The sequence below is a fragment of the Trifolium pratense genome, linkage group LG5, assembly GCF_020283565.1.
Source record: "Trifolium pratense cultivar HEN17-A07 linkage group LG5, ARS_RC_1.1, whole genome shotgun sequence".
Taxonomy (NCBI): Eukaryota; Viridiplantae; Streptophyta; class Magnoliopsida; order Fabales; family Fabaceae; genus Trifolium; species Trifolium pratense.
Window position 1 is genome coordinate 10333445 of NC_060063.1, and position 72089 is coordinate 10405533.

The window sequence follows — 72089 nt, forward strand, 5'->3', positions numbered from 1 at the left end:
TTATACCCTATAATAGCGCATTTTACATAACCGCTATAGTAGATGAAATTGATAAATAAAAAATTGTCGTGTGTGGGTCTCGAACCCTTGACCCCTTGGTTGCTAATAATGATATAATATATTTATTTTTTGACAAAATATAATATATTAATTAAATAATAATAATAATTTTAAAAAAAAACTGAGATCTATCAAATTTTCAAAGCTCCCAATCTCAATCCCACGATCTTCAAACCACTTCCAGCAAACATTGAACTCAAACCCTATAAACAAAATCAATCTTCTTATAGCTTCAAACCTAAAGGAATCGAACTTCTCTTATCAAAAAAAAAAAAAAAAAAAAAAAAAAAGGAATCGAACTTCGATAAAATTCGTTCCTCTGTAATCAAACTCAGAGCAATCGAAACTCAAAGATGTTGTTTTCCAAGAGCAATCGTTTCCCATTAATCGTTGGTCTTCTCCAATCACACTCGTCAATCCTAATATCCAAGAACCTAGAAACCACCGTGAACCCTATCCCATAATCCATAAATTATCTTCTATCCAAGAACCTCAATCCAATAACCCACCGATTTAACTGTCGGAAGTCGTACTCGTTCATCCCCGTGCTCTTACAACTCAAACTGCCATCATTAAGGTATGCTTAGGATAAGTTACAGTATATGTGGGATATAACTCAAACTGCCAGCAGCCAACTCTGGTTTATATCTTAATGTGTGTATAGTGCAGGTTGGAAATGTCTGGTAATTGCTCATGTTACTCTGAGTGTTGTAATTGCTACATGGGTAATAGTCTGTGCTTCAGTTGGAACATATTCATCTCTAATTTGTGTAGGTGCAGATGAGCTGACTTGACACCTTTATATCAGCATTTAAGTTTAGAATTTTTTTTTCACAATCTTTAATAGTATGTTCCCCTGTATTTTTTTCACTTGTTGGTAGAGTTTAGAATTGTTGGTTCAGTGTGTGTGTTTTGTGTGTGATTGTTCATTATTTTTGTGGATCCTAGTATTATACTTAGTTTCTTATTCATGGATTTTACAATCTTTTCGATTTCGTGTTAATTATACCAAGTGATTACTGCAAACTTATAAAAGGTATTATTTGGAGAAGGTAATTTCTTATTCGTTTGGTAATTTTGATGGATAAGATAGAAACTTGTGACAATAGGCTGAGACCACCCTTTGAGTTCCCAATCACATCTAGCCCCTCGTTGCAAAAATAATGATAAATAGTTAACTATATGACTTGGTGTTACTTAAAATTTAGAGTAAAACTAAAATATCTTAGCTAAGTTTTTGTTTTTTGGTAAGCAACTGATAATGATGGGTTTAAATTTCTGGCCGTCCTTGAATTTTGCACTGTTCAGTAGTAAAAGGGAATTTGTGATTTATCGAAGCTGTTTCCCATTCTTTTGTGTGGTAGAAGCAAAAATATTGTTATATGTCCTATACTTGTCTCATAGACAAAATGAAGTGTGAGAAAGATGAAAGCGTGAGTGTGACAGAAGAGAGAGTGGAAAACATATATCTTTAATTTCCAATTTGGCACACTATAAGGTTTTGTATTCATGGTTGAGATGTTATGAACTGATTTTTCCTACAAATCTAATTTGGTAATTAGTAAGTAGAGCCATGTAAATGATTTCAAGATAGTTTTGCAGGTTTTTCTTTCAGAGGTGTGGTTTTGTGCATTCATTTTTCAATATGGTACATAACTTATCAACACTGCACATCAAGAGTACTACTAGTACAACTATGTGAGGTGACTCATTATACATAATCTCAAGGTAATTTCAATTTTTCTCTGTAATTTAATTTATTTATTTTGTTGACAAACTGTAATTTAATTTTTAAGATTCAACTTTTTGGGTTTTTTTTTTGTTTTGTTTTTTGTTTTGTTTTTTGTAATGGGTTTGTGTAGGAAGAGGGTTTATTGAACTTGAAGGACCTCAATTCACAAGAAGGTGACAATGAAGATGTAAAGAGTTACGGTCAGACTTTATAATATGCAGATATTTATAATTATAAGTTATCATTAAGGGTTAATTTGTTTGGCAGGGTGGAGGGTAGGATTGAATTTTTCTGCTTTAGGCTGCTCATACATATTAGAGCATAACTTTGGCTTAATTTAATTTATTTGAGATCATTTGGCAAATGTAAAGTACTTTTCTAAAATCTTTTTTGGGAGTTCGAGATTCATTGAGTTTCTCACTTAGAGATGTTTCTGACATTATTTATTGATCACACTTTAATCAGAACATATGGATTATTCATCGCTTGTACTTTGTTTATTTGATATTTTAGGTGTTGGGGACTTTCATCACTGAATGGGGTGAGGGAAAGGCTAACTGTGATATACTGCTTTCAACAAAGGAGTCTGCACGAATGTATGCAGAATGTCTGCCAGAGCTTGCTGTTCATTTAGGCTTCAATGGGTGGCTAGTATATATTTCATCATCTCTCTGTGCATTTTTGCTGCAAGTTTTTTATTTTTATTTTGTTGTAATGTCCTATATTGTTTATGAGATTTGCAACTAGTTTTTGGATCAATATATGTTTTGGCCATTTAGTCTTTTATAATTCTAGTGTTATAGTCCAGTCCATATGGAGTCTTTCTTTGTATATGTTTTGGCCACTTAGTTTCATGTGATTCTAGTGTCAATGTTATGTGATTCTAGTGTCAATGTTATGTGATTCTAGTGTCAATGTATGTGACTATGTATTTGATTATGATTAATGAAAATCAAAGGTATTTATTTTTTAAATTCCAGAGAATGTCGAAAGCAAAAAAAATAAAAAATGATGACATACGATAGCGCTTTTTGCACAGGCGCTATTAAAAGTTTACCCAGATTAGTTTTAAAAAAAGGACATATAATAGCGCATTTGTGACACGGGCGCTATTAAATATGTACCTATGACAACGTTTATAGAACAAAGCGCTATTAAAGCTCCGTTTCGAAAGATATCATGGGCAGTGTTAAACAGCATACTATAGCGCATTTTACTAAAAGCGCTGTTAAAAATGCACATTTGATAGCATTTTAAAACGCTATTGTAAGCATCCAGACTTATAATAGCGGTATCAGTAATAGCGTTTTAAAATGCTATTAAAAGTCAAAACAAGTGCTATTAAAGGGGCCTTTTTGTAGTAGTGGAGGGGATTGGGAAACAGGTGGTCTCCTCGGGGGAGAACTGTTCCTTGAGCTACGTTGGTTTCTTTCCAAACGTTCAAGTCTTTTGTTTTGTTCATCGATTTTGCGGTTTTGTCCTTGCAGAGCCTCTGTAGTTTGTTTCAGAGCAGCGACGAGCGCTGCTAGATCAGCGTTGGTCACTGAAGCTGTGGACATATCAGTATCTGCTGTTTTCCCCTGCACGGACTGTGGTTGCTTCCCCGACTGCTTCTCCGTTAAGACGATCAGGTCGCCGTCCTCAAAAGCCCAGGAGAGGTCCTGCCCATCTCTGGAGTCAGTCTCGGGGAGGACCTGGAGGTGAGTGGTTCGAACGGGAGATAAGACAGTGTTCCGGGGAGAAGTCTGGACGGCAATATTCACGTCCTCAGTGTCATTGTTGTTGAATTGTGATGAACTGGCCATGTTGATTAGTGATTGATTGGTTTTGCTCTTTAGTTTCTTGGTTGGAATAAAGAAGGGGAGAACTCAGTTCCCGCATACGGCGCCACTGATCTTAACTGTTGATCAGAACAGGTAGATGGTCAGCTGGCAGTCCGTTGAGCAGGTGGTTGACGGCGGGTCGAGCAGCTGATCCACGTAGGGGGATTGTACCTGCAGGTGCTCCGATGCCAAAGTTAGAGAGGGAATGAGAGCAAGAGAGTTACAAGAGAGAGAAAGTAATTGAGTGAATGAATAGTGTTACCTAACTCTCCTGTATAGGAGAGCTTATATAGCCTTCTGCTCTGGGCCAAAGGTCCTCTTATTGGGTTGGATCAAGCCAGGCCCAATAGATGAACTGCCAAGATATTACCCTTAGATAGTGGGTGAAGCAGGGATCTGCTCCTATCTTGGTGGAGAGGTTCCACCATATTTTGCTGACATGGATGTGTGGGACAAACTATCATGGACTTAGGGGGTATGAAGTGGACCAGTTCTAGTCTAGTCCAGAACAAATATAATTCAAAGATAAACAATTTCTATAAAAATGAACACTCAATCAACTTAAGCAAAACCCAATTAATCCGAAACCACATGGTTCAAACATTTCTATCTCACCTTCCTTGGAACAGAAGACTCTTGTAAGTGAGTGTTCAAATGCAATTTAAGGGGAGTAATTTCACGTTACAAGATTTAGGCATTACATAGAATATTTCAATCATTTATATTTATGCCACAAGAAGAAAAAAAAACCTATAACAATAGCTATAACAATATCCATAACATTTGAGATTCAGCTTCTTATTAATTCAAAATTGTTACAAGACTTTCTAATATTAGAAATAGAAACGATCCCACAACACTGAGTTCAACTACCTCAACCTCAAGCACATCAAGGTCTACTACTAGAAACACTGAGTTCTGTTTTGAATGCTCCACAAGTCATGTTCCAACAGAGAACATTAATCATAATGACTAAAAAAGCAAAATCATGTTCCTTGTACTCTTACTTTCTAACATTAAGCTTAGATAACAAACAGTTAGCAAAAGAGGGAAGGTTTACTAATACTGACCTTCCAATAACCCCTTCATAAAAAACAAAGAAAGAACCATCCTTGCTATTTCAGACTGTCCCTTTCCGACCAGCTCCAGTAGCCATTTGTAACACTGTTGCTTTCCGAGTAGCTCTTTCAGACTAGAGACTTAAGAAACACATTTCTAATAAGAAAAAATAAGTTGAAGAATCACATAAGAACTTATATGATAAATGCTTAATTAAGCTACTTATCCAAAACAAGCCCTAATTCAATGTATAGAAATATATTCAATAAATGGATATACAACTTATATTCAATGTGACAAACCTTTTCATCGACAAAGATGAACGATACTGATTCTCGATGATGCATCCAAGTATCACAGCACAAACAAGTGAACACATCAACATTAAGTATGATCATTATCATTGATATCTCCACTTGTATGAAATATGAAGAGCAATCCATCTACTGAAGTAGAAAAGAGCTTCCCTTGCTCGTCAGGGACAAACTAAATCTAGAATCAAACACAGATTTTTACAAATTAGGCAAAGATTCATTCATGCTTCACATTCAAAAATCAAATAATTCGTGCATGAGACTAATTGAAGATATCTCATTACATTCTGTAATTGAAATCCCTAATCTAAACAAATTAATTGAACAAAATTGATTATAACCTAATCTAAATTGCATAGTATAGTTTATGATATATAGTTTAAGATAAAAACTGAGAAATCAATCAAAAACTCAATTAATTTGTGCATTTTACTTTGTTTGGTTTCGACATTTGCACAATTGATGCATCAATAGCATATCTTCTATCCTTGTCAACATCCTCGATTACTTTTTTCTTGTCATCCACAGGGGGAAGAGGAATCTGCACAACGAATTATGTGTAACCATAAATTTGTTAACCATAATTTTATTAACCATAAATTTATATTACAGTGGAGTGCCAGTATGGCTGCATTATATTTTAGGCACAGTATTCGGGACATACAATCAGCCTTTTATGGTATGTAGTATGTATGTACTTTGAATTGTAACTCATGCTAAGGTTCAAATAAGGATTTAAATTGCGGTCCGTATCCACAATTGCGGTCCGTATCCGCAATTGCGGTGTGATCTTAATTCACACGTAGAGCCGCATCGTAACCGTATCACAACCGCATCAGAAGCCGCATCAGATATTTTCGGCGATGTTCGTTCAAATTTTCTCATCAAACAATAAAATTTATGAACTTCAAATCCTAATTTGTGTCAAATTAATGAAAAATCTTACTTTTAACAATCTCTCAACAGTGTATTTTAATTACATTCAAATTATTGTTTATGGAATAAACTAAAACTATGCAATGGTGGATAAATAGTGTAGTTACATAGTAGTTTCATTTAACAAGTGTTTATTAAGTCAACTCCAAAACATAACAACTCAACTACTGGTTAAGTCGTCTAATGTTAAAATTGGAATTAGAACTGACTTAAAATATTATTTTTTAACCGACTTAAAATATACCCTAAAGGAAAATGATGAATGGTGCGAATAAAAGAGTATGCGAAAGGCGACGAATGACGTGGCGTAGTATTTTCATAATTAATCTGAAAATCCAAAGGTACAAATCTAGCATACACCGTGTACGACCTACGTCTTTTCTACACTATGATTTTACCAATCACCAATATCTCCACCACCGCTTCATCAACATTAACCACCCATGGTATCTTTAATATCTTGCAAGTTGTGACTGGGTAATTTTCTCCAGCAGGGGTGGTGTGGTGGATAACAATGGATAAGAGGTTGTAGACAAGGGAGTTAGATTCAACGGTGAGCCTGCCGTGTTTCTGTTGCGACGGAGGTCACCGTCGTTGCGGGCTTGCGGAGGTTCCGACGTGAGGAAAATCCAATTTATGGATTTCACAACCACACCTATTATATTGCTGGAGGAGGAGTAACTATTAGGAACAAGATTCAGAATTTTAGACATCAAGAATAGATTTCATACATCAAACACAATGAATTAAATCAATAATAGTAATTGAAGCTTGTTAACTGTTTATTTTAACTATAGCAATGACATTGCTATAGTTAAGATTCTTATTCACCGGTGGTTGTAAAAAACGAAACAGTCAAATTGTGCGGTAGCCGGATATATTTCTATGAAGGGAAGGGTTGTACTGTGGTACAAAGTGTTTTTGTATTTACTGCACGTGGAGCTAGCGGGAGTTAAGCTTTTGCAAGGGTATTCGTCGAATTTCGCACCGCAGCCCTTCGCACCATATAGCATTTCTCATACCCTAAAATAACAACCCTCAGTGCAACACAATGGTCAAAGGCTCATGTCTCATGCCAGTTTTCTGGGTGTGATAAGAGATGCTCATGCCTTTTTCGCCAAAAAACTGCAAAAATTTAGGAATAACAACATAGCAAATAGCATATACTCTATCTTTTAGTCCAAAAAAAATAATATCATATATTTGACATTTTTTTTTTGTTACAATGACATTTTTATATTTGCTAATGCATAGAACATGCCGTTTTTAGTTTTGATGATGCATAGCATATGCCATGTATATAATAACCACTTCGAATACACCCCCAAAAAAAATAATATAAAAATGAGTAGGAGATATTAAAATGTATATACATCAAACAACAAAGGAGAAAGAGAGAATCACTTTTCTGCAAAGGTATGTTCTGTAAATCTTTTTGTGCTTTTGTGCTTGTCTTAATGGTTTTGATTTAAGCCGAGTCAATTTTATTATGACTGGCTCTTTAACTTGTTGATTTTGGTGATTATGGTTAACCTTGTTGGATTTTCATTCAATTATTGCAGATGGGAGCACAAAGCATTCAGCATACGCAAATTATTGAAATAAGCGGAGAACTTCCTGATACAGGTAGGAAAATTTGCGGAGAAGCAACATGTGAGTTCTCAGATGCGGGATCCATCTCGAAAAATTCTGTAGAACGATCAACTTCGATGCGAAAGCTTTTTATTGCAGTGTCGCTTTGCGTTATTTTCATGGCCGTTGAAGTAGTTGGTGGTATTAAGGCCAACAGTCTTGCTATATTGACTGATGCAGCACATTTGCTTTCAGATGTTGCTGCATTTGCCATCTCCTTATTTTCTATATGGGCCGGGGGATGGGAACCGAATCCACGTCAGTCATTTGGATTTTTTCGAATTGAGATTCTTGGTGCTTTGGTTTCGATGCAATTAATATGGCTGCTTGCTGGAATTCTGGTATATGAAGCCATTTCTAGACTCATTGCAGGTCCTCAAAATGTGGATGGTTTTTTAATGTTTGTAGTTGCAGCATTTGGTCTTGTGGTTAACATCATTATGGCTTTGGTATTGGGTCATGATCACGGACACGGACATGGACATGATCACGGACATGATCATCATGGCCGCAGCCATGGTATTTCAGTTTCTACCAATCGTTATGTAAAGCATACAAACGATGAGCATCATCACACTGATGGCGATCACACTCGCCATCATGATGATGAAGTGCATCATCATGACCATGACCACAAAGAGGTTACTGAACCACTTCTTGGTGAATCAAAAGCAAGACCAGAGAAGACGAAGAAACGAAACATAAATGTACACGGGGCTTATCTCCACGTACTTGGGGACTCTATCCAAAGTATTGGAGTAATGATTGGTGGAGCAATTATATGGTATAAACCTGAATGGAAAATTGTTGATTTAATTTGCACTCTAATCTTTTCAGTAATTGTTTTGTTCACAACTATCAACATGCTGAGAAACATTTTGGAAGTCTTGATGGAGAGCACGCCGCGTGAGATAGATTCCACTCGGCTTCAAAAGGGCCTGTTAGAGATGGAAGAAGTAGTAGCTGTTCATGAGCTGCACATATGGGCCATTACAGTTGGGAAGGTATTGCTAGCTTGTCATGTTAAAATCAATCCTGAAGCAGACGCTGACATGATGCTCGACAAGATTATAGACTACATCAAGAGTGTTCATAGCATTAGTCATGTAACTATACAGATAGAACGCTAGTTTTTCTTCTTTTTGAATCTGTTATCTTTTAGCGATGATTAGATGGGAAGAAATTAGTTAAAACTAGATCCATTTCTATTTCTAGAACTCAACTTTCTTTGTGACAATAATACTTTTGTATGTACACTCCTTGTTCTAGCAGTTTAAGAATGTGGATATGAGCATTGTACATTTTCATGCCAAACTTTTATATTTGCTGCAACATAAATCGGCGCTATGCGCAGGTAAATATGGGAAATAAACTTAATCTTTCTTCCATTTAATACAGACTGCTCATTCATTGCCTCTTTCAACTCTGCTAGTGACTTAAAGTTCATACCCAACCTTGAATACATAGTCCTTAGTAAGATGAGTCATCTTAAATTCTTCATAAGTTGGTCCTTGTTCTTTGTCAGAATCATCAAGCTCGTCGTTATTTAATTCACTTACATAGTCCCTTTCCCAGTCAAGTTCACACACATCATGTTTGTTGACTGTTTTGAGTCTTTATATCTGCAGTTGAGATTTTTTTAGCTTTGTACTTAATTCTATATGATTTTCCTTCAATTATGACTCTATTTGTACCATTTCATGATTCAACATAAGGCACACCAATTTTATTCAAAAAAACATAAGGCACACCAAAACCATCTTCAATCACCAAGCATCAAAAGTCACACTCCTAGCCTCATCCTCGCTACTACTCAAACAATCTTGGTCACTATTGACATCTTCATTTTCATTATTGGATTAAACGTTGACACCTTTTCTCTTGTCAGTTGTCAGTTTTATATTACAACCAAGGTTACTTGTACTACAAGCAACAAAGCATAACTACTTTACAACTGTTAACCAAACTAACAACATTGGCTCTAACTGGCATAACAGAAAAATTGAATGTTACAGTGCTTGCTTAGCCAAGCTAAGCTTGCTAAGCCAAAGAGCGCGATTTTCTTCGCTAAGCCACCAGTTGCAGCATTTGAATTATATACTTCAACAATTAGAAGACAAATACCATACTTTAGTTCAAAGTTTACTAAGGAATTTTTCATAACGAGGTGAAACATTCAAATTGAAACAACATACACAAAGGTTAGGAACCAGATGTTATATAAACCTAATTCAGTTCAAAATTGAATCCGAAATGTCATTCTTAAGTTATTAAATTGTTGAAAAATGGAATAAAATACAAGATAGAAACACAAGAACATCAAGAACCAAATTTCAAATTAATTTTTTAATTTAAGTTAGAAATCAATCAAATTTTCAAATTATTCATCGCAAACCACCACTCCACCACCGCCATTTAGCCACCGCTAACCACCACTATGACCACTACCAATATCACTGATCCACCTCTTATTAACATCCAATCTGACCACAACTCTGACAACCGAAAATCACCACCCATCGGGCCAAGACCCTATTAAGCTTTCAAGTTAATAAAGAAGGAATCACGTGATATTCATAATTGTTAAGAAGTCTCACATCGGTTGCGAGATGGCCTGACTAAGTGTTATACTAGAGGCAATCCTCACCTTACAAGCCGGTTTTGTAAGGATGAGTTAGGCCAAATACCCATTTCTAAGATGGTATCAGAGCCTCTTCAAGATCCGTTGGGCCACCCGATATCGGGCCACCTACCATTTATATCCGCGTACCAAGCCCAATAGCGCTGGACACGAGGGGGTGTGTTAAGAAGTCCCACATCGGTTGCGAGATGGCCTGACTAAGTGTTTATATACTAGAGGCAATCCTCACCTTAGAAGCCGGTTTTGTAAGGATGAGTTAGGCCCAATACCCATTTCTAAGAATAATAGATGGAGGTGTTTGAGTAGGAGATAAACCCCAAAAAATTAATATAAAAACAAGTAGGAGATATTAAATAATAGTATACAGCAGCAACCAATTACAAAGGAGAAAATGTGTATAAAACTTAAACTCTATTAAATTTCTAGTCAACAAAATAAAAAAAATAAAAACCTCTTTGAAAATGTCTTTATATATTTAAACAAATGATGGAATATTCATCTAATAATCATATATTTATCAAAACGTCAGCTACATTTTCCTCCTACAAAGTCAGGCATTACTTTCATATTTTATAAAATGCCAAAAAATAATAACAGAATTAGCCTTAAAACATAGAATTAGGCTCCTGGAGGCTATGTTTTGTTTTTCCTTTTGAAATTGATTGCAATAGTTAAGAGAAATATATAATGGTTGAGAATATGAAGAGAAGCAACTTTGAAGTGTTGGGAATGTGTTGTGCTTCAGAAGCAACACTTGTTGAAAGAATTTTGAAGCCTCTTCATGGAGTCAAAGTTGTCTCAGTCATTGTTCCTACAAGAACTGTTACTGTGGTGCATGATGTTCTTCTTATCTCAGAATCACAAATAGGTTAATTTATTTGTTTTTTTTTTTTTTTTTTTTGGTATTTAATTCTATGTTTTTTATACCATCTAAATATACAAAATGATTCATCTATGATTAGGATATCTAAAAAGATTAGGAGAGTGAAGTTGACTTTTTTTTTTCTGTTTTTTTATGTGATGGATCATAACTTCCTCTGTTTTTTGCATTCATGTGAGATGTTAGTTACTACTCTCTATTTCCCTTATATAATAAAATTTTTGTTTTTTAATTCATAGAAGAATTGATGTATTTGGTCCATTTTTTAGACCAAATACATTAATCATTCCATTAATTTTAAATGTAAATTTTTTCTTATATTACTGACCGGAGAGAGTATTATTTATAGTTTTACTCATGTTCAGGATTTACCGTTCTAATGTTACTTATCATAAGTTACTAAAATTGTAATTTTTTTTATTTCTGTTATGATTTACTACATCTGGTCTTATGTATAAACAAATATTGAATTTTTAAATTGATTGAATAACTAATTTATTGGGCCTATAATATAGACCATATACATCCAACTAGAATACATTATTCTGACATATCAGTTCACTCTTGTAATTGAATCTTAAAATAAATGATATGTATGTTCTTGAATTTTTTTCGGAAGAGTTTAAAGGGGATATGCCGTTAACATTGAGCAATTTTATACATGCATCCAATCTAATGAGAATCCATTACTCTTACATGACATCGATCTCATTCTTGTAACTAGATAATGGAAATCAATTATATGAAATGTTGAAAATATGAATTCATATTGAACGTCAGTGTATATTGTTTTACACTAACAATGTATGCGCTTTAATCTCGTTTTTTAAAAAGAGATACTCTATCGGTGTAAGCCAACTTTACACGCGCATTGAATAAGAATCTATTATATTCTGACATGCTATTCCACTTTTGCGACTGTATCGTAAAACTAATAATATGGAGTGGCAAAATAATAGATTCTTATTGGATTTACAACTCGAATCTCATGCTCTTTTAACTATGTGATTGTTTCAGCTGATGCACTAAATACAGCAAGACTTGAAGCTAGTTTTAGACCACAAGGAGAGACCAATAATGAAAAGAAATGGCCTGACATAGTTACAATGGCATGTGGCTTGTTACTTGCACTTTCTTTTTTGAAGTATATATATCCTCCTTTAGGATGGTTGGCTCTTGGTTCTGTTGCCATTGGATTCCCTAAAGTTCTATTAAGGGCTATAGCTTCCATTAGAGCTCTTACTCTTAATATCAACATTTTGGTTATCTTGGCAGGTAACACTTTCTAAAAATGGCTGATACTTTGATTTAAATTATATATTGTACAAAAATTCGCTATTTAGTGAAGGTTAGTGATCGAATTATTTCAGTCTTTGTAGGAACGCCAATTTAGCGACCAAATTTTGCAATTGGTCGCTTGATAAGTCTGTTACCGATTTAGAGACAGAATGGTGAAATGCCTCTAAACCACTAGTCGTTAATGTCAGTAACCTATTTGGTGACAAATTTGACATATTAGTGTTGTGTATAATCCATAACTAAATGATTTTTATTAGTTAGAACCCTTAACGGTGTGTGGTAAGGTAGTTAGAGTAACAAATGTTAGTTACTTGGCATGCAAGTCATTGCTATAAATACCTGTTGTAATCACCTTATTCACAACTAATGAAAACTTGATTGCAACAAACACTCCATTTATTATCTTCTTCCTCCATTGTCTTAGTTTCTTAAGTTTTGCTCTGTGTGAAAGAATTGCTCTTTGATGCGCCTATTGCAGTGAAAGTGGTGCTGTGCCTATTGCGCCTATCACCTGCACAGTCGAGTATAGCTCATGCTGCGCCTACAATTCGGTCCCTAAATTCACTATATGAGATTTTGTATACTGAGTAACAAGGAATAAAACAATAATCATGTGTGATGTATAAGGAAACCACATTTGCACGTGTGACGTGTGAATATGATTGAATGTTATGTTTATGTCTCATAATTTATATGTTGCAGTATGTGGTACTGCTGCTATACAAGATTTTACAGATGGTGGAGTCATCATCTTTCTGTTCTCCATTGCTCAGTGGCTTGAGACAAGAGCAACTCACAAGGTTTTGCAATACCATTTCCCTCTTTCTCCTTGATTAGTACAAAATTTTATGTCTTTAATGTACTCTTTCTTAATGCACAAGGCAAGGTTTTAAATTGCGGTCCGCATCCGCAATTGTAGCCGCAGTATTGCTGATGCAGTAGTTACATAGTATTTTAAGCACATTCAAATTAGTGTTTATGGAATAAACTAAGACTCTTCAATGGTGGATAAATAGTGTAGTTACATAGTAGTTTCATTTTATATAGTTTGTGAAATTTCAAAATGATTTCATGCCGCAATAGCCACATTGCGCGTTGCAGCAACCGCAATGACCGCATTCACAACCACCGCAACCGTTACCGCATCCGCGACCACGACCGCAATTTAAAACCTCACAAGGTTTAATGTGCATAGTAGTTACTAAATATTGCCAATGACTACTAGTGGATGAGGTTCAACCTGTTGCGGTTACGATGCAAACATTAATATTATGGCAATATATGGAGAAATGTGGCTGATAAGGTTGCGATACAGGTGCAAAAGTCGAAAACCATATATTGTTATGCAGTTGCGGACTGCAATTTAGAACTATGCTGAGTAATACAAAACATGTTACAAGAAAACATTTGGCATATCTGAGTTTCAAGTCCTCTTTAACAAACATGGAAAATGCTTTCTTACATTATATATATTATATTCATAGGCAATGGTTGCAATGTCTTCTTTAACAAACATGGCTCCTCAAATGGCTATTGTTGCTGAGACCGGCGAACGTGTTGATGTCAATGATGTTAAGATCAACACCATCCTTTCAGTTAAGGCTGGTGAGGCTATACCACTTGATGGAGTTGTGGTGGACGGAAAATGTGAAGTTGATGAAAAAATGTTAACAGGAGAGTCATTTCCTGTCACCAAAGAATTAGATTCTCTTGTTTGGGCTGGAACTATTAATATGAATGGTTAAGTATTTGTTATTTTTCATCTCTTTTTTTCTAGAGTAAATAGGCAATTTTGTTGTTGAAATTGCAACTATCGGTCAAAAATATCCCTAATTCTTACGAATTAGCAATTTCGTCAATGCAATTGTAACATGTCAACAAAAAAGGGCACTCTATTAAGTTCAGTCATTAAACAACCTAACATGACACGTTAAATGAAGATATTTCAGTCCACATGGACTTCACATCACTGTCACGTTTCCAAGTTTGTTGGGTAAAAGTTTAAGACTTACTTTTACAATTCATTTTACCCTAACTAAAATCTAGTAGAAAATCACGTCAAGTGATGTGGAGACGTGACACTTTCGTCCCTAGATACATGTCAGTGATTTAAAGTTCACGTCGAGTGTCACATCTTCATTTAATGTGTCATACCATGCTTTCTAACGATTCAACTTAACTGAGGGATTGTTTTTATTGACATGTTACAATTCGAGGGTCAAAATTGCTAATTCGTAAAAGTTAAGGACTAATTTGTCGATGACGACAACTTTAGGCATGAAATTTCCTATCACTAATTTTTTCCCCTCTCCTTAAACAGTATCTATCCTGTAATAATATTTTGATATGTATCATTTCAGGATATATAAGTGTAAGAACTACAGTGTTGGCAAAAGACACAATGGTGGCTGGAATGTCAAGACTAGTTGAAGAAGCTTCTAGCAGAAAATCACAAGCACAAAGATTCATAGATAACTTTGCAAAGTACTATATACCTGGTATGCATCATGTACATCACTTTCTCCTTCTTGTGGAAGAGGAGAAAATAATTTTTCACTCATTGTTGCATTCATTATAAAGTTTGATCCTTCAATTTATAAATATGGCTCGTTTAAGAACCGTGATTTGTTTTGGTAATCATGTTATTGGTACAATGTATCCAGCGACTTTGGCGATGACTAACCTCCGCTGGAAAACCTGACTGGCCACCTTTAGTAGGGTCTTTCCTCCCAACCACATTTTTTCTATCCACAAGACTTGAACCCGATATGTTGTTTAAGGGATCTGAGTCCAGTTCCACTCGAACCAATGTAATGTGGGTATTAGAACCAAGGTTTCATGGCTTATAAGAAAAATATCTTAATATTATTGAAAAGGTTAAACTGTAGAGTTCATGCACTAATATTATGGAAAAGATCTAACTAATGTGCCTGATTAATGAATCTAATAATTGCATATTACAACAATTATATTTTAATTCTGTTTATGTTGTATTGCAGTGGTTGTGTTGATTTCAGCTAGCATTGCAGTGGTTCCAGCAGCATTAAGAGTTCCTGATATTGAGCCTTGGTTTCATTTAGCACTTGTGGTTTTATTGAGTGGATGCCCTTGTGCTCTTATCCTCTCCACACCTGTTGCAATATTTTGTGCTCTCACAAAAGCTGCAATAAGTGGATTATTGTTGAAAGGTGGAGATTATCTTGAAACACTTTCAAGAATTAAGACAGTGGCTTTTGATAAAACAGGCACCATTACAAGAGGAGAGTTCATTGTAACAGATTTTAGTGCTGCAGATGACATCAACAATGAAACATTATTGTACTGGTATGTCTTTTATTTACTTATTCGACATAAAAATGTTAGTACTTTAGCGCATGGTTTTAAATTGCGGTCATCTGGCGGTCAGACACGTGATTGAAAACACACTGCAAATGCGGTGCGAATGCGGACCACAATATAAAATCTTGCTTTAGCGTGTTTGGATAAGATGTTTAATTAAGTACGTAAATCATATGTGTTTACATATAAGATAAAATAAAACTTTTTCGCAGCTTTATCATATAAGTGTTTACTTATATCAAACTTTTTCATATAAGCTCTATGTTGTTTTCATAAGCTACTTTGGAGAGCTTAGCTTATAGACATGTCATATCTTGTCTGAGTTGTCTCCGTTATGTCTCTCAAACAATCTCGCAAGTGCTTATGCAGTTATGCCAGTAGATAAGCTAAAATAAATCAATACAATTACAAGCAGGCTTTGTGTATAGGAATCAATTTGTAATTCATTGAAGATCAACTTAATTATGCTAATGAAAATTTTGTAGGATTTCAAGTATTGAGAGTAAATCAAGTCATCCATTGGCAGGTGCCTTAGTGCAATATGCAATGTTGCATTCTATCAAACCAGTCCCAGAAAATGTGGAGAATTTTCAAAATTTTCCAGGGGAAGGAATTTCTGGTACAATTGATGGTAGGGATATCTATATAGGCAATAAGAGAATTGGTGTCAGAGCTGGCAGCAAAAAAGGTGATTATATTCAAAACTTAATTCTTCTAGGATTTCTAATTTAGAATAGGGTAAATTGCACTTTTAGCCCCTTAACTTTCACAAACTTGTGGTTTTGTCTCCCTAACTTTCATTATAACACTTTTGGCCCTTCAACTTTATCCCCTTTTACAATAGACCGACCGCCCACTGATTTTGACCAAGTTAACGCACACGTCGACAGTGATTCACATGCTACGAAAATCAGAAATTTGTGAAAGTTAGGAGACCAAAAATGCAATTAGCCTTTACAATATCTGAATTTTTTTTTTCTATCTCTTTTTTGTCATAACCCTCCGATTTCTAATGGAAGAGGATCCGATAATCTAGAGTTCAGCCATAACGTATCTATCTTAATATGTGCTTCATTGCTCATGTTTATATGTTTATAATTTCATTTGATAGATTATGATTATGAACTATAATTGAATTATTTTATCATATTTATAGATGATTGTGATGTACAATTTCAAAGAGATGAAATTTCCTCCAAGAAACAATACTGTGGAGAAACTCAGGTTGGAGTTTTCAGCCTAGTTGATGCTTGTAGATCAGGTGCTTTAGAGGCAATGGAAGAGTTAACGTTATTAGGTGTGAGATCAGTCATGTTGACAGGAGATAGCTCACAGGTTGCTATGTATGTTCAGAGTCAGGTATGGTCACTGTAATCTATGATCTTTTTTTTTTAACTCCCAAAATAATATTAAAAAAGACAAAGTTACAAAGCACTTAGGGACTAGACCAAAACCCAAGCCAAAAGATCAAGAGAACTCACTCTCTGCCTCATTAATGTTAAGAGTCCCACATCAGTTGAGAGATGACATGACTAAGTGTTTATATATTAGAGACAATCATCACCTTACAAGCCGGTTTTGTAGGGTTGAGTTAGGCCCAATACCCAATTCTAAGATGGTATCAGTAGAGCTGTAAAAAGGGCCTTAAGGGGCCGGCCCTTTAGTGGGCGGACCCACTTATTCTTGATTATTAATTTTATTTAAATTTTAAACACAGTTTTTTTAGGGTGCCGATCGTGGACAGTGCTGATTGAAGAAAAAGAGAATAAGTTCACGACACTAGAAAAATTGTTTAAAATTTAAATAAAATTAATAATCAGGAATAAGTGGGTCCGCCCCTTAAAGGGCCGACCCCTTAAGGCCCTTTTTACAGCTCTAGGTATCAGAGCCTCTCCACGATCCGTTGGGCCACCCGTTATCAGGTTTTCGCTATCGGGCCACCTACCGTTTATATCCACGCACCAAGCCCAATAGTGCTGGGCGTGAGGGGGTGTGTTAAGAGTCTCACATCAGTTGAGAGATGACATGACTAAGTGTTTATATATTAGAGGCAATCCTCACCTTACAAGCCGGTTTTGTAAGGATGAGTTAGACCCAATATCCATTTCTAAGAATTAAAAACCTTGCTAAGAAAATCCGGTGGGATAAAGGCTGACAAGGAAAAAAGAGTGCAGAGCAACCAACAACAACAATAACAAGCAAGTGAGAACCCTTGACAAAGAGCAACATTAACAAAATCTAAATTCAATAAAACCTAATGTATTACTATTCAAACAATAAGATGCAAACAGGAGCATAATCCATCCAAAATTGCTGGAAGCCTTTAAACCAATAATTAACTAAAGTTCTGTTTTTCAAAGACTCCTTTGTTATATCCCTTTCAAGTTTGGCTCTTTGTTGCTTATTGCGATGTGCTAATAATTGTGAACTTAGATTCGTTTTGTGGGTCCATCTATAAGAATAAACAAATAGAAGACACGATTACTATGTATTAGAGTGTTAATATTGAATATAAAGTCTCATATTGAATGGAAAATATGCATGCTGAACATCATATAGCTAATGTCGTAAAAATGTAGCGTCCAAACCACTTTCTATGGTTGCTTAAAGCCCATGGAAGAGATCTCCTTAGTATTATTTTAGACTTCAGTTGTGATTTAACACTGATATCAAAGTCGATGGCGACTAATGGTAGCTGGTTCTTTGTATATAAAAATGTACTCCCTCCATTCTTAATTATAAGCAAAAGTTTGCTTTCTAGATTTATTGAATAATTAATGTATCTGATCCATATTATAAAACAGATTCATCAGTTATTGAATGAATCTGAAAAGTTGACTTTTCCTTATAATTAAGAACGGAGCGAGTAGTAATCTAACACCTTGTCTTGTTGATGCATGTGACCAAATGACAATGCAAGTGTATGTCAACAAAGTTTTTGCATTAGGGAAAATCCCAAATAAATGCATGAACTCGCACTTGAGTGAGAGATAGTTAAAGTGTCAAAAGTGAGTAAAAAGTCTCACATTGAATGTAGGGAGTGAACACATATTCATACTAATGCCATAATTAAGGTTTTAGGAGAAAATATCATGTTGATACCACTTGTTTGGTTGCTCTAAATTCAATGTGGATCCTTTTAAGCAATGCCGGTACTGGGTACGTACCAGTACCAGATACTCCATGGTACTCGTATGGTACGCACCGATTCCGTACCCATTTTTATTTGGTTGAATTATGATGATGAATACGAAAAAAATATAATGGCCGTTGAAAAATCTCTTAAAATATTATAATTTTTTATTATATTTCGATTATCTCTCATTTTTTATGAAAATAGTTGAGACGATAGACAAAAAAAAATTAAATCTTCAAAGTATGATGTTAACGTACCCGTACCTTAAATTTTCTAAAAATGTCGTACCGCGTACCAGTACCCATACCAAATATCGGTACCGTACTGGTAACATAGCTTTTCAGTTTACATAATTAATGCTGCATTTTTAACTTATTCTTTTCAGCTAAACAATGCTATAGACATTGTTCATGCAGAGCTTCTACCTCATGAAAAGGCACAAATCATTGAGAATTTCAAGAAAGAAGGGCCAATAGCCATGATAGGAGATGGCATTAATGATGCACCTGCATTAGCTACAGCAGACATAGGCATCTCAATGGGACTTTCTGGTACAGCTCTTGCAAACGAGACAAGTAACGCAATTCTCATGTCAAATGACATCCGAAAAGTACCCGAAGCAATTCGTTTAGCGAGAAAAACAACTCGAAAGCTTATAGAAAATGTCATTATTTCGGTTGGATTCAAATGTGCCATACTTGCATTGGCAATTGCAGGATATCCATTGGTTTGGCTTGCTGTTTTGACTGATGTTGGAACTTGTTTACTTGTGATTCTCAATAGTATGTTGATTTTACAACAAAATCACAAATATGATGAAAGAGAATCAACAAAGTCTAAATATGGTGATTTTTTTAAAGATAAGACCAAACCATTACTTAACAAGCAAAGTAATGTTGATGAGGAAAAAGGGCTTATTGGTAGTGAAGAGTGTGGTAAAGGGTGTTGTAAAAATGTCACACATCATGTGGAAACTACAACATCAAGCAAAGATGAATCTTTTGGAGTTTCAAAGTTGAGATTACTCAAGGGAAATGATAATGGAAACTTTATGTTCGTTGAAGTTCATGTTGTGAAACCTTGCAATGATTTTGTTTAGAAATAATCAAAATGTGGGACGAGTCATATTGGGTAAGGTTTAGGGACAATCTTGTAAATTGAACCGTAGTATTTAAACCAACGTTGTAATATATCATCCAAAATTTGAAAAATAAAAAATGATGGCGGTCACTCTAGAGTCGGAGGTTTTGAACTTGTAACTTGTAAGAACACCGTGCGACCATCCATGTCAGATATCATATGTCTGACACAAAACGATCATCTACAACACAAGATAATGTCACAACTTGAGAATTATCCAAGTTGTTAATCACGCTCTGATCACAAAGTCATGTTTCACCATCGAGATTTATGTTCCTGACTCCTTAGAAATCAACAGCACAGTGGTACAATCCTGTTAGAAATAATATAAAATCATTGATATGACTTTATCCTAACAACTTAAACTTTTGGGATAATTAAAAAGTTATCTAGAGTTTGATCTCCGCTCCCTTCACTTTCTAATTAAAAAGTGGAATTTAAGTATATGCTATAGGTGGGCCTATGCATTATCCACGCTTCAAGTCCAAGTGGGCTCTTGCGTGAGGAGGCATGTTAGAAATAATATAAAATCATTGATATAGCTTTATCCTAACAGCTTAAACTTTTGGAATAATCGGTTATTTGACAAATCCTATAAAACATATCTTGTTCAAATAAGGTCGAATCACTCTACGGGCGGAGATATAGGCACAATTGGCTAAACTCTGTGATCAAATCTTGTTAAAACAAATCTTGTGTTTTAACAAGTCCTCGTCCAGAACAGTGAGTGGCTATGATTTTGGTGCTGGATATGTTTTGGATACTAGATGCTAGTATTATTGCAACATTGGAATCTGATGTCCAAAAGGACAAATGTATGGATGTTTCAAGGACCAGTGGGATTACTGAGTGCTGCAAGAATAGATGCTGTAGTGATTTTGTTGATGACAGCTTGAAATCATTACCGAGTAATTGATTCTTAGTTTCATTGGCAAGTGGAGAAAAAGTTTAAACTAATTATCTTTTGTTTATAACTGTGGTGTAGTAGATACAAAATGAAGAGTCTTCTAGTGTCGTGAACTTATTCTCTTTTTCTTCAATCAGCACTGTCCACGATCGGCACCCTAAAAAAACTGTGTTTAAAATTTAAATAAAATTAATAATCAGGAATAAGTGGGTCCGCCCCTTAAAGGGCCGGCCCCTTAAGGCCCTTTTTACAGCTCTAATGAAGACAACGACATGAAGAAATTTCATGAAAATTTCATTAAGAAATCAAAATGAAAATTTTTGTTCAAAGATTTGAATTTTTAAATTGCTTTTAAAGATTTAAATTTTTGTTCAAATAATACATATGCTTAATTTAATTTAATGCGAGATTCTTTAGTACATACCCTATTATGTTAGAACTAGACATGTAGAGCTGAACTCAAGTGTCTCGATAGACGACATGATGTGGTCACCGAATCTTAAATAAACTCTAAAATTATAATCGAATATAATTCAACCCTATAAAATTATTCCGAATCAAGTAATCATAGTTGAATATCAAGACTTTTAACATTTAATTCAAGTGATTATTATGACATGTGAGGAAATCAAAGTTTCAAATTATTGGTGGCAAAATGATTGTTGAGACATTACTTATTTCCTTGTCCGAATTAGGTTGTTTGCCCAAAACATATGGTTAAAACCAAAAGTGTTGAAGGCCAAAGCAATCAAACAAAATATAGCAACAAGACATACCCCCCTCTAGATGTAATGTAAATACAATTATTTGTGTATTTACATACAAAGGATATCCAAACAACATATAATCCAAATTTGAATAGAAGAAGTAACTTATTTAAGAAAAATGCAATAATTAAAAAGAGAAAATATAACTTTTAATTAAAAAGTATAAATGGTCTACTTGAGTGTCGTGAAAATTGTACTACCTCCATCTTAAATTATAAGGTTTATTTTTTGTTTGCAATGGAGCATATGATTGAATCTATGACCCCATACATATTACTCAAACTTATTATCACACCGAAACAAACCAAGGAACTTAAGATTTACTATTTAACAATATTACAAGAATTAAGAAAATAATTCTTGTATTAAATTTGTTAATACTGTACAGGATCTATCCAAAAAATACTCTTCAATTTTTGTGAGAGAAAAGTGGTGATTTTTTATTTGTCTTTATTTAATTAAGGATACTTTTTTAAAAAATATTAATCAATGTACCTTAAAGTTTGAAAAGTGTCATTTAAAATGGGACAACAAAATTTGATCAATTTATAGTATAATTTAAGAAAAATGTAATAATTAAAGAAAAAAATATAACTTTTAATCATTTGAAAGTAACAACAACAATATTAATTAACCAACATAATTCAAAAATATTGCATTGCAATGCAAATCAAATACCCCCTCTGATCCTATATATATAAAAAAAAAACTTTGCTTTTTAAATTCATGATAAAATTGATAAATCTATATTATATTATTGTCTAGATTCATCAATTTTACAATGAATCTAAAAAAACAAAGTATTTCTTATATATAGAATCGGATTGAGTAAATTAAATATTGTAGGACAAATATTTATTCCATTTGAACTATGTAGCATGGGTACTCCTAAAACGGTGAAGTACCTGTACCGGTTACGTATCAGTACCGGATACTCCATGGTACTCGTATGGTACGCACCGATTCCGTACCCATTTTTATTTGGTTGATTTATGATGATGAATACGGAAAAAACATATTGACCGTTGAAAATTCTCTTAAAATATTATAATTTTTTATTATATTTCAATTATCTCTCATTTTTTATGAAAATAGTTGAGACGATAGACAAAAAAAATAAAATCTTCAAAGCATGATGATAATAATTCACTTAAAAATAATTTTTCTAATATTTTATACTAACGTACCCGTACCTTAAATTTTCTAAAAATGTCGTACCGCGTACCAGTACCGGTACCGGATACCGGTACTGTACCCGTACCTAGGCAACATAGCATTTGAATGATTTATTTTTTGGTTTGCAATGAACTGTGAATCGAACTCAGGATCCATAGTATACTACCCAAATGACTCACCAGTAAATTAAGTCTGGTGGCTTATTCAAATGATTTATTTTGAGACAAAATGATAACTTTTAGTTAAAAAAAATCTTTGAAAATTGAAGTGAATGTGAATAACAACAACAACAACATATCATATCTGACTATTCTTTTTTATTTTTATCTGAATCGTATCATTTGGCCATAATGAATCCTAACAGAACATGCCATGTTTATCCATAGGATAGGACCACCGCATATATACTATTTACACCCCTATTCTGTATTCTTATACCCACTTCGACTAAACCCCAAAAATTTAATTTAATATAAACTGAGTTTACAAACTACTTTACAACCAAAACGATTCAGAATCAGAAACACAACCACCAAAAAGGTGAGAGAAATTCACATTTCTCTGCAAAGGTTCGTTCCTTAAACTTTCTCTATCTATCTAATTACACTTTTTGCATCATCATCAAGATTCAACACGCATTTTCTGTTTCTTCAACTTCATTATTCAATTATTTATTTATTAATTAATTTTTTTTTATGGTTTTGTGTTTGTCTTAATGCTTTTGATTTGATCCTTTGTTTTATGTATGTTTAGTCAATTCTATAGTGTGATGAAATTGAAATCACTGTTTTTTAATTTTTTTTTTTATTTTTATTTTTAGGGGTATTTTTGTTGTTCTGCTGTTGAAAATTTTGTGTTTTATTGTTTGTTAGGTTCCTAGAAGCTTCTATTCTAGTGAGATTTAAGTTGAATAATCATTTTGAATTGAATAATTGTGATGTATGCATTGTTTATGTATATTTATATGATATGTTATGATCATTTTGATGTTTATTTTCTATGTTGGAGTATCTTATTGGTTGCTATATTCAACATTTCTGGAAAGTAGATTAGGTTCACATTGCATGTGTAATCAAGGGGATTTTTTTTTTGTATTACAAGTCTGGGTTTGTATTAGATTTGTCAGATATTGAGTTAACAATTTAATATACTAATACATTCATATGGTTGTATTCAATTTCATTTGATTAATTATATATAACGATGTGTTTTGACTGATTCTTAACATAACGTTTTAAATTAAGAATTTCGGTTCTGTTTATTGTTCCATACTTCAATACTTAAAGTAGGAATTTCGGTTCTATTTATTGTTCCATACTTCCATACTTTAATTTTGGCTGTATTCTTAACATAATGATGTGTTTTGACGATGTTTTTGACCGATCATTTGCTAAGAACAAGAAGAATTTTAACTGCAGATTTGATGTTTGTTCAGTACAGTTGAACATAGAAATCTAAGTATTGATTAGGTGTAAAGGAATATATGATTAGGTTTACTTTATATAATCCAAAAGAATATTCATAAGGATGTTATGCTGTGTTTGGTTCATATGTTTCTTTTATGTATCTTATCAGTGAACTTTGATGATATATTTGTTTTAGAGTTGTCATCCTTTATTCGCTTTTCTGTGCTTGACTTAGTTTTAAGTTATTAATTTTCAATTTGAACATTGAAGTGTATTCTTGAATCGCGATGAAGTGACCTTGACACCTAATTGCTACTGTACTTTGTTCTATGCTTTTGTGAATAATGCATTGTAAAAAGAACAGGTCTTTATAACTCGTTCATATCCTCTTTCTTGCCCTTGTATAAAATTTGTTTTACCTTCTATTTTCAGTACAAATACGAGTCTTTGTTGGAGAAATGAAATGACTAGTTTAATGGAATTATGATTGTTATACAGTTATGTTAGTTGGGCAAATTTAGAGAAGTTGGTTATCCAGTAGGTTATTTATTTTTATTTTTTTTGAATAATATCTAATTGGTTAGTTAGTTGAAAACTTTTTGGTGAGGATAGTGCATCAAAATGTATTAAACAATTGAAGAGAAGAGGGAAAGGGAATGTATGGTAATTTAGGAGAAATGGTAATTTATGTCAAAAGATTTTATTTGACACTTATTTTCTATGATCAGATATTCTTAAAATGTTATTAGTGATTTTGTTTATGTCTATCTAACAGTGAAATATTACGCCATTCATTGAATTGGGGAAACTATAATAAATCGAAAGTTTATTGGACATCCATCCATTTAATTTGTTTGATATATTTTTTGTTTTTTTGGTTTACAATGAGCTGGGGATCGAACCCATGACCTATAACATACTACCCAGATCCCTCACCACTAGACCAAACCAAGTGGCTTAATTTGTTTGATATTTGATATGGAGGACTGTGTTAGGAAAATGTTAAAAAATCTCTTCAATAGCTCTAAGTGTTTTATAAGATCATTACAACTAATGAAATATTACGCTATTCATTGAATTGGGGAAACTATAACAAATTGAAAATTTATTGGATATCTATGCATTTAATTTGTTTGATATTTGATATGGAGGACTTTGTTAGGAAAATGTTAAAAATCTCTTCAATAGCTCTAAGTGTTTAATAAGGTCATTACAACTAATGTTGGTGTTAGATGTTTAATTGGACAATGGTTTATGCAGCAGCTCATAGTGCGACCAGAACTTCGTTTTTTTTCATTTTTCTTTTGATTACTTATTCTATTTCTGGATGAGTGTGAATTTGTGAAAGATATTGATGGCTGATTCAATATTTCTTGCTTCCGTTTAATGCTTTAAAGCTTATGCTTCTGTTATCTGGTTTATCACCAACTAATAAAATATACAATTTTCATTCATTATTTGCAGATGGCAGCGCCAAGCTCTCAGCATACGCAAATTATTGAAATAAGTGGAGAACTTCCTGATACCGGAAGGAAAATTTGCGGGGAAGCAACATGTGAGTTCTCAGATGCGGGATCCATCTCGAAAGATTCTGAAGAACGATCAACTGCGATGCGAAAGCTTTTGATTGCTGTGTCCCTTTGTGTTGTTTTCATGGCTGTTGAGGTAGTTGGTGGTATCAAGGCTAACAGTCTTGCAATACTGACTGATGCAGCACATTTGCTTTCAGATGTTGCCGCATTTGCCATCTCCTTATTTTCTATATGGGCTGGGGGATGGGAGCCGAATCCTCGTCAGTCATTTGGATTTTTTCGAATTGAGATTCTTGGTGCTTTGGTTTCGATGCAATTAATATGGCTGCTTGCTGGAATTCTGGTATATGAAGCTATTGCTAGACTCATTGCAGGTCCTCAAAATGTGGATGGTTTTTTAATGTTTGTAGTTGCGGCATTTGGTCTTGTGGTTAACATCATTATGGCTTTGGTGTTGGGTCATGATCACGGCCACGGACATGGACATGGACATGGACATGGACATGATCATGGCCACGGACATGATCATCATGGCCACAGCCATGGTCTTTCAGTTTCTACCAGTCGTGATGTAAAGCATACAAAAGATGAGCATCATCACACACATGACGATCACACTCACCATCATGATGATGAAAAACATTCAAAAGATGAACACCACCATACTCATGAAGATCATGCACATCATCATGACCATGACCACAAAGATGTTACTGAACCACTTCTTGGTGAATCAAAAGCCAAATCAGAGAAGAAACGAAACATCAATGTACACGGGGCTTATCTCCACGTTCTTGGGGACTCTATCCAGAGTGTCGGAGTGATGATTGGTGGAGCCATCATATGGTATAAACCCGAATGGAAAATTGTTGATTTGATTTGCACTCTAATATTTTCTGTAATTGTTTTGGCCACAACTATCAACATGCTGAGAAACATTTTGGAAGTCCTGATGGAGAGCACGCCACGTGAGATAGACGCTACTCAGCTTCAAAAAGGGCTATTAGAGATGGAAGATGTTGTGGCTGTTCATGAGCTGCACATATGGGCCATAACAGTTGGGAAGATATTGCTAGCTTGTCATGTTAAAATCAATCCTGAAGCAGATGCTGACATAATGCTGGACAAAGTTATCGACTACATCAAGAGAGTTCATAACATTAGTCATGTAACGATACAGATCGAACGCTAGTTTTTTCTTTTTCTTTTTGAATCTGTTTTTTTGTAGTGATGATTTGATGAGAAGGATTTAGTTAGACTGGATGCATTTGTTTCTGGAACTCAACTTTCTCTATGACAATAATACTTCTGTACACTCCTTGTTTCTAGAAGTTTAAGAGTGTGGATATGAGCATTGTACATTTTCATGCCAAATTTTTATATCGACCACAGTACAGCAGGACTCAGTGCTGTGCACGCAGTAAATCAAATATGGTTGATCCAGGTAAGGATACAGCTTAGATCCCACAAGGATTTAAGTTCGAATCTCATTGCCTATCTGAAGAACTCATCGCCTAATATGTAAGTATCGTTATAAGTGTTCTGTAAATCTGCACCTGAATTTTTTGCTAGCAAAACAAAAAAAAATGGTGTGAATGATAGTTTTTTCCAATAACCATGCCAAATCTTTCAAATTGCCAGAATTGAGAAATCGTTCCAGCAAATTCAAACTCGATTTTTTTTGGAATTCCGGCAGGTTGCATTTTGGTTCCAGCAAATTCAAACTTCTGACTTTACTAAAATTATGAAAAACTCAAGTTTGGCTTTTTCGAAATTAAGGTTGAAAATAGGCTTAGGATTTGTAAGACTTAAGCTTGACCTGATTGAAAAATTCAAAGCCTAAGTCTGACATATTACTTCTAATAGGCATATCTTTAGGCTAGGGGCCTAGGGGTGGAGTCGACTTCCACTTCCCTGGTACAAACTTTTGTTTCCACAAAAATTGAAGATGAAGTTTGGGGGAATCTTGGCAATGCCAACTTCATTTTTGTTGGTACATAATGTTATTCCGAAAATTTGAAATTGAGTTTGTCGAAAACTTCCGAAAATTATAAGAAAATGAGTTTGAAATTTTGTTTTTTATTTATTAAGGTTAAGAATAATTTGGGAAGGTTCATGGTGTCTATGGTTGTACAAAAGTCAATTATTCATATATTCAAGAGTGTGATTGTTAGCATTCGAAGCAACAATATGAGTTGCAAAAATCTTGAGATCAACATCCATTATTATTTTATTAGCAACATTTTTGAAATTGTAAGAAGGCAATTAATATGATCATTTTTAACCCTTTTGCTACAGTGTATAAACTGATATGTAAATGCCTCTCTGAAACTTTACATAAGAAGTCACAAGTCTTTGACATGTTATAGGGACAAAATTCGAAGATTTTTTATAAATCTTTTTTTTCTCATGTCGTCCCTCGTTTACTTCATACTTCCCAATTTTGTAACCTATTCTTCACAATCTTAATTCAATTTATTCTGTTGGTGGTTTGTTTTCCATATGTGAACGAACTAATATAGAATGCAAACAAATGACGACCACAAATGAAGGAAGAAGAAGAAGATCACCAAGAAGAGGCGAGCATGTTATGAAGTTTTTATGAAAAATGAAATGATGTAAAAGAATACAGAACAATACAAAGGAAAAATTAAAAAATATAATTGTTCAATATTTTGTCCCTATGATGCATCAAAGACGAAGCTGGAGGTTGACGGACTTGATTGACATATTATAACTTGCATGTTTTTGTCTAGGCTTAACTACACATTTGGTCCCTTACATTTATTTTAGGTTTCACTTTGGTCCCTTACGTTTAAAAAGTATTAATTTGGTCCCTTACGTTTATTTTAGGTTTCAAGTTAGTCATTTCCGTTAGTTTTGTCACTAACACCGTTTGAACAGTATACGTGTCAGCGTGTCCAAGTGTCACGTGTCAGTCCACGTATGCAAATTGACTGCCACATGTGACAAAATTGACGGGAAGGACTAACTTGAAACCTAAAATAAACGTAAGGGACCAAATTGACACTTTTTAAACGTAAGGGACCAAATTGAAACCTAAAATAAACGTAAGGGACCAAATGTATAGTTAAGCGCCTTTTGTCTATCTATAATTATAAAGATTAAAATAACCTGAATATGTGCTTATAAAGTTGAGGCAATACTCACCTTAAAAGCCGGTTTTGTAAGGTTTCTGATCAGGCCACCCACCGTTTATATTCACGCACCAAACCCATTACAAGCCGGTTTTGGAAGGATGATTTATGTCCAAAACTCTCGATTCTAAAAAGCTATATATATATATATATATATATATAAAAGAAAAAATTGAAATTGTATTAGTATATATAATAGGCTTAAATGCAGTTTTGGTCCCCCAAGTTTTCTAATTGCTCTATTTTGGTCCCCTAATTTCAATTGCTTGATTTTAGTCCCTCACTTTTACCCCATTTTGCAAATTGTGGCCCCTCTTAACTATTTTGACCAGAATTATGCTGACATGGATATTATATCCACGTGTCTTAATTTAATTGGTCAAAACAAATGTGTATTATTTATTTTAAAAATGAAAAATAAATTGGAAGCCAAATAAGTAAGGTCACGTGAGGGTTTTTTGCTGAAATAAAAAAACCACGATACATGGGTTATCCTTTACAGCACACAAAAAGGCTCCTAGCACAACAATAACGAGCCAAAAACAAGCCAGCAAATTTGATCTCTTCATTGATAAAAATTGAACATTACATAGACCCACTTTTACTTAACCATCCACTACAATTTCTTCACTACAATAAGAAACCATAAAATCAGTGCAATAATAGTTAGAACCACAATGACTTGAACCAAATTTTTTTCACTTGAACCAACAATAAAATCAGTACATTCATGGGTTCTCTATTGTCCAGGCAGTACACAGAGGTGAAAGAACACTACAATTTTCATGTCACACGAGCTATTAAAAACGCGAGACGAATTGACACAACTCTTCGACATTCTGCTACACGATCTTCAAACAATACACACGAAGAAAAATTAAATTTAGGGTTCGAACTATAACCACGAAATTGAAGGCAACGAGTTAAACATGGAAGAAGACGGTTAAAATTGATCGATTTGAGAGGGGAAGAAGAAAAATATGATAATCTGAGATGGGATGAGAAGAAGAAGAAAGTTGAATCTCTAAGATTTGATATGTTGAAGTAATTGGGAGAGACAACAATGAGTTTCTGCAAAATAAAAATAATACTCTCGTGACCTTGGCTTCCAATTTATTTTTTTATTTTTAAATAAATAATACACATTTGTTTGACCAATTAAATTAAAACACGTGTATATAATATCCATGTCAGCATAATTTTGGTCAAAATAGTCAAGAGGGGCCACAAATTGCAAAAGCGGGTAAAAGTGGGGACTAAAATCAAGCAATTGAAACTAGGAGAAACAAAATAGAGCAATTAGGAAATTTGAAGGACCAAAACTACATTTAAGCCTATATAATATCATTAGTTGGTAATACATATGTGTGTATATAAAATTGTATTAGATAGTAGATATAAAATTGTATCAAAAGAAAGAATCTCAAGGGGTTGAACTCACAACTTTGTTTTGATAAAACACTCCTTTTCCACTATGACATATGCAAATATTATGATAATGTCTGCATAATATATTATATATATAATTATATAAAATAATATTTAAGAATGTAATGTTGGGTTTTGGGCTCCCTTCCTATGTGGAGAAAAGTCCAATTTTATTAGCCCATTATGTCTCACTTATATAAGTGGAGAGTGGTCATACTAGGGTTATTAAGAGAGTAAAATTTGTGAGAGAACAACCTTCAAAAAGAGAGAAAAGAGGAGAGAAAGTTAATCCCGTATTCCACACAGCAGTCTCACTAAAACTGTGATTCCTGATTCGTTAACCGTTGGAATTGGCTCAAATTTGGAGGGCGTGTTCGCAGCTTCCGGGGCTACACTTTCACCGTTCGGATCGTCGAAATCAGGTCTGGATCGTGAGATATTTTGATCGCAGTGCATCAGTATTTTTGGGGATTTTTTCATCTTCTAGTTCTTGTTTTGAAAGCTTTTGTGCTTTGTTGTGTAATTGGTTGTTAGCACTTGTTTTGTGCATCACTTTGAGACTCTTTTGTACCCATATTTGATTATAGTGGAGCTATTTCTTTGGTCTGGAAGACCCGTGGTTTTTTTACTCTCACATCGAGGGTTTTCCACGTTAAAATTCCGGTGTCTTTATTTTGCTTTATTTTCTGCCATATTATTTGTTGTTGATCCTCAAGGTTCTTACAAGTTTGGGGAATTTTATTTCCGCTGCGTATTGCTCGTTATTATTATTATTGTGCTAATTTCCCATCAGAGTGGTATCAGAGCTCTTGGTTAAGGGCAATTTTACTTGTTTGAAAGATGGAGTCAAATACAAATATGAAGTTGGTATTGTTGAATGGTTCTAATTACCATTTGTGGAAGGGCAAGATGAAAGACTTGTTATTTGTGAAGAAATTGCACTTACCGGTATTTAGTTCCGCAAAGCCGAATTCTATGTTTGATGAAGAATGAGAGTTTGAACATCTACAGGTATGTGGTTTTATTCGGCAATATGTTGAAGATAATATTTATAATCATATTGCTAATGAGACACATGCAAAAACTTTGTGGGAGAAGTTAGAGTCCTTGTATGCCTCTAAATCAGGGAATAATAAATTGTTCTTGTTGAATAGCTTCATAAGTTTGAAGTATAAGGAGGGGACTTCTATTTCAGATCACTTGAGTGAATTTCAAGGGCTCCTTGATCAGATTTCAGGAATGGGTATTAAATTTGAAGATGAACTTTTAGGACTATTTCTATTTCTATCTTTACCAGAGTCTTGGGAGACGTTTCCGGTTTCTATTACAAGTTATGCTCCAAAAGGTGTTGTTTCTTTGGAAACGGCTAAGGGTGGTATTCTTAATGAGGAGATGAAAAGGAAGGCACAAGGTACTTCATCTCAATCCGAGGTACTTGTCACTGAAAATAGGGGAGAAGTCAGAAGAAAGAACCGAAGGGTGGTAGAGAGAATAGCAGAAGCAAGTCCAAAGGGCGATACAAGAATATGGAGTGTAATTATTGTCATAAATCAGGGCACATACAAAAGTACCGTTATCAGTGGAGAAAAGATAACAAAGGCAAGAAGGGTAAGCAGAAACAAAGAGATCATGAAGATCATGATGATGATCGTGTTACTACTGATATCAATGATGATCTTGTTATTCTCCTTGATCATGAGTCCATTAATCTTGTATCAGATGAGAGCATGTGGATTGTTGACAGTGGTGCTACATTGCATGTTACACCGAGGAAGGAGTTCTTAACATCTTATACTTCTGGTGACTTTGGAGGGTTGAAGATGGGTAATGATGGTGTAGCTAAGGTAATTGGTGTTGGTGATATTTGCTTGCAAACCAACATGGGAATGCAATTGTTGCTTAGAGATGTCAAACATGCTCCAGATGTCCGTTTTAATTTGATCTCTGTGCATATGCTTGATGATTGTGGTTATGATAATCACTTTGGTTCTGGAAAGTGGAAACTCAGTAAAGGTAACTTGGTTGTGGCTAGAGGGGAGAAAACTTCTAAACTGTATTGGACAAAAGCTTTGGTTGCTAGAGACAGTGTGAATGCTATCGACATGAAAGCATCTTTGTGGCACCGAAGGCTTAGTCATATTAGTGAAAAGGGGCTGAATGTTTTAGCCAAAAAGGATGTGCTTCCAGGATTAAAGAATGCAGATTTGGAGAAGTGTTCTCATTGCATGACTGGTAAACAGACTAGAGTATCCTTCAAGAAGCATCCTCCCTCAAGAAAGTCAGAGTTGCTTCAATTGGTGCATTCTGATGTTTGTGGTCATTAAAGGTAAAATCTTTTAGTGGTGCACTTTATTTTGTTACTTTTATTGATGACTGTTCCAGGAAACTATGGGTATATGCTATAAAGACAAAAGACCAAGTGTTGGAGAAATTCAAAGAATTCCATGCTTTGGTTGAGAGGCAATCAGGTAAGAAGCTGAAATGTGTTCGTTTTGATAATGGTGGTGAGTATTGTGGTCCCTTTGATGTCTATTGTAAGCAGCAGGGTATTGCACATGAAAAGACTCCTCCTAAAACTCCTCAGTTGAATGGTTTAGCAGAGAGGATGAATCGAACACTTGTTTAGAGAGTTAGATGTATGCTCTCTGAAGCTAAGTTGCCTCAACATTATTGGGGTGAAGCACTGTACACGGCGGTGCATGTTATTAATCTCACTCCTACTGTTGTTTTGAACAGTGAAGTTCCAGACAAAATTTGGTTTGGTAAGAATGTCAAATATGATCATTTGAGAGTCTTTGGTTGTAAGGCTTTTGTGCATGTTCCAAAGGATGAAAGATCCAAGTTGGATGCAAAGTCAAAACAATGTATCTTCATCGGCTATGGGCAGGATGAGTTTGGTTACAAGTTTTATGATCCTATAGGGAATAAACTTATCAGAAGCCGCGATGTTGTGTTCATGGAAGACCAAACTATTGAAGACAATGATAAGGTGGAGAAAACTATGTTGGAGTAAGCCCTAAAAGCCAATCTATTTTGATAGAATCGTCTTTTGTATGATGACTTTGATTTATATATATATATTTAATATATATTAAAAGGCATTTCTTTATTATGTATGTATGTCCAAAATGATAAAGTCTCTAGAATAGTTGAATCCATTTAACTATTCTTAAAGTATCCGTAGTCGAGTTTTATTATGAATTGGGATAATAATAAAACATAGAGACTATTATGAAGATAGACTGATGATCACATCTCATGGATCATAGGATAAGGAGTTATCAAGTCTTGACATAGGTATAAATATTAGGAGTAATATTTATACTGGATTGACCCGCTATGAGAGTACTACATATAATGTTATGCAAGATGTCATAAGTTGCTCTCATGGTGATAGTTGTGTATACCACCCTCCGACCTGAAACCACTATGGACCCTAAATGTAGAGTCAGGTACTTTGTTGCTGATCAAACGTTGTCCGTAACAGGATAACCATAAAGACAGTTAATGGGTACTTCACAAAGCATGCTTAGGGACATGAGTGACCTAGATGGAATTTGCCCGTCCTGCATAACAGGATAAATGTCTAAGGGCCCAATATTGAATCGAACAAGGGTGACACAGTGTATGCCTTGTGTTCAATATAGACATAGGGGCAAAAGGGTAATTATACACAAGATATTTATCACGGAAAAATGTTTGTCAGATCACGTGACATTCTTGTGACTTGGGTAACAGTGATGTGTTGCTAGATACCGCTCACTCTTTATAATATTAAGATTAATATTATTGCCAACGTCATAAGAACCTACAGGGTCACACACATAAGGACAGTTAAGACTGGAGAAATAAGTAAGACTTATTAGAAAGGGTGCGATTAGTAAAAGGCGGTTATTGGGCTTATGAAGACCAAAACCGTGTGACCCAATTGACCACTGATCACTGTCGTTTCGTGATCAAAATAAGTTTTAATTAAGAAAAGTAGTAACAAGGTAGTTAACCTTGGTCGTCTCACAAGGACCTCTAATTTAATAAATAGTAAAAATAAGAACAATGAATAATGTAACACCCAAACCCGTTATTTAATTAACTCTGCCTTTATAAAATCTTTTTCGAAAATACGCAGCGGAAAAATTGAAAATCTGATTTATAAAGTGCTGGTTTGAATATCACAAACTTCATTCAAAGGTAATACTAATACATTTATCTAGTAAAATATTCGAATGAACTAAAAACAAAACCTCGCATCGAACGATGCGTTATTAGTTATACAAAACGGATACTTTTCAAATGAAAGCTTAAGACCAACAGAGTATACTAAGAGGACTACATGCATATACATATAAAACCCCTTTTTCCCGTGTCTCAATCAGAGCAGAGCTTCACCATTGCACTCGGACGAGGCTAACACATAACCTGTCAACCTGGACCCCCAAAGGTCCAGCAATTAACACAAAGCAGAGAGTTAGAAAACATAAACATAAATATAAGTGTGAGTAGTATACTACACACTTCTCACGCTATCATACATTTCTAACTCACGCACATACATCGTCAAATACGACTACCAATTAATCATTCATTCACAAACACACCAATCATATAGTTTCACGTCTTCTCGGACACTACCAAAGTGTTCATTTTATAGTCATGACGGACTCTACACTTGTTCATTTTATAGTCATGACGGACTCTACTCATATACCAAGACATGGCAACAATCACAGTATTAAACAATTAGTAAATACCAAAGCTTAACACATACGGAAAACACATTACAATCCAATCAGATATTGTCACATAACAATTATCAAATACATGTGCATTTACCCTAATGCATCTAATGCCAATTATCCAATGTCATGTCATCCCTAGACACGACTAATGCATGTGGTACCAATTTACATTGTTCAGATTTCAGTCATGACGGACTGTTCAGATTATAGTCATGTACGGACTGTTCAGATTATAGTCATGCACGGACTGTTCAGATTATAGTCATGCACGGACTCTACATCAGTTTTACATCATGCAGGATGCTGGCCAACTTAGACCATCTCATTCAGTTTTACATCGTTGCTGGATGGTGTCAGTTTTAGATCATGCAGGATCATCATCAATACAGTTTAAAATCATGTCGGATCTCGGTTATCATCAACCATCTCACTCATAAAGAGGAGTCACACAGTTTTATATCATGTTTGGATATGGGCTCCAGATCTCGGATAACATAATCCCATCTTCGGCCACTTTTCATAAACATAGTCCATTTTCATCAATCATTGGAATTCACATGATTCCCATAACACAATTATTCATGAATGCATGATTACTTTTAAACACATCAAATACATGACGCTATCTAGCTCGAAGCTATTCATTCACTGATGCGGAAACACAATTCCAACATCTAACACATTAGGATAACACAATATCCTATCACTCAAATCATAATTATTCACATGATAATTATCTGCATAATCATTTTTATACACATAAAGTTTCATTTACACTTATGTCATAAAACACACATCATTTCCTTAACATTGCAAATTAATGCTAAAACATCACATTGCTCACTTTAAGCTACAACTTATTGCATACACGTTTATCAATCATATAACGATTACAATAAGTATTAACAACATCAACATGTATCAACAAACATGTAAGGATACCCTTAAACCATGTTACAAGTGCCTAATTGCACTTAAAACAATTATCAAAAAGTTGCTGTCACAGTGCTGTTCGCTGAGCGAATCCGTAGCGAACCCGTAGCGAACACGTAGCGAACACGTAGCGAACACGTAGCGAACACGTTCGCTGTAGCGAACAGGTAGCGAACTACATCAGAGGGTTACAGGTACATGGCGAACAGATAGCGAACCCGTAGCGAATCCGTAGCGAACTTATTCGCTAAGCGAATCCGTAGCGAATCCGTAGCGAACTTATTCGCTAAGCGAATCCGTAGCGAATCCGTAGCGAACTACACCAGAAATATCTGTTCTTGAGTTTCTAAGGCGGTTTAACATGAAATCCACTCAAAAATTCATCTAGACATGTTATAAATTCATATAAATAGCTAATTCAAGCATATATGGTATCAAGGAACATTAATCATCTCTTCCAAACATCCAAATACCTCAAATAATCAAAATCATGCCAATTTCTTGCAAAATAAGCAAAGTTGCATAACCATTCAAATCATAGATCAAACATCTACATATTCCCATTTTCAACTCCCCAAAGTTGTTTACCTCATCTACCATGAGTTCACTACACATGTTAGGATCAAAAGAATCCATTTTCCATTAAGGAAATCACCCACAAAACCCACAAGAAAATAGAGTGGAAAGAGTTTGGGAATGGAGGAATCGACATCCTCCCCTCTTTCGAATCACTCACGAATATGTAATCTAACTCTCGTACCTTAGCTCGACGAATCCACAAGCTTGCTCTTCTCTTTCTCTCCCACGAGCTCTACTTCTCCCTCATGAGCTCCTTGCCCTAGCTAAGCTCTCAATCTTCCTTTCTCATGAAACATAATTATGAGACTATTCATGTGTTTGACTTGCTACTTATACTACTTTCCATGGTCATGAACCAAGCCCAAATGGCTTAGGCCCATTGCCTCTCACGCCCATTAAGCCCAAAACAAAGGTTCTCGCGTCTAATAACTTATGCTCGGCTAAATAATTATTCGCCGCTTAATAATTTAGTTATAAATCACGCCCTCGCGTAATAAAATAATTAAATAACGAATACTAAATTTTGGGTCGTTACAACTCTACCCCCCTTAAAAGATTTTCGCCCTCGAAAATTACCCGACTAAAACACAACTCCGGATAAACTCCCTCATCCGACTTTCTAATTCCCAACTTGCATTCTAACCAACGGGTTTCCTCATACTACCTTAACCAAAACATACAAAACACTTCATGCAAATTCGCCCATGATGGCGGCAAAGCAATCCTATACGTCACTTTTCCGAATCATTTTACTTCCCTCGGTATTCCTTTATACCATCTCCGGTCAAAATAACACTTCTTCCGGATTCGTACCAACAAAACATACAAACTCCAAACCAAACCAAGTTTGACAAAATCAGTCAATCCCAATCGACACAATCTCGTCTACTCATCAACAATAGATCAAGGACAGCTAATCCCTTGATTTGTCGATAGATAGTCAACAATCGTGATGATGGCATAAACCATTCTCATCAAACTACTTAAAACTTCAACTTAACATCTTACGGTACTCGTAGCACCACTCCAAAACAAAACCACTTAACCCAAAATACTCCGAAAGACCCTTCCGTTGCATACTTCACAACTTTTCAAATTCCATAAGTTCTTAACTGCGTCGAATCTCATTCCAACTATTCATTTGGTAGCACAACCTCTACACTCATTTGCTGTCCAACTTCTCAAAGTTCTTAACGCATTCCAAAAATATATTATCTCCAACCGTCAAATTCTTTTCCTTCGCAATTCCCAAATCGTTGCGTCGAACCCCATCATAACTGTTTTATTTTCCAAACAATCTCTTATCCAAATTTCTGACTTCCTTAACACGACCTTCCCGATATCATTTCCCGTCGAAATATTCTTATCCAAAATATTACCTTAAGTCACTCGTCGACTCACTATCATCCCACCGTTCACGACGAAAATATCCATAATCATTTATTTCCTTCCCACATGGTATTACTATACTATTCCCATAGATACGATGTGTCCGACATCTCTAATCTCCACCGACTTTTCCATTTCATAGTTAACTTTTTCCAATTGCTACAAAACATCATTTGACACTTACTTTGAGCATTGCTTCCAAATTCTTAATACACATTTTCCAAACACAACAATCACTTATGTGTGAGATAGTCTTTTCCGCAAATTCTTACTTGACATAAGTCACTTTCTTACGTCTCTCTAATACTCGTGCTCGACACGTTTCCAAAGGCTAACTTTCTTATCCCCAAACATCCAAAGGTAACACTTCGCACTTAGCTTCTCAAATCCTTCCAAGAAATGACTACTCGGTTCAAACATACTCAACCTTTATAAATCCTTCCTAGGCTCTTCTTGATCACCTAGTAATTCTGTATTTAAATCTCAGCTACTATCAAAAGTTGATTTCCAAACAACCATGATCTCCGTCTTGTTGATTCCAACACAACTCTCATCAGATTCCTCTGAAAACTTTTCATCAACAAAGCTTCCATCTTTATCACTCTTCCTCCTCTTTGAGGATGAACCATCAAGTGAAAGACAACCAAACAATGGAACATTCTTGCTACGAGTTCCGCTAGAAACACCACCAGTCCCACTTATTGTAGTCGGGTTTTCAGTTCCCTAACCACACCTTCCATCCTTGACATCAATCTCCCACTTAACTTAACCCTCAAGGTATCCACCATTCGCATACTCGTCGTATGATCATCACTAGGTTTTCTTACCCTTAACGCACACGTCTTCCCGTTTCCCAGCAACGGTTTTCACTTAACATTTCAATCTGCTCCATCGTTCCCCAATGGCCACATTCTCCCTACGGCTAAACAACTTCATTCCGACTCACTCCGAAATGATCATCCGATACTTCCTCCAAGATATTCTCCAAATAAGAACTCCACTTCGAACAATGCTACTCAATTTTAAACAATCCACTTCAAGAACATCTCTATTCGTCCTTACTTCTCGCGTTCGAAACATCTTGGAGAGACAAAATCTTCTCCCCCACTTATCTCAAACCCACCTTTACACTTCCACTAGAACATCCGGTGTAAGCACCTAACCGTCCTATCGATTCCAAATCTATTCCTCCCAAGAGAAATCTAATACCGACAGCATTCACATGCATGTCGTATGCAAAGGGTAAACATAAGGTAAGATATCTAAGCATCTACTCAAAACCCCGGTGCAGTCCTCTTGACACACACACCACTACAAAATACATAAACACACTATTCCCGTCTATGCTAACGTAACAACCTACGTAACAACTAGCATACATAAACACAACAACATGTCAATACATATATTTATAACTAAAATATATGTAAGACAACAAAACATCCATGTACACAAGACATCGAGTCAAGTACATGCATTACATTTCGTTTGTCCGCATACTTACAACATCTACTCAAACATGTATAAAACATAGCATGTTCTCAAACAAGTTCTCATCATGAGAATACATTCACATAGTTCAATTAAAGAACCACACTAAGTACTAGTAATCAATCTACCACATGTTATAAACAAACATATAACAACACGCATTAGGATCTACTTACATCCTACTCCTTTCTCACTCTAGTGTAAAATTCATTTTCACTTACTCAAAAGAAAATAATCTTATGTTTTCAACAAAATCTTCATCACATGCAGTTTTACATCATGCTGGATCATCAACTATTAGCAATAAGCATCTACAAACCAAAGTTCAAACCACACAAATTTTTAAAACTTAAGCATAAAAATACTCAACCACTACTTGACTTGATAACTTATAACAATGATAAGTATCAATCGCATCAAGTACACACAACAAGAAAAGACAGACACAACTGGCACACACGCTCACTCGATCTGACTGCACAGACCGGCTCTGATTGACACACAACCTCACAGTCCGAAGACAACCTGCTCTGATACCACTTTGTAACACCCAAACCCGTTATTTAATTAACTCTGCCTTTATAAAATCTTTTTCGAAAATACGCAGCGGAAAAATTGAAAATCTGATTTATAAAGTGCTGGTTTGAATATCACAAACTTCATTCAAAGGTAATACTAATACATTTATCTAGTAAAATATTCGAATGAACTAAAAACAAAACCTCGCATCGAACGATGCGTTATTAGTTATACAAAACGGATACTTTTCAAATGAAAGCTTAAGACCAACAGAGTATACTAAGAGGACTACATGCATATACATATAAAACCCCTTTTTCCCGTGTCTCAATCAGAGCAGAGCTTCACCATTGCACTCGGACGAGGCTAACACATAACCTGTCAACCTGGACCCCCAAAGGTCCAGCAATTAACACAAAGCAGAGAGTTAGAAAACATAAACATAAATATAAGTGTGAGTAGTATACTACACACTTCTCACGCTATCATACATTTCTAACTCACGCACATACATCGTCAAATACGACTACCAATTAATCATTCATTCACAAACACACCAATCATATAGTTTCACGTCTTCTCGGACACTACCAAAGTGTTCATTTTATAGTCATGACGGACTCTACACTTGTTCATTTTATAGTCATGACGGACTCTACTCATATACCAAGACATGGCAACAATCACAGTATTAAACAATTAGTAAATACCAAAGCTTAACACATACGGAAAACACATTACAATCCAATCAGATATTGTCACATAACAATTATCAAATACATGTGCATTTACCCTAATGCATCTAATGCCAATTATCCAATGTCATGTCATCCCTAGACACGACTAATGCATGTGGTACCAATTTACATTGTTCAGATTTCAGTCATGACGGACTGTTCAGATTATAGTCATGTACGGACTGTTCAGATTATAGTCATGCACGGACTGTTCAGATTATAGTCATGCACGGACTCTACATCAGTTTTACATCATGCAGGATGCTGGCCAACTTAGACCATCTCATTCAGTTTTACATCGTTGCTGGATGGTGTCAGTTTTAGATCATGCAGGATCATCATCAATACAGTTTAAAATCATGTCGGATCTCGGTTATCATCAACCATCTCACTCATAAAGAGGAGTCACACAGTTTTATATCATGTTTGGATATGGGCTCCAGATCTCGGATAACATAATCCCATCTTCGGCCACTTTTCATAAACATAGTCCATTTTCATCAATCATTGGAATTCACATGATTCCCATAACACAATTATTCATGAATGCATGATTACTTTTAAACACATCAAATACATGACGCTATCTAGCTCGAAGCTATTCATTCACTGATGCGGAAACACAATTCCAACATCTAACACATTAGGATAACACAATATCCTATCACTCAAATCATAATTATTCACATGATAATTATCTGCATAATCATTTTTATACACATAAAGTTTCATTTACACTTATGTCATAAAACACACATCATTTCCTTAACATTGCAAATTAATGCTAAAACATCACATTGCTCACTTTAAGCTACAACTTATTGCATACACGTTTATCAATCATATAACGATTACAATAAGTATTAACAACATCAACATGTATCAACAAACATGTAAGGATACCCTTAAACCATGTTACAAGTGCCTAATTGCACTTAAAACAATTATCAAAAAGTTGCTGTCACAGTGCTGTTCGCTGAGCGAATCCGTAGCGAACCCGTAGCGAACACGTAGCGAACACGTAGCGAACACGTAGCGAACACGTTCGCTGTAGCGAACAGGTAGCGAACTACATCAGAGGGTTACAGGTACATGGCGAACAGATAGCGAACCCGTAGCGAATCCGTAGCGAACTTATTCGCTAAGCGAATCCGTAGCGAATCCGTAGCGAACTTATTCGCTAAGCGAATCCGTAGCGAACTACACCAGAAATATCTGTTCTTGAGTTTCTAAGGCGGTTTAACATGAAATCCACTCAAAAATTCATCTAGACATGTTATAAATTCATATAAATAGCTAATTCAAGCATATATGGTATCAAGGAACATTAATCATCTCTTCCAAACATCCAAATACCTCAAATAATCAAAATCATGCCAATTTCTTGCAAAATAAGCAAAGTTGCATAACCATTCAAATCATAGATCAAACATCTACATATTCCCATTTTCAACTCCCCAAAGTTGTTTACCTCATCTACCATGAGTTCACTACACATGTTAGGATCAAAAGAATCCATTTTCCATTAAGGAAATCACCCACAAAACCCACAAGAAAATAGAGTGGAAAGAGTTTGGGAATGGAGGAATCGACATCCTCCCCTCTTTCGAATCACTCACGAATATGTAATCTAACTCTCGTACCTTAGCTCGACGAATCCACAAGCTTGCTCTTCTCTTTCTCTCCCACGAGCTCTACTTCTCCCTCATGAGCTCCTTGCCCTAGCTAAGCTCTCAATCTTCCTTTCTCATGAAACATAATTATGAGACTATTCATGTGTTTGACTTGCTACTTATACTACTTTCCATGGTCATGAACCAAGCCCAAATGGCTTAGGCCCATTGCCTCTCACGCCCATTAAGCCCAAAACAAAGGTTCTCGCGTCTAATAACTTATGCTCGGCTAAATAATTATTCGCCGCTTAATAATTTAGTTATAAATCACGCCCTCGCGTAATAAAATAATTAAATAACGAATACTAAATTTTGGGTCGTTACAAATAACACAATTAAATATGGGGTTTTGGGTTTGTTTAGATCGAAAGAGTAGTATTAGAAATTCAATTGATAAAAAGACGATCAATCCATTGGTTTTAGGAAAACTTCGTTATGATTCTATCCTCGGTTCACATAAAATATTGTTTATATATTCATGCCTTGGTTGGTTTATAAGACCGATTATACAAGCGATAAACAGTTTATACGAATTCATTCGATTAAGCAAAGAATGTGTTCAACTAACCATGAGTAGTGAACAAGCGTCACTTAGAACACGGTTTGTATCATGACAGATTTCGACCAACCCTTTTTTGCTAAGCGCGAAAAAAACCTATATCAATTCCTATTCGAACTAGTCATACAAGCGATGAATCAATCCGAAAAGTCTCACAATATATAACTCAAAATAGAGATTAAGCATCACTATATTCGAGTTTCATAAATAAATAAAGAGCATGAATTGATAAGAGAAGACAATAAATAAATAAACTGAATTACTATTAAGAATTGAACCTCAAGAAGTCATGAACGATGTTCCCGTATACCAATGGATCAACCTAGGGTTGCTAGTTCTCCATGAGAATGTAGCAGCCTTTCTTTTCTATTTTTTTGCGTGAAATCGGAAATCTTCTGAAACCCTAGCTGTGTTTTTGCTTAAGTACTCATAGAAAATTGGGCTTAAAAAGCTACGGGTCGAAAAACATAAGTTTGACCCGAAATTACATTATTTTCATAAAGTCTGGAACATAAACGTAAATATTTGACTTCTTTGCACTCCGAACTGGGTTCTGGCCTTAACATGAAAGTTGTAGCTCTTTCTCTTATCTTTCCAACGCATATTCACACACCTCAATCCGATACTCGTAGCTCAAGTTATGACCTGTAGAGTGAGCAGGATCAATATGCAATTAAATCCGAAAATTAATCAAAGAAATACATTAGAGCTCAATTATGACCCAAAGTTTAGAAACATGGTAAAAAGTTAATATTAGGCTAGAAAAGCTTCCAATATGCCAAAGTACAAAGCCATAAAATATGTGCCAAATTGCACTGATCAAATTCCCCCACACTTATTCTTTTGCTCTCCTGAGCAAAACTCAAGTTTAAAGACTAAAGTAAAACTTTTTTATTTATTTTAAGAGATAACAAAGCATGATACAACGTCATAAGCAATCAACACATTCTAAGATTCAAGCTCAAACCATGGATTGTATTTCAAAGATTGGCATAACTCTTGTATATCAACTGTCAATGATAATCAAGCGTGTGTGTGTACTTTCCTATTACTGTCAACCAAAGTCATGACATGATCCTTCTCAAAAACTACACAGTCAGGATACTAAGCTACCTTTTCTTTCCTACAACTCAGAGTTTGAGTTTAGATTTCAGCTTGAGGGGAAGCTATTCTTTTCTTGTTCTCACAGGCTTTTTGATTTTTATACGCAGGGATACCACTTAAGTTCATTTTAGTTATGCTTTAGGTGCTACTCTACCTTTCACCTGACGGGATCTCACTTGTAATGAGTCCAACCTGTTACTCCGAATAGAGCACCCTACAGAACATTTGTTCCTCCAGTTTTAGGCACAGGAACTCAACATATTCATTATTGTTCCTCCAGTTTCGGGCACAGGAACTTATTCTATTTTTATTTTTATTTTTTTAATTTTTTTTTTGTGTAGTATCCCATCATTTAATCTAGCCATGATCCTACAATCAAGTAATCCAGTTTTCCCCCAAACTTAGTCCTAATCATACCTCTTTATCATATTCTATACTTAGACAACTTAGCTGATGACTGTGTATTTTAAAGATTTATCAAGCCACTACTAAGTTTGCAAGTTTTACAGCAGTTGTGCATTAAGGTGCAAAGATCATCATATCAAGCATGAAAACGAGAATTTCCAAAAATTTCACCAATCCTACAACTATATTGCTCTAGTCCTAAAACATGTAACTACTCATAAAAATTGCATGCATGCTAAATTTTTTTTTACTTTATTATTATTATTATTATATGTTTTTAATTGACATAAAAATAAAATAAATAAATGTTCCCCCCATACTTAAAACGGACATTGTCCGCAATGTATAACAATAAGCATAAAGTGAGAAAAGGAAGGAACACACCCGAGGAGCTAAGCTGTAGCAACTGGAAAGTCCATGTCCGGCGGTTTTGGTGGAGGCCTTTCTGCACTACGAACACTTGAAACAAGAAAAAGCAAATAGCACGTGAACTTGTATAATAGTACAAAATCCGGTGGCTTAGGAGGAATAGCCAGCACATATAGTGAACCTGCATTAACAAAAGCATGGAAATCACAAAATCCACAGTTAACTGGTGAGGCAGGTAAAATAGGTGGAAGAGATGCATAAATGATGAAGGATGGCTGCTTGTTGTGCGGCTTAATCAGAGGTTCCATCAACAATTTTTCCGCTATGGGCAATGGTTGCTTGCGGCTAACATCCACACTTGTAGTGTCAAATTCAATTGTTATTGAATTCTTTTGAATTTCTGCACAAGTGGTTGTCGGCATCAAAATTTCTTCACTTACAATGGCTGCATTGATCTCACAACAAACATTACAGACATCAAATTTAGAAGCAAAAATTTCAAAAGACTTATCTACTTCAAGCGAAGTATATAATTCATCTATATCAGATTCGAAGGAATTTTGTGGTGTGATCTCTTCCATGCATTCACTTGAATTTATGTTGCTTATTTTGTGTTCATCAACAGAAACAAGTATTGTTTCAATGGGCTCACCTGGAGTTTCATCAAAACTTGTATCACATTGCATTACCTCTAAGAGTGCAGCAGGTTGTACATCATCATGCACCATATTCTTCTCTTGAATTAGATGGGCATTGGAGACTATTTGCTCAACTTGGACTGCTAAACTTTGAAGAGAGGATTGCATCCATTCATCCATTTGCTTATTATGTTCAGCCATCTGCTTTATCAATTCTTCCAAACTAGGTTGTGGCTCAACCACCAATGAATCAATTTGCTGAAACTGTGGATGTGACCAAATAGGCTGCTCAGCAGGATATGAATTTTGTTCTTGATAGTATTGTCCTTGAAAATTACCTACAAATTGCGTCTCACCACAAAAAGTATCTAAAAATGTAGGACAATCATCACTAATATGAAAACTCGAAGAACAAATATTACACATCACAGTTGGAATATAATTTTGATAGCAAGATTGTTGTTTTCTTGCATCCAAGCAATTTATGATATAAGCCAACTGGTCCGATGAATCTCCCATTTTTTTATTGTTTTTTTTTCTGCCTAAATAAAATGAAGAGAAAAATAAAAACCGAGTCAAATAAAATCTAAAAAAATAATTAAAAATAACACCTAAAATCTCTAAAAATCAAACAAATCTAAATATAATTTTTTGGGATTTTTTTAAATGTATGAAAAATTCAAAAAAAATAAAAAGTGATCTAAACGAAGGAATTTCGCAATTTCAGCCTCAATTTTCGTATCAAAGGTACGAAAGTTTTGTTCCTTGATTTTTTTCGGATTTGTGGACCAAATTTCGGATCAATCTGAGATATCAACCGAAAATTAACTACTTTTCAGCTTCACTGCAAAATTCAACGTCAGAACCTGAAACACAACAAAAACTCACAAAACAAAAAGTGTTAGTAACGTTAGTTAGTTCTAAATTTTACTAATCCTAATCAGAGATCCCCGGCAACGGCGCCAATTTGATCACTGTCGTTTCGTGATCAAAATAAGTTTTAATTAAGAAAAGTAGTAACAAGGTAGTTAACCTTGGTCGTCTCACAAGGACCTCTAATTTAATAAATAGTAAAAATAAGAACAATGAATAACACAATTAAATATGGGGTTTTGGGTTTGTTTAGATCGAAAGAGTAGTATTAGAAATTCAATTGATAAAAAGACGATCAATCCATTGGTTTTAGGAAAACTTCGTTATGATTCTATCCTCGGTTCACATAAAATATTGTTTATATATTCATGCCTTGGTTGGTTTATAAGACCGATTATACAAGCGATAAACAGTTTATACGAATTCATTCGATTAAGCAAAGAATGTGTTCAACTAACCATGAGTAGTGAACAAGCGTCACTTAGAACACGGTTTGTATCATGACAGATTTCGACCAACCCTTTTTTGCTAAGCGCGAAAAAAACCTATATCAATTCCTATTCGAACTAGTCATACAAGCGATGAATCAATCCGAAAAGTCTCACAATATATAACTCAAAATAGAGATTAAGCATCACTATATTCGAGTTTCATAAATAAATAAAGAGCATGAATTGATAAGAGAAGACAATAAATAAATAAACTGAATTACTATTAAGAATTGAACCTCAAGAAGTCATGAACGATGTTCCCGTATACCAATGGATCAACCTAGGGTTGCTAGTTCTCCATGAGAATGTAGCAGCCTTTCTTTTCTATTTTTTTGCGTGAAATCGGAAATCTTCTGAAACCCTAGCTGTGTTTTTGCTTAAGTACTCATAGAAAATTGGGCTTAAAAAGCTACGGGTCGAAAAACATAAGTTTGACCCGAAATTACATTATTTTCATAAAGTCTGGAACATAAACGTAAATATTTGACTTCTTTGCACTCCGAACTGGGTTCTGGCCTTAACATGAAAGTTGTAGCTCTTTCTCTTATCTTTCCAACGCATATTCGCACACCTCAATCCGATACTCGTAGCTCAAGTTATGACCTGTAGAGTGAGCAGGATCAATATGCAATTAAATCCGAAAATTAATCAAAGAAATACATTAGAGCTCAATTATGACCCAAAGTTTAGAAACATGGTAAAAAGTTAATATTAGGCTAGAAAAGCTTCCAATATGCCAAAGTACAAAGCCATAAAATATGTGCCAAATTGCACTGATCAACCACACAAGAAACTCTATAAATAGAAGCTTGTGTAGTTCAATTGTGACACTGCTCCTTCACAAACAAATTTTAGAGAATAACCCTAGTTCTCTGAAACCCTAAACCGCACTCCCAAAAGCCTTCATCTTATAGCAGCTAGCACTGAAGGTTGAAGGAAGCTGTTCGTGTGTACCGGCTAGAGGTACTGCCATCGTGTGGTGCTTGTGATCGTTAACCAAAGCATAGAGTTTGCTGTTTCTGTTTCGCCAAGGTAACAATTCTATCACTGATTCATTCCAAGTTCGTAATGATCTAAGGAAAGGAAATCCAAAATTTTAAATTCCGCTGCTTTCTATAAGTACGATTTCCCTTCAAACTACACCCGAGAAAGATGTTAGTTTGTCTAATATTGATCCAGTTCGGTTGCCTGTTCATAATCTGGATACTATTGGTGGTGATGTTCAAAATGGTGAGCCACATGATTATGTTGATGATCAACAACTTGGAGAAGAGGTATATATTCCAGCTGATAATGATGAGGAGGATGATATATCACAGGATGAGAATCTTGGTGAAGCTCCAGAATCATCTCAAGTTCAACTTAGGAGGTCCAACAGACAGAGACAACCTTCTACAAGGTATAATTCTGATGAGTATGTGACTTTGACTGATGAGGGTGAACCTGAGTATTTTCAAGAAGGCATGGAAAGTGATGAAAATCAAAAGTGGTTGGATGCAATGAATGATGAGATGAAATCCTTGCATGATAAACACACTTATTATTTAGTGAAGTTGCCTAAAGGCAAAAGGGCTTTGGAAAATAGGTGGATATATAGAGTCAAACATGAGAGTAACTCTGAGTCTCCAAGGTATAAAGCCAGATTGGTAGTGGAAGGTTTCCGTCAAAGAAAGGGTGTTGATTTTAATGAGATTTTCTCACCTGTTGTGAAGATGTCATCAATTAGAACCGTGTTGGGTTTGGCTGCTACTCTTGATCTAGAGGTTGAGCAAATGGATGTGAAAACGGCTTTCCTTCATGGTGATTTGGAGGAAGAGATCTACATGAAGCAACCTGATGGTTTTCAAGTTAAAGGCAAAGAAGACTATGTGTGTAGATTGAGAAAGAGCCTATATGGGTTGAAGCAAGCTCCAAGGCAGTGGTACAAGAAGTTTGAGTCTGTTATGTCTGAACAAGGATACAAGAAGACTACTTCAGATCATTGCGTCTTTGTTAGAAAATTTTCTAACGATTACTTCATTATCCTGTTGTTATATGTTGATGATATGCTTATTGTAGGGAAAAATATTTCTAACATTGACAGGTTAAAGAAGCAGTTGGGCGAGTCATTTGCCATGAAAGACATGGGAGAAGCTAAACAAATTCTTGGCATAAGAATCACGCGTAACAGAAAGGAGAAGAAACTTTGGATGTCACAAGAACACTATATCAAAAGAGTGCTGCAGAGATTCCAGATGGAAAATTCTAAGGCGGTAAGCACTCCTCTTGCTACTCATTTCAAGCTGAGATCGTTAACCAAAGCAAAGAGTTTGTTGTTTCTGTTTCGCCAAGGTAACAATTCTATCACTGATTCATTCCAAGTTCGTAATGATCTAAGGAAAGGAAATCCAAAATTTTAAATTCCGCTGCTTTCTATAAGTACGATTTCCCTTCAGTGGTGTCAGAGCCAATTACGAAACCTTGAATCGGATTGTTTTGTTTACTTATGTTTAAATTGTTTAAACATGTTTATGATTAAATTGCGATTTGATCAGTGCATTTTAATGCACATTCTTCTACTATTGTACTAGTGTATTCCTATGGTTTAATTTACTATTTTCACTATTTTAAGGTGTTTTTATATTTAAGTTTATTTCTAACTCTATTTTATTTTCGCACTTAATTTATGAATAAATAGCACTTTGACACCCTTCCGGTCCGCAGGTCATAACTGGAGTTACAAATATCGGATTGAGACGCGGGAAGATGCGTTAGAAAGCTGAGATCAAGAGCTACGACTTTCATGTTGAGGCCAAAACCCAGTTCGGAGCGCAAGTGTGTCAAATAATTGCGTTTATGTTCCAGACGAATTTAATTTCAGCACAACTTTATATTTTTCGGCCCTATTGTTTTAAGGCCCGTTCCATGTATTATTTAAACCGAAAAAAAGGCAGCTAGGGTTATTCATTCTGATTTCACGAGAAACCAATCCCCAGAGCAGCCATTACCTTCATGGAGAACTAAACTTATTTTCAATCCATTGGTGTAAGGAATTTTGTTCTTGATTCTTGAGGTTCGGTTTTATTATCAATTCATATGTTTATGCTTATCATATATCAATTTTCGTGTCTCCTTCTTTATGTATGAGTTTGATACAATTGATGCTTAATTATTCTGTTTCATATTCATACTATCGAGACCATTCGAATTCATTCATCGCTTGTATAAATTAATTTGAATAGAAATTGATATATGCTTTTTCGCTTGTAAAAAGGGGCTGAATGAATTATTGTTATGATTTTATCTATGTTATCGGTGACGCTTGATCATCTCCATAGTCAATTGAACACGTTGGTGCTTAATCAACGATTCTTTATAGAATTGATTTTCGCTTGTTAAATTAGTTCTATAATCAGCCCAGCATAAACTAACGAACAATCTTATGAGAACCTAGGATAGATGATAAACAAGATTTCCTAAAACCAATGGATTGATTACTTTCACATTGATTAAATTCGTTATTGTTGTTACTGTTTTCAAAACCGAAAACCCCCAATTTGCAATCTTTAAATTGATTCTAACATTGTTAAACCGATTGTGAGTCCTTGCGAAACGACCAAGGTTACTACCTTGTACTACTTATTTTAAAATTATTTTGATCACGAAACGACGGTGATCAAATTGGCGCCGTTGCCGGGGACTCTCAATTGATTTGCTAATATTAGACTCAGTTTCTGTGTGGTTGCGTTCTAGCCTTGCTTTCCCGTGTTTTCTGGCTTTTACGTGCCCTAATAATCAGTTTTCGTAAAAAAACAGTTTTCTGGAAAATCTTCTCCAAATCTAGTGTTTCCTGTACCTATTCATTAGAAAAAAATCAGAGTTCAAAATCCCCTATTTTGAGACAAAATAGGTGACGGAAACCTAAAAAGTCCAAATTCCGTGTTTTACTATTTTATTTTAATTTATTTCTGTTTTTATAGTTTCAGAAAATTCCAAACTAATTTCCAAAATTCTTATTTTACTTAATTAGACTAAATTTTGTGTTTTTATATTTTTCTGAATCTATTTTAACCATATCTCTTCTTTCTTTTTGTTTCATTAACGAATCTGATTCTGATTCTTACATAGTTTCTCTTTGCATACTTTATTTGATTCTAAACTTGCTTTTGATAACATGGCTGAACAAAGAACCCTAAGGCAGCTTGCTGCTCCTGATGTCAATTACAATGGTCTATGCATCCAATATACTGACGTTGATATTCCTTTTGAATTGAAATCTGGTTTGATACACTTGTTGCCCAAGTTTCATGGTCTTGCAGGTGAGGATCCGCATAAGCATTTGAAGGAATTTCAAGTTGTTTGTTCTACACCATTGAGGCCTGAAGGTATAACAGAAGATCACATCAAGCTCAGAGCTTTTCCATTCTCGCTCCAGGGTGCTGCCAAAGATTGGTTGTACTATCTTGAGCCGAATTCTATCACAACTTGGAATGATTTGAAGAGGGTCTTTCTAGAGAGATACTTTCCCGCTTCTAGAGCTGCGTCAATCAGAAAAGAAATATGCGGCATTAGGCAGGGAAACGAATCATTGGCAGAATACTGGGTAAGATTCAAGCAGCTAGTTTCTAGTTGTCCTCAACACCAGATCACCGAGCAATTACTCATCCAGTATTTCTATGAGGGGTTGCTACCAATGGATAGAAACATTTTGGATGCTGCTAGTGGTGGAGCACTTGTTGATAAAACTCCAGCTGCCGCAAAGGCCTTGATCGAGAACATGTCACTCAACTCGCAACAGTTTACAACTAGAAATAATTCTGCAAGTGTGAATGAGGTTCAGTCTTCCTCTCCTTCCATCAAGGCGCTCGAAACCAAGTTTGATGCTAGAATTGATGAACTTACTTCCTTGGTGAAACAGTTGGCAGTTAATAGACCTCAAATAGCTAAAGTGTGCGGCATTTGTACTTCTACTGAACATCCAACCGACACATGTCCTATTCTGCAGGATGAAACAATAACTGAGCTACCTCAAGCATATGCAGCAGCAGCAGCCCTTTACAATCAGAACAGGTACAACAATCCTGACCTCTCCACCAACCAGTATCATCCTAGTTGGAGGAATCATCAAAACCTCAGATACGGTAATCAGTCACAGGCTGCAGCCCCCTCTGCCCCACCAGCCATCCCTTCACCTTCATTGGAGGACCTTGTCAAGCAAATGGCTACAAGTAACATACAGTACCAACAACGAACAGATGTTAGCATTCAGAACTTGACAACTCAGATGGGGCACATGACAACACAGATGGGACAAATGGCTAATGCAATAGGCCAATTACAAGCTCAGGGCTCTGGTAACCTTCCTGCACAAACAGTGCCGAATCCGAATGTGAATGTGAGTGCAATTACTTTGCGATCTGGAAGAGTGTCAGAACCAGCTCCAGAGAAAAAGAAGAAGAAAACCGTTGCATCATCATCTGCTCCTGAACCTCCTTCTGTTACAACTGAGACCGAACCCGAAAAAGAAAGAGTATATGTGCCACCAATTCCTTTTCCTCAAAGGGTGCAGAAAAATATCAAGAAGACAGTTGAGGAAGACAAGGAGATTTTAGATGTATTCAGAAAATGTGCGGTTAACATTCCTCTCCTTGATGCAATTAAACAGATTCCTAAATATGCAAAATTCCTGAAAGACTTGTGCACACACAAGAGGAAGTTGAAGGGAAATGAGAGAGTCAGGTTGGGACGAAATGTTTCTGCTTTCATTCAGCCCAAAACTGGTTCCTCAGCTAATGTCTCAGTTCTCAGTCAAACCATGCCAGAAAAGTGTGATGATCCAGGAGTTTTTGCTATTCCCTGTTCCATTGGGGATCACAAGTTTGAAAATTGTATGCTTGATCTGGGAGCAGGTATTAATGTTATGCCTACTTCTATTTATAATAACCTTGATCTTGGTCCTTTGCAGCCTACAGGTTTAATCGTGCAATTAGCAAACAGGAGCAATGCCCGCCCTGCTGGGAAGGTAGAAGATGTCTTGGTGCAAGTTAATGACTTGATTCTTCCTGCAGATTTCTACATTCTAGACATGGAGGGAGAAACTAATTCTGAAGGTGTGAAAACACAAGAAGGGGGGGGGGGTTGAATTGTGTTTTAGCAAAGTTAAAACTTTTTCAAGTTCTTAACTCAACTACGTTAGCAGCGGATAAATAACACAAATAATAACAAGAGAGAGAGAGAGAAAGATCACACAAGCAATTTATACTGGTTCCTCTCACAAAACGAGAGTAGTCCAGTCCCCTTGCACTTCCAAGGGATTTCACTATAATCACACAAGATTACACCTGCTCAAGCACACAAGCAAGAGACTTCTCAACAATGCTCAAGCACACAAGCTTAAGACTTCACACTTAAGCACACAAGCTTAAGTTTCCTCAAGTAATAGTAAAGTATATGAAAATATACAAATGCTCTTAGATGAACCTAAAGAGAGCAAATACAAATAGTACAGAGTATTTGACTAAAGTGCAAAAGCACTTGATAAGAGGTTCAGAGCTTGTATACACAGAATTCAGAGTTTTGTTCAGCACGAGTTCAAATCTTGATAATTCTATATATTGTTGTAGCTGATTCTTCTAGTATATATACCACTAGAAAAGAGTCGTTGCAAAGGAGCCGTTGGAGTAGAAAACTTTTGTCTTCAAGCAGCCTGTCTTGATGCAGTTTGTTTGTAACCAAAACTGAGTAAGAGTTTCAGCTACTTTGACTACTGCAGAGTGGACTTTCCTTATTCAGCTAACAAAACTGAAGACCCACGTTCTCAATAGAGTACAAACAAACTGAGGGTATCTGAACTGATCAGGCTTGAAAGGTCCTTTTCTTCATTGGTAGAAGAGTTGACTTGCAAAGAGAATCTTCACAGATTTCAAGAAGCTCTTCAGAGTTTGATGAAGCTTGTAGTCAGACAAGAAGTTCTGAAGTCTTCATCCTCTGAATGTTGTAACTTCTGAAGTCGAACATCTTCTGAGTGCTTGTGAACTTCTGAATTCACATCCTCTGAGCTTCACTCAGAGCTTATCTGATGCTTATATCTGCACACTTAAAATAAATTTTTAGTCCTTCCAATTGTTTATTAATACTTTGTTATCATCAAAACCTTTATAGATTTAGGGGCTAACATTTTTAAATCAATTTTGTTCCAACAATCTCCCCCTTTTTGATGATGACAAACATAAGTATTAATTGACAATTGTTGTTAAATTAACTTATCATGTTTCACTTAGGTTTAAGAGGTTTGCAAGCTCCCCCTAAGATTGATACTCCTTAAAGCCAAAACTTTAGGTTATATCCATGATATTTTAATTTAGTATAAGATTAAGATAATTTGAAATAAAACAAGTTTCATATCTTTCTTCAGAGTGAGAGGTTTGCAAGCTCTCCCCCTAAGTCTCATAAGGCTAAGTTAAAATTGCACTCTTAACTTATCCTTACTTATGAAATTTATTTTAGTTTCAACTAACTTAGTCTCCGCATTGAATTACGTAAAACAACTTAAAAGTAACAACTTTTAACTTAACGTATAAAAGCGAGATAAAAGTGTGGTTTCAGTTTTTTTGAACTTATCACTTATCAATTAATGCGTAACTACTCCCCCTTTTGTCATTATCAAAAAGTAAAAAAAATTTATATAACCAAGACAGTCAAAGAAGAAGAGTGGTTGTTACAAAGGTGAATTAATTTCAAAAACAGAAAAAACAACGCGCTCAAAGGTTTATAAAAGGTGAACGAGTTAACATGCCTGCTTCACGGAAAAACAAGAATAAACAAGTAAAACAAGAAAGATTAGGAATAATGAGAAGGTTTAGTTCACGCATTGCAGAGTTTAGGAGAAAGAAAGAAGACGAAGAACGCGAAAAAGATGAGAATGATAAAGAAGACAACAAGAAACCACAAGATGCTGAGATAATAATCATCTCATCAGATTCTGAAGCTGAAGAGAATGAAGATGATGCTGACTATGTTGAGTTCTTGGCTGGCTATGTTCCAGAAGAAGAACAAGAAGAAGAAGAAGAAGAGCAAAACCCAGATCCCATAGAAATTTCATCAGATGATGCTGAGGAGAAATCAGAGATTTCTTCTGAGTATTATCCATCTGATTAGGATTAGGTTGTCTTTTTCTTTTTCTTTTTACCAATGTACGCAACATGGTTAGATCATTAATAAAAATTTTCGTTTTAAAAACATCTTGTGTTCTTATGTTCTTATTTATCAAAGAAAATTAGCACAAGCAAAACAAACAAAAAATATAACAAAAATATAACAAACCACATAATCAAGAAAAACAAAATAGCTTAAAATAAAATTGTTCAGAAGATAATAAGAAAACAGAAAAAAACTTAAAACAAGTGCATAGAATCCTAGGGTTTCTTAAGGAAAGCTAAGAGTTGGTCAAATTTGTCATTCAGCGATCCCACATTGGAAACTAAACCATCCACCTTGGTTTCCAATGTTTGGTGAGCAGCTCTTTGCCTTTCCAAACCTTCTTGCTGTTCCCTCAGGGCTTCTTGAAAGATCTGCAACTGATTAACCACCACATGAGCTTGATCTTGAACCAAAGGCGCTTGTTCTTCAACCAAAGGTGCCTTGCCTTTATCAGAGGGTTCACCTTCCTCTGGATAATCAATCATCAGGACATCATCCTGGTTCAGTACATCCAGTACATCCTCTTGATGTAGCTCAAATTCCAACTGGGCAACTCTAGCAGCAGCTTCTTCCAGACGTTCCTTCTCAACCCTGTGAGCTTCAAGACTCTGAAAAAGCTTGGAATCAATCCAGCAAACCTTGAAAGCAGATAAACGCTGTTCAGCAGCAGCAATGGCTTCAAGCTTAGCACGCTCAGATTCTACATGATTGAAAGACGTTAACCTCTTTAACTCAGCCCTAGCCAAACTGGCCTTCATGAAGCTTATCACATCCAGATCCCTCTTACCAACAACAGCCTTAATCTCTTCAGCAGCATCATCCAAAGCGTTGCAAATCCTTGCCTTAATTCTTGACACCTCTAAATCCACATCAGAGGGACAAACTAAGAACCTGTCCTTTATCTTAGATAATCTAAGTAAGTCATCATGAAACTGAGTTGATAGATTACTAAAAGGGTTAGATGATGAGGGTGAAGGATTGGGAATGGTAGAGAGGTTTAGTGTTTCAGTAGCAGGGTTATCAATAATAACAACTTCTGCCTCTGAAGGCTTAGGAGCACAAGTGTGAATACGCTCAGGAGAAGCGTGTTCAGCATTTGGGTTAGGATTTGGTTCAGGGGTTGATTCAGATGATGAGATGTCAGAGGTTGATTCAGGATAAATGTGTTCAGGGGATGGTTTAGGAGATTTATGTTCAGCTGTTGGTTCAGGAGATTTATGTGGAGAGGGTTGTTTTGTGGGAGAGGTTGGTTCAGTGATTGGAATATGCGATTGTGGTTCAGATGATGGAATGGTAGGAGTTTCTTTTTGTGATTGGGTTTGAGGTGATTGTGGTTTAGGGGATGATGAAGATTTCTGGGTGAAGGTTTGATTATTCAGAGGGTCTGGACTAAGATGTTTTTCTAGTTCAGACAGAGGGTTATCAGAGGTTGGAATGATAGTGGGTTCAGGAAGTATAGTCCTAAGAGGTTTGGTATAACCTATCCCAATTTCAGCTTCAGTAAAGACAAACTTAGAAGACTTACCTTTATCTTTAGGAACAGGAACAGGTCTTCTACGAATTCTTTCAGCTAGTGTCTCTTCATCAGACTCAGTCTCATCTTCAGATGCAGACTCTTCAGATGAGCTGTCAACTTCAACAATTATAGGCTCTTTGGAAGCTCCTTCAGCAGCCTTGGTTGCAGTTTCTTCATGCTTCTTTTTGGTTCTCTTTTCAGCATCAGCTTGCTCCATTTTAATCCTCTTCTGAGCCAAGAGATCTGGCTTAGGTTGATCAGCTTGAGAAACAGCCTTTCTCTTAGGTCTCCTTGTAGGATTATACAAATTTGCAGGAGCAGGAGGAATCATACTTCTATCAACAACGAATCCTTCTTCTCTGAGCACTTCCAAATAGTCCTGAATGATGTGCTCAGCATCAGCTTCTGAAATAACTGGATATCCATCCACATACAGACGATCTTCAAGTTTAGCAGATAGCTCTTGTGGAGGTGCAACAGGCTTAGATGCAATAAGACGCATCTTAGTAAGGAAACTAGCATGTAGAATTTCAGGTGTGAACTTCTTCTCCACAAGTTCTGGGTGAAATTTCTTTAAGTTCTGAACAACATGACCTTGATGCAGAAGGTCTGACAACAACCTAGGATAAACTATAGTAGTTTTCCTCTGAGATTTACTTGCAAAAACGGCTTCACATATCCTTTCAAAGAAATAATCTCCAAGATTTACCTTCTTTCCTGTCAGAAGGATATACAGCAGATGACGATGAGTCCAGGAGATTGTATCAGTCCCACCAACCCTTGGACTGATAGTTGCTAAGATGATTTTGAAGAGAACTCTACATTCATCAGTCAATCCCTTTACTTTCCCTTTCAAGGAGAAGTCTGTGCAGATGAGATGCAGAAGATCATCTCTGTATCTTGTATCCTTTTCAAAAACATTTAACTCTATCCCAGAGTTAGGCAGACCAAGAAGAGCATTGAAATGAATGGGCGAGAGACTCATATTCATTCCACAGATGTTAGACCTAATCTGTACACCTGTATATTCCAGCAGACCCATTTCCTTCCTAGTTTTACCCTTCAGACTAGGATCCCTTTCTATTGCAGCAAGCTCTTCCTTCTTAGCTTCATGCTTGTCAAACACCTTTGCTTTCATCCAGAATTTCTTCAACAAATCTGGGTAGATAGGACCGTTAAGCATGTCGAAGTACTTATCCCAACCTTGAGTGATAAAGTACGGCTTAACGTCGAAACCATTAGCTTTCAAGCTGTCGAAATCAACTATCTTCTCTGACAGAAACGTGAGTTCAGATTCTGGGAATTCCATCTCGTTCCCAACAATCTGAAGGTTCTTGAACAAAAATGGTGGAATCTTAGTTGACGAAGAAGATGAAGGTCCGGCCATTGTTGGAGATTAGGGTAGGGTTTGGAAACTAACGAGAGAGAAAGAAAGTTTGTTGGAGGTTTAGAGAGAAAAAGAAAGTGTAGGTTGTGAGAGTGAGAAGTGTGCAAGTGTATAGTGTAAGTTTTATTTAAATGCACACAGTTAACATGAAAATAGCAAATTTGGGAAGTTACGCTAATTGACAGAAGGTTGAATACCAAAAATCATCATTAACCACCCACTACCTGACACACGTAGACCACGTGCAGAAATTTACTCGGTAACTGCTATTTTAATGGACAACTGTTCAGCAGTGAATACTAAACGTTTCCCACTTAAATAGTTCAGAGCCTCTGAGATATTTAAAATTCTCTATCAGAGTTAAGTACTTCAGAGCTTGTGTTTCAGATGATCTGAATCATAAGTTCTGATATACATAACCTCTTACACTTTAAAAGCCCAAAAGAATTTTCATTCAGAGATTGAAAACATGTTCAGATGTTTCTTTATAAAATCAAATCTTTCAACAGGTAAGGCTTTAGTAAATATGTCAGCCCATTGATTTTCAGTATCAACAAACTTAATATCTATAATGCCTCTCTGAACATAATCTCTGATAAAATGGTGTTTAATTTCAATATGTTTGGCTCTAGAGTGTAGGATAGGATTTTTAGATAAATGAATGGCTGCAGTATTGTCACAATATAAAGGAATATTGTTACTGCTTACCTGATAATCTTCTAACTGATATTTTAACCAGAGTAGTTGTGTACAACACTTAGCTGCTGAAATGTATTCTGCTTCTGCTGTAGACAAAGCTATAGTAGTTTGTCTCTTACTAGCCCAGGAGATAAGGTTTTCACCAACAAATTGACAATTGCCACTTGTGGATTTTCTTTCAATTTTATCTCCAGCATAGTCAGCATCACAGAATCCATTTAGCACATAATCATTGGATTTCTTATAGAGAAGTCCAAGATTAGTTGTTCCTTTCAGATACCTAAAGATTCTCTTTACAGCTGTAAGATGAGATTCTCTAGGATCTGACTGGAATCTTGCACATAAGCATACACTGAATAAAATATCTGGTCTAGAGGCTGTCAGATAGAGTAAGGAACCAATCATACCTCTGTAGACCTTTTGATCTACTTTTCCTTCATCATCTGACTTGCTCATGTTGGTAGTTGAATGCATAGGAGTGTTCATTATCTTGCAGTCATCTAGATTGAATTTCTTCAGAAGTTCCTTGGTATATTTTGATTGATGAACATAAGTTCCTTCCTTCTTCTGATTGATTTGAATTCCAAGAAAGAATTTCAATTCTCCCATCATGCTCATTTCAAATTCATCCTGCATTATCTTAGAAAAATTCTTGCACAAAGAAGCATTAGTTGAACCAAAGATAATATCATCAACATAAATTTGAATGATTAAAATGTCTTCTTTGGTTGTTTTTCTAAAGAGTGTGCAGTCAACCTTTCCTTTTTCAAAACCCTTTTCAAGAAGGAAATTACTGAGTCTATCATACCAAGCTCTTGGAGCTTGTTTCAGACCATACAGTGATTTCTTCAATTTAAAAACATGTTCTGGGTTTGAGACATCTTCAAAACCAGGAGGTTGCTTAACATACACTTCTTCAGAAATAAAACCATTTAAGAAGGCACTTTTAACATCCATCTGATACAAGGTTATTCCATGATTAACAGCATAAGATAGAAGTAACCTGATTGCTTCAAGTCTAGCAACTGGTGCTAAGGTTTCAGTATAGTCAATCCCCTCTTGTTGACTATAACCTTGTGCAACCAATCTAGCCTTGTTTCTTACCACTTCACCTTGTTCATTCAGCTTGTTTCTGAATACCCATTTTGTTCCAATAATGTTCTTGTGTGAAGGTTTGGGCACTAGAGTCCAGACATCATTTCTTTGAAATTGATTCAGCTCTTCTTGCATTGCTACAATCCAAGCATCATCTTTCAGAGCTTCATCAATCTTTGAAGGTTCCATCATTGAGATAAGACCAACTAATGATTCCTCATTTCTTAGTTGAGATCTTGTCTTCCTTGGACTATCCTTGTTGCCTAATATCAGTTCCTCTGGATGTGATGATTTGTATTTGAAGGTATTTCTTGGGGGCTCATCATCTTCAGACTCATCAACATCAGGTTCAGCAGTTGCTTCAGTTCTTTGTTGTTCAGAGTCTGTAGGAACTGTTGTGTTCAGAGGTTCTTCAGAGAATGGATGTTCTGAGTAGTTTGGAATATCTGAATATTGATCCTCTGATACCTGAAATCTAGACAAACCTTCCACAAGCTCTGACACTTGGTCAGGCTCTTTGTCATCAAATTTGACGTGCATAGTTTCTTCCACAGTATGTGTTTCAGAAATATACAGTCTGTATGCTTTTGAGCGTTCAGAGTATCCTATAAAAATACCCTTATAACCTCTAGCATCAAATTTCTTTAGATGGACTTTGTTGTTTAAGATATAACATGTACATCCAAACTGATGAAAATAAGAAATATCAGGTTTTCTTCCTTTGAACAATTCATAAGCAGTTTTGTTCAACTTAGATCTGATATAGATTCTATTTTGAACATAACATGCTGTGTTTACAGCTTCTGCCCATAAAAACTTTGCTACATTTGTTTCATGCATCATGGTTCTGGCCATTTCTTGCAGAGTTCTATTCTTCCTTTCTACCACCCCATTTTGTTGAGGAGTTCTAGGAGAAGAGAATTCATGCAGAATGCCATATTTTTCACAAAAGTTTTCAAAAGGTTCATTTTCAAATTCTCCACCATGATCACTTCTAACTTTTAAAATAGTGTAGCCTTTTTCATTTTGAATTTGTTTGCAGAAGATGCTAAACTCATCATAAGCTTCATCTTTTGTTCTTAGGAATTTTACCCAAGTCCATCTGCTGTAATCATCAACAATTACTAATCCATACTTCTTTCCATTGATAGAGGCAGTGTGAACTGGCCCAAAAAGATCAATGTGAAGAAGTTCCAATGGTCTTGAGGTAGAAACAATGTTTTTAGGTTTAAAAGAAGATTTTGTAATTTTTCCTTTTTGACAAGAACCACAAAGTGTGTTTGAGTGATATTTGATTTTTGGTAAACCTCTGACAAGGTCAAGCTTGCTAAGCTTAGAGATTAATCTCCAGTTAGCATGGCCTAACCTCTTATGCCAGACCCATTTTTCTTCACTCAAAGTCAAAAGACACATCACTTTTTGTTCATTCAAATCAGAAAGATTAATTTTATAAACATTGTTCTTTCTAAGACCTTTGAATATAATGGAATTATCAGATTGTTTGGTTACAGTACATGATTCCTTATTAAAAATGACTACATAACCATTGTCGCAAAATTGACTTATGCTCAATAGATTATGCTTAAGTCCATCAACTAACCAAACATCATTAATAGATAGGGAAGAATTACCTACTGTACCTGTACCTATTATCTTTCCTTTTTGATTACCTCCAAAGCCAACAGATCCTCCTTCTTTCATAGTCAGCTTAGAAAATAGTTGTTTGTCACCAGTCATATGCCTTGAACATCCACTATCCAGATACCATGAATGATTCATGATACTTCTTTGAGTGGCAGGCTGTATGAGAAACAACTTTAATCATTGCGATAGAACTCTTCATCAAGGTTAATGATAAAGTCATCCCAGTATTCTTCCTCTTCATTTTTCAAGTTCTGATTGTTAACTTGAGAACTTGTCAACCATTTGTCTAGGACATAAGCCCTTCTTCCTTTGCATAGGACTTGTTTCCATACTTTAGGTAGGACATATCCTTTCCTAGTTGGTAAATCTGAATGATACATTATTTCAGCTTTTGGTACCCATCTTCTGGGTCCACGCTTGTTAGTCCATACATGCTTACTATGTTGTCTAGTGTTAGAGAAAAATCTTGGTTTGGAATAATGACCTTTTTGAAACTTTCTCTTTTGAAATCTGTTATTATTCCAGGATTTGGATTGTTTATGATTCCAGGGTTTGTATTTATCACCAATCCCATGTTCTGATTGATTATATCTACTGACTCTAGAATCATAAATAATCTGAGTCCTGTACTCCATCTGAGATTTAGAATTTTTTCTTTTAAAAACTTCTGATCTTTTAGATTGACTAGCTTCAGGTACTGAAGTTCCTTTGGGTCCAGAATTTGAAGTCTCAGATGTTGAAGCTTTCAGAACTTCTGAACTGATGTTCTCAGGTTCTGAACAACTTCTATCTTCTGAACTTCTTTCTCCAAATCCTGAGGAACTGGGTTCCTCTGAGCTGTCAGCTTCTAAATTACTCAGATCATCTTTGTCATTTTCAACACTACCAAGATTCTTTCCCTCTTCACTTTGTGGAACAACATAATAAACCCAAGATTTTCCAACCTTTTTGGCAGAGGTCTTCAGCTTTGAATATGTTCTACCATATTCATAGCCAAGTCCCTCTCCTCTATGTCTCATGACATTATAAACAAGATTAGCAGCTTTGCTCTTACCAAGGTTGAGATGCACAAACTGTTGAAGAGCTATTTCCTGCTCATCAATAGGTTTGTGACAAACAGCACAACCCTTTTCAAAGTCATTTACTCTATTCAGAGTTTCTTGATATAGACCTTGAAAATGTTCTGCTTGTTCAGTCAGAGTGTTAAGCTTTTCTTGTAAAACTTTTTGTTTACTTAACACTCTGAGATGTTTCTCAATGACCTTGTTAAGTGCAGTTATAAGTTGAGATTTAGAGCAGTCAGAAAATACCTCATCAGTTACTTCTGAATCTGATTCTGATTCATCGTCTGAGTCTGCATCTGAGTTAGTTGAAGCCATCAGGGCTAGATTTGCCTCTTCTTCTTCCTCAACTTCTTCCTCAGATGATAGCTCTTCAAAGGTAGCCATCAGACTCTTTCTCAATTTACTCTTGAATTGTTGCTTCTTTGAGCTGTATCTTTTGCTTTTGTCTTTAGCAGACATTTCTGGACAATCAGCAATAAAGTGTCCGGGCTTCTTACAGTTGAAGCAGTTCTTCTGATCATCCTTTTTGCTGACAAAATTTTTGGAGCTGTTACCTCTGAAATTTCTTTTGTTAAATCTGTTCCATTGCTGAAACTTGGTGAATAAAGCAAACTCATCCTCATTCATCTCATCCTCTTGACCATCAGCAGAAGATTCTTCTTCAATATCAAGAAGCTGAGTCTTAAGAGCCTTAGAAGTAGTCCTAGTTGACTGTAAAGCCACTGACTTGGACTTCTTCTTAGTTTCTGAGTCAGCATCCAGAACCATCTCATGGCTTCTGAGATTGCTTATCAGAGCTTCAAGACTCAGAGTCTTGAGATTTTGAGCTTCCTCTATTGCAGTGAGCTTGGGTCTCCAAGCAATAGGAAGACTTCTCAGAATCTTCTGAACATGGTCATAGGTGGAATAATTTCTCTTAAGAGCTTTAAGACCAGATACAAGGATTTGAAACCTTGTAAACATAGTCTCAATGTTTTCATCTTGTTGCATAGTGAATAGTTCATATTGCCTTATCAAAAGACTAGCTTTAGCCTCTTGAACCTTTTCATTACCATCATAGGTAGCACACATAGAATCAAAGATAGATTTAGCAGTAGACTTGTTCTCTATTCTGACATAATCCTCATGTCTAATAGCACCAACAACAATGTCCTTTACTCTATGATGCTTAGTGTAGGTCTTTAAGTTAGCTGGTGTGAGTAACTTTCTATGCTCAATGGACAATCTTCCATGTTCATTTAAGTTTTCAAAAGTTACTCCCAGCTCAACCAAATCCCACAACTCATGATCAATAGCAGTAATATTGCTATACAATCTTTCCTTCCACCACTCAAATAATGATGCATCACCATTGAATATAGGGGCTTTTCTATTGCCACTATGTTCATGTGATTCATTACTTAAGTAGTCAAAACCAAAAGCATTTCTTGGACCACCACCAGCACCACTGGCCTCACCGGCTTCACCGGTTGTTCTAGTACTACTATCGTCTCCTCCAGACATAGTGTTCTCACAAGATCTTTACTGTCTCACTGTTAAGTGAAAGTAACAGACCAGACCTCTAGATACCAATTGAAGGTGTGAAAACACAAGAAGGGGGGGGGGGGGGGGGGGTTGAATTGTGTTTTAGCAAAGTTAAAACTTTTTCAAGTTCTTAACTCAACTACGTTAGCAGCGGATAAATAACACAAATAATAACAAGAGAGAGAGAGAGAAAGATCACACAAGCAATTTATACTGGTTCCTCTCACAAAACGAGAGTAGTCCAGTCCCCTTGCACTTCCAAGGGATTTCACTATAATCACACAAGATTACACCTGCTCAAGCACACAAGCAAGAGACTTCTCAACAATGCTCAAGCACACAAGCTTAAGACTTCACACTTAAGCACACAAGCTTAAGTTTCCTCAAGTAATAGTAAAGTATATGAAAATATACAAATGCTCTTAGATGAACCTAAAGAGAGCAAATACAAATAGTACAGAGTATTTGACTAAAGTGCAAAAGCACTTGATAAGAGGTTCAGAGCTTGTATACACAGAATTCAGAGTTTTGTTCAGCACGAGTTCAAATCTTGATAATTCTATATATTGTTGTAGCTGATTCTTCTAGTATATATACCACTAGAAAAGAGTCGTTGCAAAGGAGCCGTTGGAGTAGAAAACTTTTGTCTTCAAGCAGCCTGTCTTGATGCAGTTTGTTTGTAACCAAAACTGAGTAAGAGTTTCAGCTACTTTGACTACTGCAGAGTGGACTTTCCTTATTCAGCTAACAAAACTGAAGACCCACGTTCTCAATAGAGTACAGACAAACTGAGGGTATCTGAACTGATCAGGCTTGAAAGGTCCTTTTCTTCATTGGTAGAAGAGTTGACTTGCAAAGAGAATCTTCACAGATTTCAAGAAGCTCTTCAGAGTTTGATGAAGCTTGTAGTCAGACAAGAAGTTCTGAAGTCTTCATCCTCTGAATGTTGTAACTTCTGAAGTCGAACATCTTCTGAGTGCTTGTGAACTTCTGAATTCACATCCTCTGAGCTTCACTCAGAGCTTATCTGATGCTTATATCTGCACACTTAAAATAAATTTTTAGTCCTTCCAATTGTTTATTAATACTTTGTTATCATCAAAACCTTTATAGATTTAGGGGCTAACATTTTTAAATCAATTTTGTTCCAACAAATTCCAGCAGGGCACCCATCATTCTAGGCCGACCATTCATGAGAACGGCAAGAACAAAAGTTGATGTTTATGATGGAACCATATCCATGGAGTTTGGCGACATTGTCGCTAAGTTTAACATTTTTGATGCCATGAAACATCCCGTGGAAGAACATTCTGTTTTTTATATGGATTTAGTTACTAACACTAACCTTTGCTCTGTTTGTGCTAAGATTGAATCTGATTTGCAGGATAATAACATTCATACAGGTGAAGTTGTTGTCAATGAGGCAGTCTGTACGGTTAAAGTTCTTGACATTCCGGCTGCCCCAACCAAACACTCCCATGATAAAGAAAAGACTACGCACTTCCATGATAAGATGATTTCCAAAAAGAAATTTTCTGTTGGCCAAAAAGTCTTGCTGTTTAAGTCTCGCCTGAAAGATATGGTTAGTAAGTTTCGATCCAAGTGGATTGGCCCCTTTGTCGTGACTAATGTTTTTCCTTCTGGTGCTATAGAAATTAAAAGTACAGGTACTGGCAAGGTTTTCAAAGCAAAAGGACAGCGGTTGAAGCTGCTCCATAAAAGTGTGGAAGGGCTTCCACCAAAACCACCAGACATAGAAGCACCAGCACCAGCCGCTACACTTTAGCCCCTTGGGTGTGTTCCTTCCTTTACTCTCACTTTATGTTTAGATTACATTGCGGACACTGTCTGGTTTAAGTGTGGGGGAGGGACATTTTACATTTACATTTTTGTGTTTTAAAAAAATAAATAAATAAAAAAATAAAATAAATTGTCATGAGTAGTCACATGTTCTAAGGCTAGGGCAGATAACTGTAGGGTCAGTGAAATTTTTGGAGTTTTTTGTTTTGATACTTGACATGATAGTCTTTGCAACTTAATGCACAACTGCTTGAACACTGTCAAACTTAGTAATGTCTAGATAAACCTCTGAAATATTTATTCTTTAGACTAAGTTCTCTAATTTGAATATAATGGAGGGTATGATTAGAACTAAGTGTGGGGGAAAGGCTAGAGTAACAGATGGACCGATCATTGCTATTAATTGAGAAAAAGGGAAACTGCTTAAGAGCTAAAACTAATGAATATAATAAGTTCCTGTGCCTGAAACTGGAGGAACAAGTTCCTGTGCCCGAAACTGGAGGAACAAGTGCTGTGTAGGATGCTCTACTCTGAGTAACAGGTTGGACTTATTACAAGTAAGATCCCGTCAGGTGAAAAGGTGGAGTAGTACCTAAAGCTTAAAAACAATAAATAATAATAAACAATAATAAAGCTTGAAAGTAGTTGCCCCTGAGTTGATGTTGAAAAGCTTTGGATCTCTTGAAAAGAAATAGCCCCCCCTAGTCTGAAATTCTGGTTAAATCTGAAATTATAGGAAAAGAATGACAGCTTAGCATCTAGAATGGTAGTTTCAGAGAGGGATCTTGACATTACTTTGGTTGACAGTGGGAGACAGTACACACACACACGCAAGATTATTATTGAAAGTTGATAGATAAGAATTGTGTCAATCTTTGAATTTTGACCCAAGGTTTGAAGCTTGAAACCTGGAATATGTTGACTGCTTGTGATTTGTTTTTAAGTTTTTCATTTGAGTTTTGCTCGGAGTGCAAAAGTTCAAGTGTGGGGGAATTTGATCAGTGCATTTTAATGCACATTCTTCTACTATTGTACTAGTGTATTCCTATGGTTTAATTTACTATTTTCACTATTTTAAGGTGTTTTTATATTTAAGTTTATTTCTAACTCTATTTTATTTTCGCACTTAATTTATGAATAAATAGCACTTTGACACCCTTCCGGTCCGCAGGTCATAACTGGAGTTACAAATATCGGATTGAGACGCGGGAAGATGCGTTGGAAAGCTGAGATCAAGAGCTACGACTTTCATGTTGAGGCCAAAACCCAGTTCGGAGCGCAAGTGTGTCAAATAATTGCGTTTATGTTCCAGACGAATTTAATTTCAGCACAACTTTATATTTTTCGGCCCAATTGTTTTAAGGCCCGTTCCATGTATTATTTAAACCGAAAAAAAGGCAGCTAGGGTTATTCATTCTGATTTCACGAGAAACCAATCCCCAGAGCAGCCACTACCTTCATGGAGAACTAAACTTATTTTCAATCCATTGGTGTAAGGAATTTTGTTCTTGATTCTTGAGGTTCGGTTTTATTATCAATTCATATGTTTATGCTTATCATATATCAATTTTCGTGTCTCCTTCTTTATGTATGAGTTTGATACAATTGATGCTTCATTATTCTGTTTCATATTCATACTATCGAGACCATTCGAATTCATTCATCGCTTGTATAAATTAATTTGAATAGAAATTGATATATGCTTTTTCGCTTGTAAAAAGGGGCTGAATGAATTATTGTTATGATTTTATCTATGTTATCGGTGACGCTTGATCATCTCCATAGTCAATTGAACACGTTGGTGCTTAATCAACGATTCTTTATAGAATTGATTTTCGCTTGTTAAATTAGTTCTATAATCAGCCCAGCATAAACTAACGAACAATCTTATGAGAACCTAGGATAGATGATAAACAAGATTTCCTAAAACCAATGGATTGATTACTTTCACATTGATTAAATTCGTTATTGTTGTTACTGTTTTCAAAACCGAAAACCCCCAATTTGCAATCTTTAAATTGATTCTAACATTGTTAAACCGATTGTGAGTCCTTGCGAAACGACCAAGGTTACTACCTTGTACTACTTATTTTAAAATTATTTTGATTTGATCACGATTCTGTTTAAACATATTTGAATCAATTAAATAATCAAGTAAATTAAAATTGGCATCGTGTTTGTTTTGTTAATGATGATCCAATTTTGTTGAGCTTCGGAACCGTATCTGGTGAAGCATCACGAATGGGTGATTATCTGTACAAATAGTAACATGATTAATGGGTCCTATATTTATATATACGATATATATAATTCTAATATGATAATATTAAATGTTGCTATGGTAGTAACATGATCAATCGGTCATGAATATATATATATATGATATATATAATTGTGATGTGATTATATCAAATGTTGATATGATGAACAATCATCTAATTAAATAGTCATGTGTTTGGTATATGTTGTGATGATTAGTGTTTGATACTTCGGAACCGTATCTGGTGAAGCATCCACTAAATCACCATAACGATTACACAATCACCGTACTATTGAGAGGATGAACGCTCAGTCACATTAGGGCTCATTATGGTGCAAGTGTTGTGCCGTTATGAGGTACCGATTAGGGTTTGCAAGATTTCCTTTTAAATTTAAAAGATTATGATTTGAAATAGTTTCAATATCAGATATGATCTTTTGAATTTATATAAAAGATTTGCATAATTTTAGCTTTATTTGTTTTGGAAATAATAAAGCCAAAATTTGGACCAGATTTAATTTTAAGTTTAAAAGATTATGATTTGAAATAGTTTCAATATCAGATATGATCTTTTGAATTTATATAAAAGATTTGCATAATTTTAGCTTTATTTGTTTTGGAAATAATAAAGCTAAAATTTGGACCAGATTTAATTTTAAGTTTAAAAGATTATGATTTGAAATAGTTTCAATATCAGATATGATCTTTTGAATTTATATAAAAGATTTGCATAATTTTAGCTTTATTTGTTTTGGAAATAATAAAGCCAAGAATATGGACAAGATTTCCTTTTAAATTAAAAGATCGAGATTATCTTTAAAATTGTTTTAAAAGATATTATTTTAGCAAATATTTGATTTGCTAACCTTTTAATTTACTTGAAATCTAATAATGCCAAGTTTTAATTTTATTTATTTAATTAAGAAGTGCTAATAATAATAATAATAATGAAGTATGTTTGTTGTTATTGTTATTGTTTTGGTAAATGATTATGGCCTTAGTCTTTTATTTTAAATTTTGGAATTTTAAAATACGGCCTGCGTGTCGTGCCTCTCTCTTCTATTCTATATGTACATTCTCTTCTCATCCAATCCCTCGTATGTAAAACGAGTTTCTTATTTATGTAATGTAATTAGAATGACAAGGAGACAATAGGACAGGTGACGTTAAAGCAACCATGGAAGTCAAGCTTGGAGAAGCAAGGTCGTTCCTAGGGTTAGTTTAAGATGTTCTCATTGGCTTGAGAAAATCATTGCGTTAGGGGCCATAATCATGTCACTTTTACTTTGTATAATTGTTATGCATGCTTGAATGATTGGAGTGCGAATATATGTGATATATAAGACGTGGTGAGGTGAGATCAAACTAATTAAAATTCCCTCAAGGTTAATATTAAGTTTATGCTTTCCGTATTTTAGAACTCGTCAAGACTAGTGTCAAATATTGTGGGTTCGTCCAACGCGAAGTGCATGTTTTACATTAGTAAGGCGCGATGGGATAAAAGTAATATCCAATTTCTAAAATATCGGGTCGAACTTAACTAAGCTAAAATATAATGAGATTATATATGTTTAGAAGCAAGAATTGGGAATGATCCATAAGATGGATTAGAATAAGGAGTTATTCACCCAATTGAAATATTCGAGAATTGTATAAGATACAATTGGAAGGAGTTCCTACCTAAATAACTATGTTTTGGGTGATCAGCCAACGCTGACTCAAGACATAGTGAAATATGGATCTCGATCCACTAGAAGATCTTCCAACGGGATTTTCCGAATCAAATGATGAGGGTCATTTGTTTTGAATAAAATAGTGGGAGCGTATTTAATTAAAGGCCTAGTTAAATATGTTTTAATCATGATACAAATATTCTTATTTTCGTAGTTAGATATATTTGGCATATATTTTATATTTTACTGTAAAATGTCCTTAGGAAGGACAGAAAGTTCAGAAAGGAGTTTCTGAATTGGTACATGTATTGAGAATCGTTCTCTCAAATACGAGAAAAACTACTAATGATTTTGAAAGAGTTAAAGTTGAAAAAAGAAGTAAGACTTCTTCATAGACCTTGTTATAGAAAGTTAAATTATCCACTTTTTAACTTAGGTATATGATACTAGATGTTAATTTCATATTTGTTGAAATATTGAAAGTTGTTTTAAAGAAGTGAAAATTTGACTATAGATAAAGTCAACCTACGTTTAGAATGAAATAGTTTCATTGATCGTAGAAGTTGAGTTTGACATGGAACCAAATAATTGTTATTAAGTTTCATTTAATAATAGAAACATTGGACCTAAAAGGACTACTTGTTTGTATAATAGACAAGTGTTGTTTCATTATCCAAATAATAATGTTTTCTATTCTAGTGTTCTAATTGAGTAATGGAATTGAGTTCCATCAACTTGATAACCTTATCTATAACAATGATGAATAAGGATCAAATAAGATTTGAACCTTGTAAATTAGTGGCAATTAATATTGTTTAGTACTAATAAGTGAGACACACATTTCTAGATTCCATAGATAGGAATTTTGGACTCATTTGATTTATATCATTTTGGGTGTAAGTTCCACTTTTGAAAATAGTTCAGTATGTCAATTACCAACTAAGGCAAAGTGACATTTGATCTATTTGAAATATATATGTAACACCCAAACCCGTTATTTAATTAACTCTGCCTTTATAAAATCTTTTTCGAAAATACGCAGCGGAAAAATTGAAAATCTGATTATAAAGCGCTGGTTTGAATATCACAAAATACAAAATCCTCCGCATCAACACGATGCGTTATAAGTTATACAAAACCAATACTTTTCACCAAGAATAATTCTTATATGAAAACATAAGCAATTACAGAGTAATTTTCTAAAGGAATTTATATATATATATATATATATATATATATATATATATATATATATATATATATATATATGTACAAAACCCCTTTTCTCCCCGTGTCACAATCAGAGCGGAGCTTCACCACGCTACTCGGACAAGCTAACATATAACCTGTCAATCTGGATATCTGAACCCCCAAAGGTCCAGCAATTAACACAAAGCAGAGAGTTAGAAAACATAATCGCATATCATACGAGTATAAGAAAGGTCTTACACTTTCGAACTATCATACATATTCTAACTCACACACATACATCAACAAATACGACTACCAATTAATCATTCTTTTTATAGTCATGACGGACTCTACACTTGTTCATTTTATAGTCATGACGGACTCTACACTTGTTCATTTTATAGTCATGACGGACTCTACACTTGTACCAAGACACGTTCAACAATTAGCACAAAGCTATTATAAACATCAGACAACACCTTAGTCAATCATATGACATTTATCACTTATCAATTAATATGCACATTTACCCTAATGCATCTAATGCCAATTAATTCACTGTCATGCCATCCCTAGACATGACTAAATGCATGTGGTACCAAGGTGTCTCACCAATGGTGGACCAAGAACAGTTTTATATCTTGCTGGATATGTCGGAACTTACCGAACCATCTTATCTCCCTTGGATAAGCCAACACAGTTTTATATCCTGTTGGATAGCAACTCTGGACTCATGAATTCATCTAATCCGATCCTCGGCTTCATTATGGACACATAATCCATTTTCGTTATTGGAACCCAAGTTTCCAATGTTCACATACAATCATGAATGCATGTATTTATGCACATATCAACCATATGATATTCTTTAGCTCGAAGCTACTCTTTTATGAATGCGGGAGCACAATCCTAACACATTCACTTAACATTACAAATTAATGCCAAAACATCACATTACTCACTTTAAACTACAACTTATTGCATACACGTTTATCAATCATATAACGATTAACAATAAGCATTAACAGTATCAACATGTATCAACAATCATGTAAGGATACCCTTAAACCATGTTACAAGTGCCTAATTACACTTACAACTATTAACAAAAAGTTGCTGTCACAGTGCTGTTCGCTATAGCGAGCAGGTGGCGAACAGACACAGAGCCAAAAACCAATTAGTGAGCAGGTAGCGAGC

General features: G+C 35.3%; 3 protein-coding genes, 1 long non-coding RNA gene and 1 other non-coding gene across 8 annotated transcripts in view; 3 read left to right on the forward strand and 2 right to left on the reverse strand.

The window, feature by feature from the left end:
- Nucleotides 1-7297: 7297 nt before the first annotated feature.
- LOC123884319 (metal tolerance protein 1-like) lies at nucleotides 7298-27140 on the forward strand. 4 transcript variants are annotated; one of them, XM_045933396.1, is made up of 3 exons: nucleotides 7298-7340; nucleotides 7487-8039; nucleotides 26271-27140. In XM_045933396.1, exons 2-3 carry the CDS (start codon nucleotides 7487-7489, stop codon nucleotides 26969-26971), a joined length of 1254 nt encoding a protein of 417 aa, XP_045789352.1. In that variant the 5' UTR covers nucleotides 7298-7340; the 3' UTR covers nucleotides 26972-27140. The 4 variants fall into 4 exon arrangements, with proteins under 4 accessions (XP_045789352.1, XP_045789353.1, XP_045789354.1 ...); XM_045933397.1 differs by having other exon boundaries at nucleotides 7487-8033; XM_045933398.1 differs by lacking the exon at nucleotides 26271-27140 and having other exon boundaries at nucleotides 7487-8870.
- Nucleotides 10728-20103, forward strand: LOC123884318 (putative inactive cadmium/zinc-transporting ATPase HMA3). Its single transcript, XM_045933394.1, has 9 exons — nucleotides 10728-11065; nucleotides 12095-12352; nucleotides 13079-13176; nucleotides 13861-14116; nucleotides 14737-14874; nucleotides 15376-15700; nucleotides 16201-16403; nucleotides 16872-17074; nucleotides 19237-20103. The coding sequence occupies exons 1-9, from the start codon at nucleotides 10885-10887 to the stop codon at nucleotides 19948-19950; spliced, it is 2376 nt and encodes a 791-aa protein (XP_045789350.1). The 5' UTR covers nucleotides 10728-10884; the 3' UTR covers nucleotides 19951-20103.
- On the reverse strand, nucleotides 20110-20306 carry LOC123887743. The gene has a single exon (XR_006801743.1). It is a non-coding gene; the product is annotated as a small nucleolar RNA U3 (small nucleolar RNA).
- A 23874-nt stretch (nucleotides 27141-51014) lies between the features above and the next one.
- LOC123886025 lies at nucleotides 51015-52923 on the forward strand. The gene is made up of 2 exons (XM_045935362.1): nucleotides 51015-52862; nucleotides 52909-52923. Exons 1-2 carry the CDS (start codon nucleotides 51015-51017, stop codon nucleotides 52921-52923), a joined length of 1863 nt encoding a protein of 620 aa, XP_045791318.1.
- An 18064-nt stretch (nucleotides 52924-70987) lies between these two features.
- LOC123885457 overlaps nucleotides 70988-72089 on the reverse strand; it is a 1823-nt gene continuing 721 nt past the window's right edge. Inside the window, exon 2 of the long non-coding RNA XR_006801163.1 lies at nucleotides 70988-71063. This is a non-coding gene — a long non-coding RNA (uncharacterized LOC123885457). The remainder of the gene's footprint in view (nucleotides 71064-72089) is intronic.

Bases quoted from the DNA above. Each gene is read 5' to 3' on its own strand.
- LOC123884318 (XM_045933394.1), top strand. From the start codon at position 10,885: ATGGTTGAGAATATGAAGAGAAGCAACTTTGAAGTGTTGGGAATGTGT. The intron at 16,404-16,871 runs GTGATTATATTC...TCATATTTATAG, and splicing joins CAGAGCTGGCAGCAAAAAAG to ATGATTGTGATGTACAATTT. The intron at 17,075-19,236 runs GTATGGTCACTG...TATTCTTTTCAG, and splicing joins CTATGTATGTTCAGAGTCAG to CTAAACAATGCTATAGACAT.
- LOC123886025 (XM_045935362.1), top strand. From the start codon at position 51,015: ATGGCTGAACAAAGAACCCTAAGGCAGCTTGCTGCTCCTGATGTCAAT.
- LOC123884319 (XM_045933395.1), top strand. From the start codon at position 25,712: ATGGCAGCGCCAAGCTCTCAGCATACGCAAATTATTGAAATAAGTGGA.